Source organism: Vigna umbellata, chromosome 5, assembly GCF_029865625.1.
Source record: "Vigna umbellata cultivar VRB3 chromosome 5, Vumbellata_1.0, whole genome shotgun sequence".
In the NCBI taxonomy this organism is placed as follows: Eukaryota; Viridiplantae; Streptophyta; class Magnoliopsida; order Fabales; family Fabaceae; genus Vigna; species Vigna umbellata.
Window position 1 is genome coordinate 35,089,598 of NC_142169.1, and position 53,532 is coordinate 35,143,129.

The window sequence follows — 53,532 nt, forward strand, 5'->3', positions numbered from 1 at the left end:
ATTTTTATATAAATGTTATATGACATTTTTATTAAATATTCTTAACAAGATTAAGTCTATTTATAGGTTTAATCATACAGTCGATCCTTATCTCTCATGACTCTTTCATGACAACAGAAAATAAGTCGATCCCTATCTCTCATGACTTTCATGACAACAGAAAATATGTGACTGAATTCACTAATGCAATTTAACTTTATTAATAATCAATTAATATGAATCACAAAACTACAAAAAATTATCCAACTCAACTTTTTTGTTGAATTAAACAATAAAGAGGGACATAATTGTTTAATTTAAAAAAAATAAGACTAAATTTAGACAAAATAAGAATATAATAATCAAATTAAAACTAATGTAATGACATGTGACATTGTCACTGCCACGTCACACTGTCATTACCATGTCACACAAACATGTGACAAAAATTTATTTTTTAAAAGATACATATAAAAAATAAAAATAAAAAGTTTTTTTTAGGTTTAACAAAATTAAGTTTATTTATAAGTTTAAAGATATTTATTTAATAACTTTGTCTCAAATATCTACAAGTACATATGTATTTTGCACATCCATGCGTACACCACATAAAAGGAAATCCTATTGCTCAACCAAAGGCGTTGCAACGCAAAACTTAGAAAGGTAATAGATTCTGCAAATTAGAGTAGTGTATATCAAAAAAGTTGATACAATTGTGTCTAGGAAAGAGTACGATCTTTTCTAAATTTGAATCCTCAGTGAGCACAACAAAAATAAATTAGAGAAGAATGCAAAATCAGACAATGGGATGTCACAATCCAGCAGATTAATAGAGTCAAGTGAAAATTCGCCACAAAGATGTTAATCTTTGATAAAAGTCAGAGTTCTAATCCTAGAACCAAAAGAATCTCTTTAAAAAATACAAATACATATATTATGACTCAAAAATACTTAAACGCTTTACAACTAGTAAACTAAAATTATCAATGTACAAAATTTTGTTATTATGTATATAAATATTTTCTTCATTTACTTTTTGAAAGTTTAAAAAGTGAAAAAGAATACGAGGCCAATTAAAACTAGCTTATGCATAAATAAATAAATAAATAAATAAATAAATATGACTTACATCTACTTTTGTGTTAAAAAGTATTTCTAAATGCGACACTAGTTTTTCTTATAAGAGATTATACAGGGAGCACATGTTTCTAACTCTTCATGTTAGCGTTTATTATTGGAAATAGTTAAATCCATAAATTTTTTTATCCTCTTTTCTAAATCTATCAAACCAACTTTATAACTTTAAAGTGTTGGTAAGAGAGTTAAACTCACAACCTCTTTTACCTCTTTTAACCTCGTCACAAATGCAACTTGCATGTGCAACACAAACCTCTTTTAACTCTTTCAACTTTATCACCAATGCAACTTGTATGTGCAATACAACAATATCCTTAATCGCATTTACCTTATACAAAAGAGATAAAGTATGACATTATAAATAAAGTTATCAATTGCGAATTCTAAAGACAAATTTAGTTCTAATTCAAGCTTAACATATAAAAAGGCACATTAACATATAATCTCATCTCACAAATTTGATTAAATAGACTTTTGACATATTTTCACCATTTGTGTAATTTCATTATGAAATTATAAGAATAGTACAAGTTTTAAAAAATTTAAACTTTGACAAGACATGTCAACTTGGCATAACTTCAGAACGAAAAAGTTATAACACGCTGAAACAATCTCGGATGAATTAAAATTCTGCTAAGTCATGGCATTAGATAACTGAAGTTAAAGTTGTCACTTGAGATGTATTCAATTCTATAATGAAATTAACTTAAATCATGAGATTAACAACTTTAATTTTATAATAACTTCAATTCATTTCTTTACATAACTTCACTGAAGTTGTCACAACGCACAATTTTCGTAATGTCAATAGTATCAACTTGACTTTTTGGGAAGATGTAATACCATATTAAAAAACACGCTTTAAATCTCACTTCACAGATAATTTTATTATTTTCTATTTGACTCTAATAATTTCGGGGAAGTTAGTAGACATGCTGCAGTTGTCCTATATTAGATTCCAGAACTACGATGGCGTATGTTCGCACCGTATACATCTTCCGATTACACAAGATTCTAGAACGAATCTTTAATAGTCAAAATACTTGCTGCCCTGTTTGGTAGCACTCAATCAATTGTAGAACTAAAGCAAAATAAACTTTCACGTCAAAATAATTGATCTCCTGTATGACTAACAGCAGACAAAAAAGAGCCAGCTACCTTAAACAAAATTAACAGCTAGGAGACGAGGCATAATCTAAGTCAAATTTTTCCATAAAAGTTGAAGTAGTTTCAGGTAACGGTTCGCTTAGCCTAGTTCAAACAGTGGGGAAAATCTATCAAACCCCCGTAGCTCTTAGTTCACAACGTTCTAAAACTAAACAAATTTAAGTCTCAATATGCATTGGCAACTACAATTTCTTCCCGAGACAAAACAGCACCAGATCTGCCGCATTCACAATAAATTCATACCACTAACTAGCACGATGAAAAATAAAACCAAATCAGTAAAAGCTTCCGGGGAAGAATTGCAGGTTAATTGGCCTACTGCCTCACACTTTTACCCTGTGCAGCAAGTTTTGCAGCAACTTGCTCTTCGGACAAAGGCAAGTAGTAGATCCGAGGAGTTGATATGGTTTTGCGGAAGAGATCATCAAGAGTGACAATAGGTGGGTCAACTTTCTCTGGAAGAGGTGGTGGTGATGGAAGTCGATCTCTTGCTACTGGTGGGTTTTTTGACAATGGTGGTGGAGGTGGGAGCATAGTTGGAACTGAATGCTGCTCCCTGTGCAGCCGAGGGGAAGGCTCTGGCTGTGATGTGGGGACCACAGGCGGAACTACTGGAGCAGTGCTGATGGGGGCAGTCTGTACAGGAGGTTCTAACTTCATTTTCACTTCTTCCGGATCAACATACTCAGCAACTAAGAGACGCCCACCATTTGGTGGCCATTGCAAATTATACACAGCATTCCGTGTCTCCATGGCTTCTTCAACAGATGAGTACTATACCACGAGGAAATCAACAAAAGATTACTTAAAACCGTGAGATGAATACAAGATACTATAACATCATGTGGGAATCAACAGTTGCAGGAAGACATTAGAGAAAAGAATTGTCTTACAGTAACATAGCAATGGGTCTTTATCTGGTCCATCCAGAAACTGCTAACATTCCCAGTCTTACCAAGAAGTTCTTGTACAGCTTTCAGAGTAAATGGACGGAGGAATCGATCAATCCTGAGGGAATTAGTTGGGGACCTTGGTGATGGTGGAACTGCCAAAGATTGCAAAAAAGTAGTCAACTTAAAAAACAGTGACATAAAATACACAAGACATGCCAGTATGACAATAAAATCAATGTGCTATACAACATAGACAGAATACACCCACATAAAAAAGCACAGCACAAGTCAACAACAACCGAGCCTTGTCTCATTAAATGCATTCGTCTACTTAGAATCAACCAACAGATAATTTTCCACCTTCAAATAAAAAACGGTAACAACATATATAAGATTATAAGATATATAAGCAAATTGTGCTTCAAAAAGTGTCCAGGATTGAAATCTGAAGGTGCCACGAATTTACGTATTCAGGCTAGAGGTTTGGCACTTGAAAAGTGATCCGCATTAATAAAACTCAACAACTACACTACAAATGTCGACCCTATTCAGAAAAATGTTGCTTACCAATGCGCTCTTTAGGTGTGTCATCAGTAGCAGAGGAATCAGACCTAGAGAGGTTGCGTTTCAGAGCAATTGGCTCTTCTCTAGGTGTAGTAGCAGGCCTGGGAGTAGTGCTTTGTGAATCTGGACCTTTAACTGTTTCAGTGTTCCACCTGCGTTGCCTTTTTGCAGGCTCATTGTTCCCAACCGATGTTTGTTCTGTGACAATTTTCCAAATAATAGAGGGTTACTAAAAATACATAAAGAAGAAACCAATTACAGCAATGCAACATACAGTGCATATTACTCTTGCTTTACCTTCAGTGTTATAACAATTTAAAAATAAATGTCCATTTCAGACGTATATTGCTTACCATGGAATTTTCGTTTCTCAGTTGGGGCAACGGGACTAATGTCAATATCTTGGTGGGTATCAGTTTTTCCTCCAGATACACCATCTCCCACAGCTATAGTCCTACTTTCCTCCTTCACAATAGGCTCTTCAATACTCTCCACTTTCTTTCTAAGTTCATCAACATTAAACTTAGAATCAATTTGCTTAGTCTCAGGCAAATCCTCTTCCATGGAATCATCACCAGAACTTCTGTCTAAATTCAACTTTTCTGGATACCCCACATCATCACTGCTATTGGTCTTATTCAAGTCTGGACTTGAAACATTATTGATATTTTCTTCAACAGATGTCTTTTTCTCATGCCGCCCTCCAACAGGTACATCATAAGAAACAGGTACATCATTTCTGGATGATGGTTCTTCCACCATCTCCGGCTTAACAATATCTTGTTCTAATTTGACATTATCAGTAATTATAGTATCCTTTAGTTCATTCTTTTGATTAATTGACACAGAATCAGTAGAAATAGAATCAGATTTTACTTGAGACCCTAAACTAGGGTTGACCTCAGATACCTGGTTTTCGGGAACAGAAGAGTCGGGCACAATATCCTCGTGCAGGGGCTTTGTCTCAGAATCCAGTTGGGGCTTTGTATCCTCACCATCCAGCTGCGCCTTTGACTCCTCATTCTCTAGCTTTGCTGCAGAAAACTCATTGTTCTTTTCTGCACAGTATGAATCCTCACCACTGACTACCACACCTGTTACTACACTTTCAGTAACTGTAATTGTCGTCTCTACAGCCGAAGCATGAGTACTAGCCACCTCCTCTACCACATTTCCAGAATATACACCGGAGGGAAAGCCCTCGTGTTCAACTTCTTCATCCATGGTTGACACACTGTTATTAATGTCAACTTGGCCAGTAATACCATCCTGCTTGTCATTCTTATTGTTGTCTTCATCCACAACCCCCGGAAACATTTCCTCATTTTCTGTTTCGATCGGTTCAACTACATCACTCTTCCCCTTTTCAGCAGTCTCAAATGTTTGGGTACTTTCCTTGTCAGTTGCGTCAACGACTTCAGCATCCATAGTAACAGCCGCAGAACCTTTTTCCCCGTCTACATGACCATCATCAAAACCATTGGCCTCCTCCTTCTCAGAATCCTGCTCACCCTCCCTTTCAAGACGAAGACATTCATCCAACCGCTTTACCAAATCATCCTTCAGACCTTTGGTGTTTAACCTCCTCCTCCTCAGCTCCTCTCTCAGCTCCGTAACCTTCCACTGATTAATTGGACGATTGTCCAGAGTCTGATATTTTGGCGGAGTCTGATATTTTGGCGACATTATTCCAAAATACAAATCACCCCCCTCAACCTGGTTACAGAGATTAAACACACCACAACAAAGAAACAAACAACAATCAATTCAAACAATGACAGCGTTCACCCTAAAATCACTGCAAACTTAAAAGTGGAAAAGAAACCTAACATGCACAAACTAATGGTTAGAATTGCAACCATACGAAAAGAAATTTTGCCCTCAAATTGATAACGGCAAGATCCAGGGGAACCAAACAAATTCAAAAAATAACTTCTAATATTGAAAAATAAAAAATCGATAGATCGAATATAAAGAATAAGAAGAGAAAATTACTCAGAATGACGATAGTTTGGTGATAATCGAGAAAGAGGCACGCTTACGGAAACCCTAATTTGAGAAAAGAGAAGAAAAAACAGAGAGGCATCGAAGATTAGAGTCCCGAAGCGAAGAACCGAAAGGAATGCACTCTCCTGTATTACTCTTGTCCCTTTCTTCCTGAAAACACCGAAGCAGAAAAAATGTCGAAAAGAAAGCAAAACAAGAGAAAAGAAAATTCAGTATGAGCAAACGTTTTATCCAAAAGAAATAATAAAAGAAGAGGTTGAGATTTTGTGAAATGAGAAATTGGTTCTCCAAAATCTTTTCTAGGGCTTTTTTTGTTTGGTCGGGGTTCTTTTCTCTGTGGCGATTGTTCCGTTCCGTGAGGGAACCCTGAAGTAATACCGAGTGGGTTTCATTTCCACAGTAGTTGGTAACATTAAGATTTTCCCATTGCCATTCCGATAATACCCCTCATACGTGGCTCAAACTTAATCGACAAATTCATCTCAACGTCCCTGGGCTGGCCTCCTGAATTTGTTTGGGCCATTCTATTTTTATCCCAATAGGGCCTTAGCCCAAACTCATATTATCCACGAGAGCACACATTTAGCATCTACTAAAAAATGGAAGACATCAGATTGATAGAACCTGAATTTAGCTAATGCAACTATCTATGGAATGACTTCACGGTAAGCATGGCTTTATAGGAAAACCACTACGATTTTCATTCCAAGAGGGAAAAAAAAATTATCATAATTGACACCCGCTACGCAATTCACACAATAATATATTATTCTTTTTCATCCACTGTTATTACTGTCTAACATTATGAATTGTTAGTTTGTTGCACTTATTATAATTTTTAATAATTTTAACCTGTCAGAAAATTATATTGGCAAATATCTTGTGATTATTGTTTTATGAATGAATAGTTGAAGAAATTTTGGTAAAAGACCAATAAATGACTCGCTTGCACTAAAGATAAAAGTGTTTTCGTCTCAAACTCTAATTTTGTGTTTGGATAAAAAATTACGAGGGAGTTATATCATTATTTTAATTTTTTTTTATTTGAGATTATTTGACATATTATCGGATTAGTAGAAGAAGAGGGTTATACATTTTTTTTTTTGGATTAATAGGTTTCTTTCGCACTTAGTATTTGTTTTAGAAGTACATGAACATACAACAAAAGTAAAATGGTAAACTAGATATATGTTTTAGAAGTACATGAACATACAAAGCACAAGTAAACCGGTAAACTAGATATATAAGACAATTCATATATTACATTAACCAATTCAAACATTAATTCATAAATGAACTATAACAATTCAATCATCTTATACGTGCCAAGATTTAGACAAAACTTATCTAAATTTAGTGTGCATGTTGAACTATTGGTAGTTTGTGCACTTGTAATAGTAATACAACTGGCTAAAACCAAGCTACCATACAAGATTAGTCCATTTCAGTTGCCTATAGCAATGATAAAAGCCTATAGATAAAAACCTCTCGCTACTCTCACCACATGACTCACCCCTATCTACTTGAGAATGAATGATGTCGAAATAGACCACTAGTTCAGAGCTTCGTACATTCATACAACAACAACACATGCACTACCATGTAACCTCTCCATCAGTATGAAATTACATCCATCGACCATTTAATTCATTCACAAACAACTCATCACAGTATTCATCTCAAACCACGTACAGAATCATTCATATTCACATTGCATAACATTTATATGAAATAATTATCCATACTTTAAAGGACCAAAAACAACCCAACAAATCACTAGAAAACACGTAAAAAGCAAAAATATGGACACATGGGGTGACGCTTAGGAGCCTAGAAATGGGCGCTCAACGGCCAAAAACAGTGAGCTAACGCCCAGGCACCCCGGAGTTGGCACTCAATACCACAAAACAGCGAGCTGGCACTCAGAGCCAAAAAACAGCGAGCTGACGCTCAGGCGCCCTAGAGGTAGCGTTCAACGTCATGATAGACATACAACCTATATTTTTCGAACCTTGAACACCATACTAGGTGTGCATTAGGCTCGATGGGAAAATTTATTGTGAAAATGGTTTCATGTAAGGGTTGTTGGGCGAGACATCCAGTTGTTGAGTGAGTTAACTTTTGAGTACTGGTGATATAAGTGAGCAGGACTAGCAGAGTTTTTCAGTTAATTTATTGTCATGAGAATGATCTGTTTATAATATAATTGTAACGATATTAGAAGTTAATATTAGATTGGTCTATGCATGTGAATTGTCTAAGGATGATGTACATTAATATAAGGTGGATTAGTCTTGAGTTTATTTTGTGTATGTATTGGCGTATGAATTCAATATAAATATATCATGATACTTTAATAACTATTTAAACTCATTAAGTAAAATTAGTTATATGATGAAAGTAGAAAAAGGTCATAATATAAGGGATTTCGTAGGACTTGTGACGGGGATGGACTAACATTGTGTCTGGTAGCGTGAAATCCATTGATAATAGTTTTGCAAAGCAACAAAAGTCATCATAAGTGCACAACTTACAATATCAATACATTTATCCATACAAATTAAGTTTAAAACTGTCTTTAATTGTGTGACTATGTTTTTATAATTGTTTTGATTACTTTGTACATATACAATGTTTTTTGTAAATTAGTTTACTCGAATGTTTGTTGGTGTTTGTTTTTTGTAATGACCACTTTATTGACGTGAGTAAATGAATATGCAGGTGTAAAAAACATGGGTTGTGGATGAAAAACTAGATATATAATTTATTATTTGATGTTAGATTATGTTAGGCATAATTTTGGAATAAAACAACTTAGAATGTTTTTGTTATATTATTATAGTTTTATATTTTAAATGATTATATTAATATACATCATCAAGTATATGTTTTTTTAATATTATAATGAAATGTTTTATTATATTAATATTATGTTATTAATACGGGATGATATATGTTTGATTTAAAATTAATGTTATTCAAAATATATTTGACCGCTTAATAGTGATTTTTTTAACATAAATACCGAAGTCACTCATATTCTATTAAATTCAATGGCACTCAACATATAAAGTAATTAAAACACCACTTCCGCGTCTAGCTTGTTTATTATTACTTTTTCCCCTTTTCTTTTTGACCTCTATTAGGTCGTCAATGGTCATTTGTTTACTCTTACTATATATACACTCTTACTATATATATATATATATATATATATATATATATATATATATATATATATATATATATATATATATATATATATATATATATATATATATATATATATATATATATATATATACACACACACACACACACACTTATGTTTCAATAATTTTTATTTATATTTGAACTTTTCATAATCCATGAACTTAATTTAATTATATTTAAATATTGTTTTAATACTATATTATGACCATATAAAAATAATATTTAATTAAATAAAACAATAATACGGTTGTTCAACACATGTGATCGAGGGTCGTTCACAATGGCTTTATTGTAGTCCTAAGAATTGTCAAATCTGTTTATTGGTGTGCTAATGGTTTCTTCTTTGATATATAGTCTTCCTGTTCAGATGCTTGGTCGAAGAAACACCGACGGTTTATTTTTTAAATTTTTGTAGATTTTTTCGTTATTTAGATGTTAATAGCATGACTTTCTTTTTATTATTTTTTTTACTGTGATCGATTTTTTAGTTTTAATGTTGTTGTTAGTTATTGCGTGACGACTGTTGATGGTTGGTAAATTATTTCTTTGAAATTATTAAGAGGAAGACTGAAAAATGGACATTTAACTCTATAAATAAGGATTTTAAATTTTATACGACATCAATGAACTCGAATAAAATATCTTATAAAACTAACGTTTATATGATTAAATTATAACCATGTTAGAAATTTCCTTACAATAAAAATAGAAAAAGATGGGTAGCAAATGAATAAAACAAGGGGTAAGGGTAAGACAGTGCAAGGAATTGGACAAAGATGGAAGGAGATTAATATTAATTAACGTAAACACAGAAAAACAATATCGATGTTAGTTTAATGTAGGAATGTAATTAAGAACAGAAAAAAAGTGTTTTAGCAAGCTGGAACAGTGCAGTGTCCCAATCATTGCATGATAACAGCAAATGCTTACGGGGCGTAAGTGCGAACTGCAAGACCCACTCTGATTTTATTGCATCATAATCTAACTCATGACTTGCCAGTTGCCGTTCCAGCTGGCCGAAATAACATGCTAAAGTTTTGAACATTAACGTGGCTTGTCTTAAACTTCAGCAACTTTATTATTGTCTTTGAAAATTGGAAGGATTCCATTGTCATCAAACCTATAGAGTGCCAGAGAAAATATACTTTTGCCAACTAAGCACAAAAAGTCTATATAATTCAGATGGCTTATAAAATGGCTAGGCCACAACCAATACCCCAGCTCAATTAAAATAAAAACATGTGGACATATATGTAACAAATAATTGGAGTATATTTAATGATAATTATGGAATCTAAATAATTTAGCGATTGTATTTTTCTCTTCGGAAAGATTATATTAATTTTGGATCGGATCATTTTAGTTTTAGAAAATGAACTCCAATTAAAAAAATTAAAAAAAGTTTAAAGAGAAACTGTTTTGATAAATGGCAAAAATCACTTTTAAAAATACAATTTATATGTGACGAAAAAAAAAATCTACAAAATCCGTACGGATAACATGTACAACCGTTGTTGTAGCATTAAAAGCTTAATTTAAGTTGTTAGTTCACGAGTATTTAAGAATAACTTCTTACCGAACGTTATTTATTTTATGCAAATACAATTTCATTCATGCGAATTTTAACATTTGGGGTTACAGTGTTAGCGTAATAAACATTCCAATTATTTATTTATTTATTTATTTCTATCTATATATTCTATATACGATGAATAAAGAATGCATAGAGGTACATTATTTGCACACGTGATTCCATTCCAAACCGTTGGCTCAAGCGAATGTGAAGCCATTAAGCCACAAAGCTTAGAGGGTGGAGCTGTTGTCGGTGCTCCTAATGGTTTATGACAGTGAAAACTGTAAACACCCACAGCGTATTTCCTTCACTGTCAGACACTCCCTCTCCATCAAAATCAACCATTGAAGACGCCCATTTAAAACCCAAAAACACACATTTCGCACTGTTTTCTTAACGAGCCACCCTCACCTCTATTCAAATCAAATCTGTCTCGGACCACCGCCAAACCAAGAAAACAAATCGATGAGTCACCGTCACACTCACACGCCGGCTTCGTTTTTCGCTCTCTGAAGGTGTTTTCCTTTCTCACACCTCTTCGCGTATCCATTCTTCAATATTTTCGCATTCATTCGTCGTAACTGCTTTGACTTTTTCGTTGACTCACACGCTTCACGCTTTCTGCACTTCCATTTCTCGGTGGTTGCTCTTGATCTGCCGCCTGTGTACCAGTCTCCACGATTCAATTTTACTAGATTCTTTTGGTTAGGTCACCGTGTAGCTATTATTAATAATATTATTAGTTATTTTTGTTTGGAGCATTTGCGATTTTGGTGTAATTAGTGTTGTTCAAGACTGGTGATTCATTTAAATCTGAATTTCGGTTTGGACAGGGAGGATTTGATGTTCTGTCAGACTCTCCAGTACTGATTGTAGAGGAGCCGTGTCCTGGATTGATCTGTTTGGGAGTGTCTGCGAGAAGCGAAGCTGGCGACCACACTGACTTGGAGGTTTGCTGCCCACAATGGCAGCACACTTGCTGCTAATGACATGGTACGTCGTGATTTTCATTGTTTATTCTTTTTCTTTTTCATTCATTTTATGTTATACCATCATCATTACTGGTAGAGGAAAAGTGTTTGAGTATTAGGAAATACTTGTAACTTTACAAAACTTTAAGTTCTCTTGCACATATTGGAAACCATTTCTTCAAATTGCTTGGCGGTCCGCTATGTTTTAAAATTTTAGTCGTGGTTATAGAAATTTTGGACAAGGGAAGGATGATGCAACGGCAATTGTGGTTGTGGAGACTTCTAAAACTGCAATATGGTAGTCGCAATTGTGGTTATGAACATCTGTCTAAAACTAGAATTGATTTGTGCTTTTTTTGGTGTGCCAAACTATTCCAGAAAGCGTCGTTGTGAACCATGGAAGTGTGTTATTTCATTCTACTATCTGTTTCTTCTCTCCCATTGGAAAATATCTGTCACTGTTCTTTGATTGAAACGTCTATGGTTTTACAGAAATATGAAGATGATGGTAAATATTCTATTGTAGATAACAAGCGTTATTTTAGTTACGCACTCTACCATCATTTGCTACATATCCTTCTACATATCCTTGGTTCTGGGACTGGGTGAAGGGTAAATGCTAGAAATGGAAAAAAGGTCGCATTATTATATTCTCTTAAGACTATAGCATTCATGGCCATCTGTTTTAATGGGTTACTTGTAGCGTTTATTCTAAACTGGAGTCTATTATACAGAGGCTTTCTGCTGCACTGTATAATGCTGTATATTTTTTACTCCATTTTAGGTCTCCTGTCTGTTTTTATGCAATAAGATGCTAGTATGCTACGCTAATAACAAGTAGTCAACTGTAATAGAAGCAGCAATCATGTACATTTAATGCTTTGAAAATCTTGAATTTCTTGATAAAGAAAAAAAAACAAGTTGTGGTAGTGATATATGGTTTTGCTATGTTCCTTCTCAAATTGATTTTCCATTTCTCCTCACATACAACTTCAAGATTGATCCTTATCCATATAGTACTAAGTCTAATGTATTCGTGTTAATTTTTGTCACTTCCATCATTTAGAGAAATACTAACATTCTGTTTATTCTCGTTGTCATTCTTCTGATTGCAGGAAAGAAATGGTGATGGGAAGGCTCAAGAATCAGAGGCTCTACCTCCCCATTCTGTTCTGAAGATGGGATTGAGGTTCGTTACAACATAGGATATGACTGCAAATTATGTTAAAAAAGATTATTTTATGGCCTTTAAAATCATCAAATCATTTGCTTGTATTGCTCCACTGAAATTCTTGCACTTACATTGGTACTTTGCTTATAGTTAAGTAAGCTGTGACTTGTGAATCCTACCTGTTGTGGTATACTGTGTCATCCGTGTAAAAATTTTCCAAGATAGAAGTAATATGTTCCTCTCTTACCCTTTCTGAGTCTCATGCATTGAAGATAATGAGAACTATCTAATTTGATGGTTATATATATGGTTTATGGATATTTGAATTTAAGCACAGATTCTGTATCTTACATTCCTAATTGTTTGCAGAGAACGTAGCAACAGCAGCAGCATGGAGGATCCAGATGGTACATTAGCAAGTGTTGCCCAATGCATTGAGCAGCTGCGTCAGAGCTCATCTTCTATGCAGGAGAAAGAGCATTCTTTGAAGCAGTTATTGGAGCTTATTGATCTTCGAGAAAATGTTTTCAGTGCTGTTGGATCTCATTCCCAGGCAGTTCCAGTACTTGTTTCCCTTCTTCGGTCAGGGTCTTCAAATGTGAAGATACAGGCAGCAACTGTATTGGGTTCACTTTGTAAAGAAAATGAGTTGAGGGTGAAAGTCTTGCTTGGAGGATGCATTCCACCGTTGCTTGGTCTGCTCAAGTCCAGTTCTGCTGAAGGTCAAGTGGCTGCTGCAAAGACAATTTTTGCTGTTTCTCAAGGTGGTGCCAAAGATCATGTTGGATCAAAAATTTTTTCAACTGAAGGAGTAGTTCCAGTGCTATGGGAGCAGTTGCAAAAGGGCCTGAAGACAAATGTAGTTGATAATTTATTGACTGGGGCATTGAAGAATCTCTCCAGCAACACTGATAGATTCTGGAATGCCACAATACAAGCTGGAGGGGTGGACATATTAATTAAGTTACTGAAAACAGGGCAGTCTAACACTTTAGCAAATGTGTGCTTTTTACTTGGCTGTATGATGATGGAGGATGCATCTGTTTGTTCAAAATTGTTGACAGCTGAGGAAACTAAACAACTTCTCAAACTTTTAAGCCCTGGTAATGATGCTGCTGTCAGGGCTGAAGCAGCTGGTGCTCTTAAATCTCTTTCTGCTCAGTGCAAAGATGCAAGAAAAGAGATAGCCAATTCCAATGGCATTCCTGCTTTGATTAATGCTACCATAGCTCCTTCCAAAGAGTTCATGCAGGGTGAGTATGCTCAAGCATTACAAGAGAATGCGATGTGTGCTTTAGCAAACATCTCTGGTGGTTTGTCATATGTCATCTCCAGTCTTGGTCAAAGCCTTGAATCATGCTCCTCGCCTGCCCAAGCTGCTGACACGTTGGGGGCTTTAGCTTCAGCTCTTATGATATATGACGACAATGCAGAATCTACCAGGGCCACAGATCCTTTGGCAGTTGAGCAGACATTACTTGAACAATTTAAAACTGGCTTGTCATTCCTTGTGCAGGAACGGACTATTGAAGCACTAGCTAGTTTGTATAGCAATCCTATACTGTCAATCAAACTTGCAAATTCTGATGCAAAACGTTTGCTTGTTGGTTTAATTACGATGGCTGCTAATGAAGTGCAAGATGAACTTCTAAAATCTCTCTTGACATTGTGCAATACTGAATGCAGTTTGTGGAGTGCACTTCAAGGCCGTGAAGGAATTCAGCTGTTGATATCTCTTCTGGGGCTTTCATCGGAACAACAACAAGAATGTGCTGTTGCCCTCCTTTGCCTTTTATCTCATGAAAATGATGAAAGTAAATGGGCTATTACTGCTGCTGGTGGTATACCTCCTCTTGTTCAAATTTTGGAGTCAGGATCTGCAAAGGCAAGGGAAGACTCAGCATCAATCCTTAGGAACCTATGTGATCACAGTGAGGATATACGTGCTTGTGTTGAAAGTGCTGATGCTGTTCCTGCATTGCTTTGGCTGTTGAAAAATGGAAGTCCAAATGGAAAGGAGATTGCAGCAAAGACTTTGAATCACTTAATTCATAAATCTGATACAGCAACTATCAGTCAGCTTACAACATTATTGACCAGTGATTTACCTGAATCTAAGGTTTATGTTTTAGATGCTTTGAGAAGTATGCTTTCAGTTGTTGCTCTTACTGATCTTCTACGTGAAGGTAGTGCTGCCAGTGATGCAATTGATACAATGATTAAATTACTGAGCTCAACCAAGGAAGAAACTCAGGCAAAGTCTGTGTCTGCTCTGGCGGGTATTTTTGAAACAAGGAAAGATGTGCGTGAGAGCAGCATTGCTGTTAAAACTCTTTGGTCAGCAATGAAGTTGCTTAATGTTGAATCAGAAAGTATCTTAATGGAGTCCTCGCGCTGCTTGGCTGCAATATTTCTTTCCATCAAAGAGAACAGGGATGTGGTTGCTATTGCTAGAGATGCATTACCCTCCCTAGTTTCACTAGCTAACTCTTCAGTTTTGGAAGTGGCAGAGTTGGCAACATGTGCTGTGGCAAATCTTATTTTGGATAGTGAAGTTGCTGAGAAAGCTGTTGCAGAAGAAGTCATCTTGGCTGCTACTAGAGTATTACGTGAAGGCACAATTTATGGAAAATCACAGGCTGCAGCAGCAATTGCTCGCCTTTTACATTCTAAGAGGCAAGTTGATTATGCTGTAACTGATTGTGTGAATCGAGCTGGAACTGTTCTTGCATTAGTTTCTTTCTTAGACTTTGCTGTCAATGGACTTAGTTCCACATCAGAAGCTCTAGAAGCACTTGCCATGCTGTCCAGGTCAGAAGTGAATGGTGCACACAGCAAGCCTGCTTGGGCAGTATTGGCTGAATTTCCTAAAAGCATCAGCCCAATAGTTCTGTCCATTACTGGTTCAACGCCAGTGTTGCAGGATAAAGCTATTGAAATTTTATCTCGATTATGTAAAGATCAACCTTTTGTTTTGGGAGACATTGTTGTTTCTGCCCCTGGATGTATACCTTCTATAGCTAAGAGGATAATCAATTCCTCTTCTAAAAATATAAAGGTCAAAATTGGGGGCGTGGCTGTTCTTATTTGTGCTGCTAAAGTAAATCACCAGAGGCTGGTGGAGGATCTCAATTTATCAAACTTGTCTGGTAATCTAGTTCAGTCTCTTGTTGATATACTTATTTCTTCACAGGCTACTTTGGATTATCAGCATGATGACGGCAGGGACCTTATCAGCATTTGCAGGCATACAAAAGAAGCCAATGATGGTAAATCAAGTACTGGCACCACTATTGTTTCTGGTGCCAACTTAGCTATATGGTTACTAACTGTTCTTGCTTGCCACGATGAAAAATGTAAAACTGCAATAATGGAGGCGGGTGCAATTGAGTTTCTCAGTGACAGGATTGCAAATTGTTTCTCGCTGTACAGTCAGGTATTGTATTTGTTTTCAATCAATTTGAAGTATACAGTGGCATCTGATTCTTTCCATAGTTATTTACTCATTTTCATGAATAGATTCTTATTTGTCAAAGTTGTTCACAGATACACACCTCGTCGTTTATATAGTAGTTAGACAATAGACTAGTGTACAATTATTATTTCTGTTTGTCAAATCTTAGCTCCTTATGGTGTGATGCAGATTGACTATAAAGAAGATAGCAGCATGTGGATTTGTGCTTTGTTGCTGGCAATATTGTTTCAGGATAGGGATATTATACGAGCACATGCAACCATGAAATCAATACCAGCACTTGCCAATTTATTGAAGTCAGAGGAATCAGCAAGCAGATATTTTGCTGCTCAATCAATAGCTAGCTTAGTCTGTAATGGTAGCAGGGGAACGTTGCTGTCTGTGGCAAATTCTGGGGCAGCTGGTGGACTTATCTCCTTGCTTGGCTGTGCTGATACTGATATACAGGATCTTTTAGAATTGTCAGAGGAATTTTCTTTGGTGCATTATCCTGATCAAGTTGCTCTTGAGAGGTTGTTTAGAGTTGATGACATAAGAGCTGGTGCCACTTCTCGGAAGGCAATACCTGCTCTAGTTGATCTGCTCAAACCGATTCCAGAACGCCCGGGTGCACCATATTTAGCACTTGGGCTTTTGACTCAGCTTGCTGTAGATTGTCCATCAAATAAGATTGTAATGGTTGAGGCAGGTGCCCTAGAGGCACTTTCTAAGTATCTTTCACTAGGTCCACAAGATGCAACAGAAGAAGCTGCCACAGATCTGTTAGGGATTCTGTTTAGCAGTGCAGAAATACGGAGACATGAATCAGCATTTGGAGCTGTTACTCAACTTGTAGCTGTACTACGTTTAGGAGGAAGAGCTGCAAGGTATAGGGCTGCAAAAGCTTTGGAAAGTTTATTCTCCGCTGACCATATTAGAAATGCAGAGACTGCTCGACAAGCTGTCCAGCCCTTGGTGGAGATTCTTAATACCGGTTTAGAGAGAGAGCAGCATGCTGCAATTGCTGCATTAGTTAGGCTATTGAGTGAAAACCCTTCAAAAGCACTCGCTGTTGCCGATGTTGAGATGAATGCAGTGGATGTTCTTTGTAGGATTCTTTCATCAGATTGTTCAATGGACCTCAAAGGGGATGCTGCTGAATTATGTTCTGTTCTTTTTGGAAATACAAGGATCCGGTCCACAATGGCTGCTGCACGTTGTGTTGAACCTCTAGTCACTCTCCTCGTAAGTGAGTTTAGTCCTTCTCACCATTCAGTTGTTCGGGCACTGGATAGGCTTGTTGATGATGAGCAACTAGCTGAATTAGTTGCTGCACATGGTGCAGTTATTCCTCTTGTTGGCCTACTTTACGGTAGGAATTATGTACTTCACGAGGCCATTTCCAGAGCTCTGGTCAAGTTGGGAAAAGACAGGCCAGCTTGCAAAATGGAAATGGTGAAAGCAGGAGTTATTGAAAGCATACTTGACATCCTTCATGAAGCACCTGATTATCTATGTGCAGCTTTTGCAGAATTGTTGCGTATATTGACCAATAATGCTAGCATAGCAAAAGGACCACCAGCTGCTAAAGTTGTTGAACCCCTGTTTATGTTGCTAATAAGACAAGACTTTGGGCCAGATGGACAACATAGTGCATTGCAGGTTTTGGTTAATATCTTAGAACATCCACAGTGTCGTGCTGATTACACATTGTCTTCTCACCAAGCTATTGAACCTCTTATCCCTTTGCTTGATTCTCCAATATCAGCAGTGCAACAGTTGGCTGCTGAGCTTCTCTCACATCTTCTTTTAGAAGAACACCTTCAGAAAGATCCAGTAACACAGCATGTAATTGGCCCTCTTATACGAGTTCTTGGTTCTGGTATACATATATTGCAACAGAGAGCTGTGAAGGCCCTAGTCAGTATTGCACTGATATGGCCAAATGAAATTGCAAAAGAGGGTGGTGTTATTGAAATTTCAAAAGTTATATTGCAAGCAGATCCTTCCATTCCTCATGCTTTATGGGAATCTGCAGCCTCTGTTTTGGCTAGTATTCTGCAATTTAGTTCTGAATACTACCTGGAAGTTCCAGTTGCTGTTTTGGTTAGGCTGCTTCGATCTGGCTTAGAAAGTACAGTTGTTGGTGCATTAAATGCTCTCCTTGTGTTGGAAAGTGATGATGGAACAAGTGCTGAAGCAATGGCTGAAAGTGGCGCCATAGAGGCTCTCTTGGAGCTCCTAAGATCTCATCAGTGCGAGGAAACTGCTGCAAGACTCTTAGAAGTATTGCTGAACAATGTAAAGATCAGAGAAACAAAAGTTACTAAATCAGCCATCGTACCATTATCCCATTATCTCCTGGACCCACAAACCCAAGCACAACAAGCAAGGTTATTAGCAACATTGGCTCTTGGTGATCTATTTCAGAACGAGAGTCTTGCTCGGTCAAGTGATGCAGTTTCAGCCTGTCGCGCTTTAGTGAATGTGCTTGAAGACCAGCCAACTGAAGAAATGAAAGTTGTAGCCATATGTGCTCTACAAAACCTTGTGATGAACAGTCGATCAAATAAAAGAGCAGTTGCAGAGGCTGGTGGGGTTCAGGTTATTTTGGATCTGATAGGTTCAAGTGATCCTGAAACATCTGTTCAGGCTGCAATGTTTATTAAACTTCTATTTTCAAATCATACCATTCAAGAGTATGCTTCTAGTGAAACAGTCAGAGCAATAACTGGTGAGCTATGTTCCTATGGGGCAGTGTTTAAATTCTTGTTATTTTTATGTGGAGCCACTATTATATATCTTCATTTTCTTTTCTCATATAAAATGGTGTGTTTGTTGCTTTTCACATGGCAATCTCCAACACGTGTTTTCTTGTCCTTGAATTAGTTATTTGATTCTACTCGTAAAGCATTTTTCTTTGCTTTATAAGCAGAAGCTTAGCTTGATTTTCAAAATATTTTTCTGTAAAGAAACCAAAAATGTTATACATGGATTAATGCATCTTAAAAAAAATGGCAAAGCTGAATTTTTTGTTGATTATTGGTCTTGGAACCAAAAATTTGGGGAAGGAACAGATGAATAGCAAAACTTGTGGCTTGTACCCTTAGTTTCTTCATGAGCTGAACAGCTTGACTCTTATCTGTGCTACATAACCTCTTCTAGCTAAAATAGGCACCTTGTTTTCTGCACATATTTATTGATGTATCAGACAATGAATAGGTTGAAATTGAAAGTTGTCTTCTAAATAAAGGTATCGTTTCTAATATGATTGGGGAGCAATGTTGATTCTTGCGTGTCACTATAAATTGCTTCACTGCGCAAACCTCTCTCCTGTATGTAAATATGACCTATTTTAATTTGTGATCTTTTTTAGCTGCTATTGAAAAGGACTTATGGGCTACTGGAACTGTGAACGAAGAGTATCTTAAAGCCTTAAATTCTCTTTTTAGCAACTTCCCAAGACTGAGAGCTACTGAGCCAGCAACACTTAGCATTCCCCATCTGGTTACATCCTTAAAGACAGGCTCTGAGGCTACTCAGGAGGCTGCCTTGGATGCACTTTTCCTGCTTAGGCAAGCTTGGTCAGCATGTCCAGCAGAAGTTTCAAGAGCTCAATCAATAGCAGCTGCAGATGCTATTCCTTTGCTGCAGTACTTAATCCAGTCTGCCCCTCCTCGCTTTCAGGAGAAGGCAGAGTTTTTATTGCAGTGTTTGCCAGGAACTTTGGTGGTGATCATCAAGCGTGGTAACAATATGAAGCAATCTGTCGGAAACCCAAGTGTTTTTTGCAAGCTTACGCTTGGAAACACTCCTCCAAGGCAAACCAAGGTATTTTTAATAATAATTCATATCATTATCTTGTTTTGTGATCTTCTCCTGGCGAGTGCTTGTTTTATGTTAGAGTAATATATGATTGTATCTCCATGTCAATCTTGCATAAATGCCAAAAAGCTAATGTGATCTGTTATGTCCTTTTGGATATTATGCCAGTATTAGAAAATTCTCAGTTAGGATATGGACCTTTAAAGTTGCTTCCTAGTTCCTAGAAAAAAAAAATCAGTTGACCTCGTTTACATATTCTACTGCAGTTATATTGCCAGATTTTAGAATCCATAATCACTCAAATTGATTTTTTCTTTTCTTTTGAAGTAACTTTTGACTTAAATGGTGATTTGATTGATATGGAAGTATTTGGTTGTCACTTTTCATCTTGTGGAGGGCCACGCCCACTTCAATTTATTTTCTATTTCCAGTTTTGAACTCAAGGGACAAGGATTTGCAGCCTAAACATGTGGTTGTCATTTTGTTATACAGTTTGAGGAACATCTTGTTTTCTTTTTAATATATACAATTTCTACTTTGATTTGATTTTCTCCTCGAAAAGTGAATGTGCTAATTATAATGGAATGTGCTGGTTAGGTGGTCTCAACTGGCCCCAATCCGGAGTGGGAAGAGAGCTTTTCATGGTCCTTTGAGAGTCCTCCAAAAGGCCAGAAGCTTCACATTTCTTGCAAAAACAAGAGCAAAATGGGAAAGGTAATTGTGGGAAAATTGGACAGCACTAAATGCAGTCTATCCATCTTCAATTATTTTGCTTTTACACTTCGGCTTGACCCCTCTATTATTTTTATCTGATGACAGAGTTCATTTGGGAAAGTGACAATCCAGATTGATCGGGTAGTAATGCTCGGAGCAGTATCTGGAGAGTACACTCTTTTGCCAGAAAGTAAGAGTGGCCCTTCGAGGAATTTAGAAATAGAATTCCAGTGGTCGAACAAGTGATATACCTGTTTCCGTCTTTAGTGTGAAGCTTTTAAATTGGAGCACAGGATACATGGTTGAAAACAAATTTTTGTACAGTATGATTTATCTTGCTAGTGCACATAAATTCTTTTAAAACAAATATTCTTTTGTATCTTGATCCTTCGTCTTGGTTAAGTGCTTCGGGCACCAAAGATTAGGTCTGCTTCAAATCTTGTATGAATTTTGCTCGTTGTCAATTAAGGTGGGTTGTCTATATATGTACATATGTGTTTCTTGACGGGTTAAAGCTTAGATTAGGAACTAAAAGTAAAAAACTAAATTGATATAAAAAAATAAACCAAATTAATTATTCGACGATAAATAAAATTAATGAGAATTTAAAAAAAATTGCGAAATCCTGTTGAAGTCTGAATAATATTTATGAATTTCATTATTTGTCCAACTTGAATTGCTTAATGACAGTATTTTTATTTTCTTTCTACTTTCAATTAAGTTTCCTTTTAACGTAATCATTTTGTAGGAAACTTCCGTAGTCATTGGCTTCATGTAAATCCAGTTGAATATTACCACCGAGAAGTCCTCGTGCTGACTAAACCAAGAACGTTTTTCTTTGAATCACTTTCTTTCTTCAACCAAAATTAACCTATTATGTTTTATGCTTGTCCGCTCTACCCAAGCTCTCAAAAGATAGACATTCTAGAAATCCTTCTTCCAAAATACGAAGCCGTTATAATACAAATCACTTCACACTTAGATTATGTACAAAGCATAAAATGTGCACAGAACAAATTAACTTCCATACACTAGAAGACCATACTAAACTATATCCTTTTTCAAAAGCAATTCAAACTCTATTTCAGAAAATACGTTTTCATTATCCATGATAAACAATAAAATTATGTTTTCGTTCCAATAGAAATTAAACGAAAATAAACTCTGTTGTGCTCATGCCATGTTCTTCCGAGAAATGAAGTGAAAATAGTAATGAATTAGATATGAACATGATTAAAATTTGTTACTATTCTTATTAAGACCTGAACTCTCGATTGAATCATTTAATTAAAATTATATGAACTCCATTTGTTAAATATGAATTCATTTTACGATACATATAAATTTTCTTATTCTGAATAGTTAAATAGAAAGATAAAATAAATATAAAACTTAAACTAAGCTACATTTTAAAAAGGTAAATAAATTTATCATATATATATATATATATATATATATATTATAATGTTATTTACTAAATAGAAAAAATATTTAAAAATTATATTTTAAAAAAGTATAACATGAAATCAGAAACTACTCAAAACACCATTTAAATCCGTCCTAAAAATATACGTTAATCTACTTATACACTAGTTCAAATCAATTTTGAACTTTGGACTATTGTCGCCCCCTAGTCTAAAGCGGAAGTGTGAGGGGCAGAGAGATCTTTCAAGTGGGGCGAGGAGGAAGCGATCAAGTTAGGTTAGTTTAAGACGTTTACATTTTTTAAAAGGTGGAGCGAACTTAGCATTTAAAAGTCTGAAAAAAAAGGCAAGACCCAACTTGCCTTTACACCTTGGACCATACCACCACCGCTCTTGTGGGGCTTTTTTTTATTGATTGTAGCACTGCAGCAGAAGAGGAAAAAATAACATTAAATGAATAAATAAATAAATACATTTTTACATCTAACAAAAACTATATAGAATTAATTCAAATAAGTAAAAATATGAGTAATTTTTAAGAGGAAAATATAAGTGACTGACATTTAGAAGAAAAAAGTGTAAATGTTAACAAATTAATTTGAGGATATACGTACTTAAGCTTTAGATAAAAATGCAAATTTTAAAATTATGATCGCTACTTCCTATTTATTATCATATGTTTTAAAACACTACTCCTTAGAGTTAAATTGGTCAAAGAAATAGTTGGATCCATAATTATTTGTGTTTACCTTTTGAAGATTTTTTTCTTTGAGTGAGAGGGACTTTATCTCCTACCCACACCAGACATATATATGTGATTACTTACTGTCCAGGCAACTATTTAAGTTTATTCTTGATGTAATGAGATTAAATAAGAAGCTTTTGCCTCGTATGCTTGTTTTGTTTTTTTATTTCGTAAAAGGAAAGGAATGAAAGTAAGTGCGGGGAGCCCACAGTTGCAAAGACAAATCAAGACTGGCGATAAAAGCCCGTTTTATTCTCAAGCACGTAAAGACACGGTGGGGCCACCAGGCGTGACGTTTCGCTTCGTGGCGGTACTGTTGTGCGCTTACTCCTTCTATCCTAATCATCATTTTCAACCATCACTATTTCAAACACTAATCATATCACATCCAACAACTTTCCCCGTTAATTAAGCGCTCCTAAGTTAAATTCCTACTGCCAACCAAAAATGCACCACTTTCTTTCTCTTTGTTTTATCCACTCACACTCTCGTTCTCGTTCTCGCTCTCGCTCCCACACACAGCCACACAGGGACGAAACGATCGATGACGATGATGAACACTGCGCACTCTCGCTTCACTAGTTAACACTAATCTTCATACTTAATCCGTTTCAACGAGGCATCGGAACAAGTGCATGTGCCAGATCTCGATCTCGATGCGGTGGCGGTTGCTGCTATTGTTGTTGTTGGAGCTAACGGCACGCGCAATGCCGCTTCCGGTCACGTTTTCCGCGCGCCTCGTTCACCGCTTCGCTGATGAAATCAAACCGGTTCGAATTCCGACCGGCGACTGGCCAGACCGGAAGAGCTTGCGCTACTACCAGATGCTTCTCGCCGACGACATTCTCAGACGCAAGATCAAACTCGGAGGCGCTCGCTACCAGCTTCTGTTTCCTACTCACGGTAGCAAAACATTGTCGCTCGGCAACGACTTCGGCTGGTGATAATACTAATCCCTAACTCGTCTCTCTTCTGTTTTTTCTCGTCGTGCTAAACGACGTGGTTTTGAATCTTATAATGTGTGTATCTCTGGTGATTAGGTTACATTACACGTGGATTGATATAGGAACACCGAGTACTTCGTTTCTTGTGGCGTTGGACGCTGGCAGTGATCTTCTTTGGATTCCGTGTGACTGCGTACAGTGTGCTCCATTGTCATCTAGTTACTATTCCAATCTGGTATGAATACGGTGCCTAATATATCTCTTCTCTGATTTCTCTTACCATGTAAAGTTACTGTGATTAAGCGTAATGTTACCATAGTTCTTGAAACTAAGGAAGTTTAAAATTAGTCTATGAAATTTCTTGTTGGTTGATCTAAACATGTTAGCCTCTTAAGATATGTTAATATTGTCATTTAACGCGCATTTTTTTTAACTCTACACTAACGTGATTGGTGATTTTGAACTCTCATGTATTTTGTTTGAGGACTAATGTTACTAGGCTATACACTTTCAGGAACTAATATGTTGGTTTACGCGACTATCTAACATATAGCCTTAATAACTTAATGCAATAATACAATATTTGGTTTTATTAGCTTGTTTTATTGATTATTTGAAAAATAGTTGATGATGATTGTGAATCGTTGATCGGATAAGGTTATTAATACACTATTTGATTGTTAACTTGTTTTAGTAATTGTTTAGAAAATAGTCAACGATGCGAATTGCAAATCCTTGATTGGATAAGGTTTCAATTGGAGTGGAATATGACAATCTGACACCTTTCTGGGTGCAATTGTTCAGTGAGGTTTAGAGTCTATAACAGGTTTAGCACTTATTTCCAATAATTGATTGGCAGGTGCTCCTTCACATATGGGGCATCTATTATGCAGGATAGAGATCTGAATGAATATAGTCCGTCTCGATCGTTATCCAGTAAGCATCTATCTTGCAGTAATCACTGGTGTGATAATGGTTCGAATTGTAAAAGTTCCCAGCAGCAGTGTCCGTACATGGTCAGTTACTTGTCAGATAATACATCGAGTTCTGGATTGTTAGTTGAGGACATACTGCATCTTCAGTTTGGTGGCGGTTTATCAAACTCCTCTGTTCAGGCTCCAGTTGTTCTTGGGTGTGGCTGACTGCCCTGTCCTTTTCACTCCAATATCACTTTGCCTGATGATGTTTTTACCCTCCTTGTTCTGAAAAGCAAGTTTCCTCCTGGTTTTGTCTCTGATGTCTGTTTTGTTGAATGCAGGTGTGGTATGAAGCAAAGTGGTGGTTATTTGGATGGGGTTGCCCCCGATGGTCTATTAGGTTTGGGACCTGGGGAGAGTTCTGTTCCAAGTTTTCTTGCCAACTCAGGATTAATCCACAATTCCTTTTCCTTGTGCTTTAATGAAGATGATTCTGGTAGAATGTTTTTTGGGGACCAAGGACCAACCATCCAACAGTCTACCCCGTTCTTGCCTTTGGATGGATTATAGTATGGAATTCTGTGCTTTAAATTAGTTTACCATGTTTCACTGAACTAAAAAACGTAGAAAATGCTGACATGCTAATGATTGTAAATCTCCTGGTCAGTTCAACATACATTGTTGGAGTGGATTCATCTTGTATTGGGAATACTTGTCTTAAAATGACAAGTTTTAAAGCACAGATTGATAGCGGAACGTCTTTTACATTTCTTCCTGGCCATGCTTATGGAGTAATAGCCGAGGAGGTACTTTAGTTTTCTGAATTCCATAATTATAAATTTCTCCTCAGTGTTTTCATATGATTTTATTTGTAATAGTTTGATCAACAAGTAAATGGTTCAAGATCTAGCTTTGAAGGATCTCCTTGGGAGTATTGCTATGTACCCAGGTGAGTTTTCTTGATAGATATATGTCTGTCTGTCTCTCTTTCCTCTACTTGTGTCTCTTTGGACCATGATTTCCTAATTGCTGGCGATTTCTAGTCTCTTTGACAGCTTTATTCATTTATTATTGTTATTTTTCGGACAGTTCACAAGAGTTGCCAAAGGTTCCCAGCTTAACTCTCGTGTTCCAACAGAATAACAGTTTTGTGGTCTATAATCCCGTGTTTGTATTCTATGGCAATGAGGTGGGTGTGAGTGACGTGATCCTGCACTAAGGTTTTTAAATTACAATTAACTATGAATCATGATATAAGAGGATTCATTAGTGTTAGAATATTTCCAATTATTCCTTTGATATTTTATTGCTAACCTCTTACTTACTTAACAAAGAAGGTATTAAATGCTTTTATGAAATTAAATGCATTTTTTTTACTTATTGCTTTCTTTATAAATTATCAGAAGGATTAATAATAGAAGAGGACATGTCTTTTTTTATTTATTTATTATTGTATCAACTAATTATTTTGCAGCGAGTTTCGGTTGAGAAGTATTTTTTGTAGCCCATGAGAAAAAAAGTACCAAGTGTATTTTTGAACATATATTTTGTACGTGGACACCTAATGAATATATTCTCTCCACTTTGTCACAACTAATTGAATTTTTGTATCAAAATATGGTTTTATTTATACAGAATATTTTTCACCACCATTTTGTCCCAATTCCCAAGGTTCGCCTTTTTTTTATCCCACTTTCATGCTTATTACTGTGGCCAGACAGATGTGAACTGCTTTGAATCTTCACGTCTGTGTCCAATTGTTCTAATGATGCAGTGCATGAATTTATTGGACAATTGAATTGTAACAATTTTTGGTTATATTATTTTCCTAGGTGGCGAACCAACTTTCTACCGATACATAAGTGGGGCAACTGTTCATTTGTTGTCATGTGAAAATATTTTTATTAAATATTATGGTTTGTAGGGATTGCTGCATTGATTTAGCATGTTAAAACTTGCTCATGTAAATATTTTTTCTAGGAATGTGCAGCATCCATTTAATATGTTATTAGGCATTGTTCTCTGCAAAAAGAAAACTCAGTTTTTCGAATAATACTTGTAGAAGGGAAGAAGTGGCGATTTCTCCTGTAACAGTTCTAGATAAATTAGGTACCTTTTTGTGCAGGGAGTCATTGGATTTTGTTTAGCCATCCAGCCAACAGAAGGGGATATGGGAACAATTGGACGTAAGTTATTTTCCTAGTCAATGTCTACTGATTACCCGTACTCTGAAATATTGTATATAGTATACCGTATTAGTTATTGAAGGATGCTTTAATCTTAAAACTAACAGAAGGGGATATGGGAACAATTGGACGTAAGTTATTTTCCTAGTCAATGTCTACTGATTACCCGTACTCTGAAATATTGTATATAGTATACCGTATTAGTTATTGAAGGATACTTTAATCTTAAAACTAATAGAATCTTTTCACAGAGAACTTCATGACTGGATACCGTTTGGTATTTGATCGGGAAAACAAGAAGCTAGCGTGGTCACGCTCAAATTGTGAGTTTTATTACTTTTGAGTTTATGAGCTTAATATATTTTATAGTACTATCATTCTTCTTAGGCAAAGAAGCTGACTTGGTTTCTTTGCCATTTAACTGATGCAAAGGCTTTTTTCAAATAAAAAACCCTTACGCTGCCTGTTTTCACTTTGGTTATGTCACCTTGGATGCGTAGGTCAGGATTTGAGTGTAGGTAAGAGGATGCCCCTTTCTCCAAATGAGACTTCACCAAACCCATTGCCTTCAGATGAGCAACAAAGAACGAACGGGCATGCAGTTGCTCCAGCTGTTGCTGGAAGAGCTCCCCACAAATCTTCAGCACCTTTATCTCGGATGAATTCATCGTTCCGGGTATATTGGCATTGCTATTTCTTTCTTCTATTTCAACTCGTGTCTGCCTCTTACTGAGAGCATCGCATTCTTATTCTTATATATGTCTTGATAGCGTTACATGTATACCAAGTCTGTATCCATTTTGTCCCCCTAGCTTTGTAAGTATTTTAGATCTCACCATCTAATGCTGTTTTTTCAACCTTGCCAGCATGTTAGATTCCTAAAACTCGTACTGGACTATTTATCTGTCAACCCCGTTTTCGGACGGATGAGCTTATGTAAATTAATTCGCTTGGTGTTATCCTAAAGACAATTCATTTTTTCAATCAACTAGTTTGTATGTTACCCTGTTGATTACGTTAATTCAAACGGTCTGAATAAATGTGAAACCTGGACTTATTTATCCAAAAATCTTGGAATCATTTTGTCGTTTGGTGTATGAAAATCAGATTGGTAATCAAAGCTAATGGTTCTTGCTAAGAAAGCTAGTTACAGTGCAAATTTAATAGGAGCATATTTAGTTTAGTTTGGTAAGCCTGGTGCACTGGTCTTTTCCATTTCGACATAATGAGCCATAAAGTGTAATATAAATATAAGCTGCTAATTTTTAGATAAATTATTATCTTAGTTATGATAAGTGTGAAAAATCAAAGTAATAGACCGATTGGCTTAATGAGTAAAAAAATTTATAAACATTGAGAAAGTAGTGTATATACAGGTAATATAATATTTTTTGTTATCATTTGGTGAGTGTATGATTCTGTTAGTCAAACACTTTTACTTGCATTGTCTAAACTAACAACATATGTACATATTTTGAAAATCTGACATGATTATGTGTATTAGATGTGCACAAAATTACTTAATTACTGATTGTTATGAAATTTAAGTTTTTTTTTTATAATAATTATCTTAAAAATAATATAAAGTTTTTTAATTAGTTTGTAATGTAAAAACTTAAAATAATAGTTCAAATTCAAAAACATTAACATCCTAAACTTGGGCAGAGTAAACAAATTGTAAAATATTTTACATTTATACATAAAATTCATGTTTTTGATTTTTTAAAATATTTTAGAGATAACTTATTTCTAGGAATAGATTCAATAGTTTTTTAATTTTTATTTAAGAAAAGTTATGTAATTCTGTTCGATTATTAACTGGTTTTTTTATATTTTATTTTGAAAAGTTATATTTAAAAAAAAAAATTAAAGTTTACAACACATGAAAATTAAGAGAATTTATATTATATTTTCTAGAAAAAAAAAATCACTGAACCATCATCTATTCAGTCCTGTTGTCGTTGTTATTATTTGTTTTCTTTTACGCAGCTTTCTTTTCAGAAACATTAGCGTTTGTGAGTGTATGGCAGCTAAAATTTGACTTCTATACATTATTAACCTAGCTACTCCCCGTTGCTTTTATCTATTTCAATTCTGAAAAGAAAAGAATTTTAATGATATATTTATTAATTTTATTATACTTTTAGTTTTTATAATTATTTTTAAATAATTTGTACATGTTAGTATCTACCTTTCATGACAATTAAAAAAAATAGATATTATATAATTATTGAAATAAAAAATATGACAACAATTTATATTAAAAACATAGAAATCAATATGAACCGCCAATTATAAAAATAAATTCTTTTTATTATAAAGAAGAAAAGAAACTAAAAATAGTAGAAAAATACTTCATATGTTAAAAAAATCATTTTATATATAATTAAATTGTAAGTATTTAAAAGGTTTAGTTCTACACTTTTTTATTACAACTTAACTTCAATATAATATATAATAAATAATATATTAAATTATCTTATTTTCATTATATATATATATATATATATATATATATATATATATATATATAATATAAAGTACTTACAAACGCAAATTCCACTTGTAAATTATAAAACTAATTTTAAAAATTTGAGAAATTAAAAACCAAAGTTTATGATTTAAAGATGTTAAGAGCCCACGGATTCTAACCTCAGCATATTATTAAATTAAACATGAGTTTATTAATTGGGTGGTGATACAAATACCACACTTTTATTTCTACACTTATTCAACACAACAAAATATTTTTTTTAAATATAAAAAAAATTTAGATGGATAAAGTACAAAATTTAAAATATTAATTTTTTTATTAAGTGGTAAATAAGTATAGGACAATTCAAAATTGAGAGGTGTATGTTTATAATTTTTCTTATAAATTACTAAGTAATACGTTGGCATTGGAGCCATGGGGAAGTAGCTAAAAAGGTATGCTCGCTCATGAGCATCCAAAGAATTTAAACTATACAGACAGCCATTATATAGCTGCTAATCTTACAGGTGAATAACTTTAAACTTTAAACATTGAACTATACAAAGCAATTTCCTGCCCTTCAGATTATTTTATTGGAGTATAAACGTGAATATGAGTTACATATTATATCAAAATGAATAAAATTCCATAAACTTAACATTTTAAATTTTTAAGATTTTGAATTAAATACAATTTCACTTGTATACTATATTTGTATCTCGTTCATAGAAATCTCCGAGAGTAGTTTTTTTTTTTTTTTTAATTTTCCACATTTTTCATTATCTATCTCGTGACAATGGTAAATCTTTCCTTAAATACACAAAAAATAAATAAATTATAGACACACTAAAGAAGAAGTGTGATTTTTTGTGTGTGATAATAGCGTGTAACGACTTCTAAGGTAATTTAGCTCCCATTTCCTAGTTAAAAATGTTCCTTTTATGATGAACTAAGAATTATTTACAATCCAAAAGCTAGAAGAAAGCAGGTGAATATATCAATCATATGCTTCTTCGTCCAAATTAAAATCTAAACACGAGATATATGGATAAGTTATATAAAAATGGAAGTCTCATTTTTTCATGATCAAGTTTCTAAAAGCAAGAAGGAACTATTATATACTAACCATGGTTCTATTTCAGTTTCACACCTGGTTTATCTTCTTATTTTTTTCAAGTATGGTATGATTAAACTCCTTACTCTCTTTTGATCTCCAGTTCAGTATATTATTTGTACAACTCGTGTCCATGTTTTTTATTAGTCAGAGATTTCACTTATATATTTGCTATAAATTTATGTTTTCAGTTTTAATTCCAAAGTGTTTAAAAATCCACAATGAGTTGATCTATTTTTCAATAAATTTCTTTAGTTTTAAGCAAACAAATAAATAAATAAAGTTATGTTTTTTTAGAAAAAATATAAATAACTTTTGAAAAAGTTAAAAGCTTAAATAAATTTGAACTTTTCAATAGGATTGTTTTTTTTAGTATGCTATGATTTTTTGAATTGGGTATTAAAAAATACAATATTTAAGTCTCGGAATAACATTTATCTGTATTTCATCTTTAGTAAATTGGTATTGACTCTTTTATTTAATCTCTGAAATATATGGTTCTCCAAATTATCTTTTACCGTAATATAATATTTGATCAAGATTATAAATAATTTAATAAATATTATTCTTTAACCTTTTAGATAATCTAATACATGTTTTAAGTTAGTGGGTATATATGGTCACTAGAACTTATGTATGTAATATAGAAGGACCTCAGATATTTAATTTATTAGTTACCTAATTTTTAAAATAAATTACTAAATATTAAAAAATAATCATATATCAGTCCTTCAAATTTAATTAAGGCAAAAGTTAATTTTAACTCATGATAAAATTAATTTATTTTATTTCTTCAACAAGTTACTGCTTGTTAACATTTTTTATCCCTTTTTTTCCTCCCACTTTTAGTTGCATTTTCTTATCCTTTTCTCATCAGTTTTGTTTTCCAAAAGCGAGACCGTGCTTTCAGTTGTTTTTTTTTTCTAATTACAACATCATACGATGAGTTACGTAAATGATTCAAATTGCTTCTTTTGGTTCCCTTGATAGAGATATCCCAGCAACAACACAAAAGAGAAAATGCTGGTTTCACATTGAGAATCAAATATCCTAAATTCAAAGATGGGAAAAAGTGAAAGAGGAGACTAATTACGACTAAGAAATTGCTTACAAAATGATTATTCAAACTTTTGTAGATAATGACATTATAGAAGATATATATACTTTCAGAAAATTGTTTATAGAATTTAACGTAATATGGTTTTTTAGAAAGCGTTATTCATATTGCCACAACGCTTAAAAGTAATGGAATTTAAAAAAAAATAGGGTTATCGCTAATTGTATTTAAAATTAAGACAAACGGTGTTTCCTTTTCTACATTCATTCTACAACAAACAACCGTATATATTAATATTTTATTGAAATATTTCATTTTATTAAAAAAAAAATACTGTATGTATATTTACTCTACAACTTTTAGAAAACTGAAACTCAAAAAGGAGTTTGATATAAGGAATCTAACCATGCATGATTTTATGACTTTTTATTTATTTGGCTACACTTATTATATATATCTGTTTTTTTTTTATCTTTCTCTTCTCATCACATCAAATAATTTATAAATCTATTATTTTTTAAGGTATATATTAAGTATTGATGTAGTTTTTTTTATACGCATGAATATTTTTGTTTTATTTTAGCTCGAAAGATATCCTCATTTTGTATGTAAATTGAATCCGAATCATTATTCAATGTTAGATTATATATGTTGTTGATTCGGGAATCATAGTCGGTGACTGCTTTCAGAGTTTCACTTTCGTCCTTCATAAATTATTGTTGTTCCATTTGAATTGAAGTCACAATCAGAGGGTTCTCATGAGCTGTCATTTGAAGTGTCAATATATATGTAACAGATAACTTTGTCAAGTGTCAACTGAACCACAAGCACTGCAATAATTTTTACTATTTATTTGCGAACGAAAGATACGCATAATACATGAACCTGTTTCTTCTTATCTGCTTTCTTCAACCCCACGTCATTTTTTTCTCCATTCACAAGTTAAAACCCATTTTAAGGCTCTTGTTCCACTACTGCCGTAGGTACGTAGGCTCACTCACCTTTCCATTCATACATACATATAATTCAATCTGCTGCTCAAAGGCTTTCAAATAATTACATGGCCCGTGGTAAAAATATCTCTAAGGTTATAATAAGTAAAAAAAAGTTCTTCATTTTGGATCATTTGAAGGTAAGTAAGGAATCTTTTTCTGATTTTCAACAAAGTTCTTTGTAACTTCTTCTGCTTTTCGTCCTTTTGCTTTTTCTATATATATATATACACACTCTTATAGTCTACTTTCATCTCCAACACCATCAAACTTCAACCCTTCTCCTACCCACTCAAGAACTTCAAACCTTGCTTTCATATCCATTGGCAAGGTTTTGAGGCTAAATACATATCAATGGGAGTTGGAGATTACTTGTCTGATCTAATGGGCACTGGTAGTGGAAGCCGCCAACACAGCAGCAATAGCAGAAAGCAATTGCAGACCGTAGAGCTGAGGGTGACGATGGATTGTGATGGCTGTGTGCTCAAGGTTAAGAAAACTCTCTCATCGTTAGATGGTGAGTAACGTTTTTTCCCTCAGTTTTATTCTTATACTGAGCTTCTATTAACGTATATGAATATGATGAAGGTAAAAAATGGTGTAAGTGCAGGAGTAGAATCAGTGGAGATAAACAGGAAACAGCAGAAAGTGACGGTGACTGGTTATGTGGAAGCAAACAAGGTGCTAAAGAAGGCGAAGTCAACGGGGAAGAGGGCTGAGATATGGCCTTACGTGCCTTACAGCATGGTGGCAAATCCTTATACTGTTCAAGCTTATGACAGGAAGGCTCCTCCGGGTTACGTGAGGAGAGTGGACAACTCTGCCACCATTGGAACAGTGACAACTTATGGAGATCCATACACCACCATGTTCAGTGATGAAAACCCAAATGCATGTTCCATCATCTAGAAACTGGACAGAGACAGAGACAGAGAGATTATGTTATAAACAAGTGCTCTTTTACTGTTTTTCACACGGCACTGTATATTTTCATGTTTTAAATATAGTTTGCTTTAGTTTCAATCTTATATATGGTGTGTAGTAATGTGAAGAGATGTTCTTGTGATCCTTTGTTTTTGTTAACTGTTTTGTTTCAGTCAATACACTGAACCGTACTTTGTGGTAGTTTTGCAGCGCGTTGTCTTTGATTGACGTTGGTTGTTACTTGTTTAAGGAGGCAACCTTAGTTTTTTTTGCAGGCATACGGGAAAAGAGTAATAGTATTATGATATATTTTTATCTTTATTTAACAATAGAGTATAAGAATAAAATGGTAATTTTGTATTTTAAAAAAAAAGAAATAAAAATAAATAAAAATATTGACATTTAAATGTAAAAAAGTTAGGTACGTCAAAATAATATTTTTTACATGAAAACTGAAGCTGGATGCAGCAGATTCCTGACATGTTTTGAACCGTGGAATCACAAATTTGCATTTCTGAGAAATACAACCTTATGAACTTGTTTTTTTTTTTATTTCCCAGTAAAGTTAGTTTGTGCTATAATTAGTAAAACTGATTTTGAATGAAAATAATTTTGTGAAATTGATTTCAAACATAATTGATGATGATATTGGAAGTCTCGTCTGATAATAAGACAAGTTTATAATATATAAATATGAATATAAATTTTATTTTATAAATCCATATTATTTATTAATGCATAATACACTCTTTCGTAATGAATAGTTTTTATCTAGGAATAATTTTTCTATTATTGTCCTTTTGAATAACTCTTTGAACATTCAACATCTTCATAATTACGATAATTATTTTCCAAGTTTTCTTTGACAATATATCACAAATTTGTAGAGAAATGCAGTCACTAGAATAACATATTTAAAAAAAAATGAAATTTTGTAGTCATATAATAATGTGACATCTCACTAAAACAAGAATACACTAAAGTACATAAAACATAATACAAAGAGTAAAATTATGTATTAGTAAATTAACTTGCCAAGTCAAACCTCACTAAAAACAAAAATGTCTTTTATTAGAAAACATGGAAATTTTAAAGAAAATAAAAAACATATAAAATAAATTGAGTTTAAGCTAAGTCCAAAACTTCATCTCGTCATGAAAACTTAATTTATTTTATATCATGAGTTGTCTAATTATATAATATACCTTTAGAGTTACATGATAAAATCACAGTGATATCTATCAAGTTCAAATACACTGAAATATAAAATATATCATAAAATGATAAAAATGTGCTTTTATATCTCAACAACAAATAACATAAACAAGACATTACTAAAAATTTATTCCATTTGTTTTTTTTTGGACGAAATTAAATAACGATAATAAAAAATATTAAGAAGTAAAAGTTTGGAGATGGTTTTAGAAAGAAATAAAAATAAGACAAAGTTTGTTGTATAAGTAGTAGTAAGAGGGATATTCCGTACACCATCCCACATTCTCTTTTTAATATCACATTTTTTTAAATTTGAAAATTATCTTTTATATTTTAAAAAATCATACACTTTCACTTTTTTTTTAACGGATGTTGACATTCGTTGAAGAAAAAATCCTTCAACAGATTTTGACATCCGTTGAAAATTTTTAAAAAAATCCTTTAATAAATGTCGAAATTTGTTGAAGAAATTTTACTTCAACGAATATCGAAATACATTAAAAAAATTTCAAAATCCATTTAAAAAATTTTCAAAAATTTTAAGGGATTTCAAAATTCGTTGAAGAAGGTTATTTTTTGTATATGATGGTACATTGAGCAATTTGGAGTGGTGTAGGGAGTAACCCTCTTATAGTAATAGCTTTAGTATTAGAAGAGATTCTATGGCTGGTAGTTAATGGGAGTGTTTCATCATACACCTTCAACATCTCATCTGCACCTTCAAAAATTCTATTTTTAACTTTCTGACATCATGTACTTCCAACTTTTTTTAAAAATTTCATTTTTAATTTTAATAAATATTTTTTTATTTTCATCTCTTTCCAATTAAAAATACTTTAATAAATATCATTTTATTTTATTCTCTTTAATAAGACATTCTACACCACCTTAATAATAATATAATTTAATTTAAAATTTAAGTATTATTTAATATAATTTTATATTTTAATAATTATTAAAATATGATTTATATTATAATAATAGTAATATTAAAAAAAATAAAAATAAAAATAATAAAAATAAAATAATAAAAATAAAAATAGTATAAAATTTGATTTAATATATTCAAATATATTAAATTATATTAAAATATTAAAATAAGTTAAATAATTATTAAATTTTAAATAAAAAAAAATTTAAAAATTTGTTTATCAGATATCAAAATCAGTTTTGTTATTTATTTAAAATTTAATCAATATTTAATTGAATTAAAAATTATAATATTATTTTATATTTTTATTATTTAATAATTATTAAAATATGATTTATTTTTTTATAATAATTTTATTAAGAAATAAAACTAAGAGTATCATGAAATAAAAATAATGTTAAAAATCACATCTAATATATTTAAATATATTAAATTATATCAAAATATTAAATTAAATTTAATAATTATTAAAATTTAAATAAAAAGCAAAATTTTAGAAACATATGTTACTCGGATATAGAGATCCGATAAATTTGTGATCTATCCGATAAATTTATGATCGGACATAGATATTCGATAAATAAATTTTTCTAAAATTTTGATTTTTATTTAAATTTTAATATTTATTTAATTTAATTTAATATTTTAATATAATTTAATATATTTAAATATATTAAATGTGATTTTTAATATTATTTTTATTTTTATTATTTTTATTCTTATTTTAGTTATTATTATTTTTATTTTTTAATAAAATTATTATAAAAATAAAAGTATAAAAATATAATAAATAATGCCATAATTTTTAATTAAATTAAATATTGATTAAATTTTAAATAAAAAACAAAACTGATTTTCGATAACAAGTTTTTGAAAATTTTTTGTTTTTATTTACAATTTAATAATTGTTTAATTTATTTTAATATTTTAATATAATTTAATATATTTAAATATATTAAAATATATTAAATCAAATTTTATATTATTGTTATTATTTTATTTTTATTTTAATTATTTTATTTTTTATTTTTTTAATATAGCTATTATTATAATATAAATCATATTTTAATAATTATTAAAATATAAAATTGTATTAAATAATATTTAAATTTTAAATTAAATTAAAATTATTATTAAGATGGTATAGAGTGTTTTTAACAACAAAGAAAAAAATAAAAAGATATTTATTAAAATGTCTTTAATAATGAAAGAAAGTTAAAAGTAAAATTTAAAAAAAAAAAAAATTGGAAGTGCAGGTCTAAAAAAAGATTAAAAATAAAATATTTAGAGACGTAATAAACAGTGAACTAGGCCCGATAGGAAATCATTAACAAACAAACCCAGCTAAACCCCCTTCTTCTCTACTGTGAACTATTTCTCGCTGACTCCGGCGAGATCCGTTTCACATATCCGGCGTCACTTTCCGTCATGGACTCGGAATCTGAAGTCCCTGATTCTCAACCGCACCCTCTCTCGAGCCAAACTGTTGACGCGTGTCACGACATGAATTCCCTTGAAGACCTCGCGAACCGCGGCGCGTGGCGTTCAGTCATCGACAAGGTCTCCCGCGCCCGCGCCCTGTCTCTCCTCCACAAACCCCACGACCACCTCACATACCTCGCCTTCAACGCCCTCGCATTCACAAAACTGCGTCGTTTCAACGAAGCCTCGGCGGAGCTGGATTCCCTCGAAGACCTCGATAGTTCCCACTACCGCTACGAAACCTACCCTAAAATCTACCCTAACCGGGTGGGATCGATGGTCCCTTTCTCCCTCCGGTGGCTCCACGCCCTAATTCCAATCAAACTAGGGCAACGTCAGCAGGGAATGGATCGCTTCTACACACTCCTTGACTTCGTGCGCGGGAAGATCAGGGAAAAGGGGGAAAACAACAACCTCGGCGTCTCCCTTAAACTTTGGCGTAAACGAGAGGTTTTTGTCGTGAATTGCATCATAGGGCACCATTTGAGTCAGAAAGAGTTCGGCGTGTGTTTGAGTTTGATGAAGGAGCTTCTCTCTCGCGATGATGGTTCGGACCCTTTGTTGGTTTCGCAACTTGGGTATATGCAGTTGCAGATTGGGGACTTGGAGGGTGCGAAAGTTTCTTTTTTGAAGGTGGAGAGTGAGGGAAAGAACAATGGGTCGTTGAACGAGGTTGAGTTTAAGAACCTTGTGAATAGGAACAAGGCGTTGGTGTATTTGGTTGGTAAGGATTATGTCTCGGCGGTGAGAGAGTACGAAGAGTGCATTGAGAGGGACAGCGCGGATGTCGTGGCTGTGAATAACAAGGCTCTGTGTTTGATGTATCTTAGGGACTTGTCGGATTCTATTAAGGTGTTGGAGAGTGCTCTTGAGAGAGTTCCCACGGTGGCTCTCAATGAGACGCTTGTTGTCAATTTGTGTAGTATGTATGAATTAGCGTATGTTAATCACTCTGATATTAAGAGAACGCTTAGTAATTGGATTGCTCGTGTTGCACCTGATGATTTTGATGCATCTTGTACTCGTACATGAGGTAAGTAGTTACTTTCGCTTTGCTTTTGACTTGTATTCTTCTAATGTATCACCGATCTGTTTTCTCTTTTCATTGGACAAAACTTAAATACACTTTCATTGGTATCTGGGTGCAATCTTCATTATAATTGGAGTTATGTTTCGGTAATTTTTGTTGACATTTGATGCAATCTTTTATTATACCAATTATCGAGTCAAAACTCCAGTTCTGATTGGAGAATAGTACCAATAGTATCTACGAAACGACATTTAAGTTCTGTGCCGTTTAATTTATAGGATGCAATGCTAGATGCTACATTTCTTTGTTTGCCTAACTTTCAACAATTTCTTTGGCCTGTCTGTGTGTGTCTTGTTGATGGATTTGGATTTTCATGAATAATAATTAATTGCATCTCGATGTAATTGAAGTATCCTGTACTGAGCTGCGGGTTAATTTTGCAGTATCTTCACCTTTCTCATCCTTCGTTTTCTTCCGAAGCCTAGTATGAGTGTGATTCCACTTGGTTTTTCTTTTTGGTTTGTCGTGAGGGATGCAAAATAACCATCTCAGCTCAATGATACCTAGGTTTCCGAATATCATGGTCAGTGCATTAAACTCCGAGCTTCCTGTTGTCCCGAGTTTGTCTGTCAGTCTGTATGCAGCAAAGGCTTCTAGAATGTCATAGTTAGGGAGGGGGCCTTTGGATGTAGATCTCCATGGATTCTTTTGAGTTTTTATCTTTGGTTATTTTCTTGTGGTGGAACTTTCATGAGGCAAATAGGTGATTTCTGGTTAAGGAACGGCATCATGGGTTGGCTCCAATACCAAATTTCCTCGTCTCTCTTGAGTGATTGTGTTAGACGAAGTCACATCTTTCGATTGGTGCTTTGGAGATGCACTTGGAAGATGAAAAATCTTTAGTTTTCTGATGTTACTTTCAGCATTGGTGCTTGTTTTTGTCAATGGTAGTCGTATCAGCATTTTAGGAGTTACCTGTGAGTATAACATACCTTTTCTTTTTTCTAAATGGACCGGACTGGCTGGTCAGATTGATGAATTGATCAGGTAACCAGTTCAGAAAACTGGTATAAAACCTGTTATTAAAAAATACTGTTGAAATTTCAATTTACTTATGTTAACATTTTATTTAAACTTTTATATGTATTTTAATAGTTAATTATCTATAAATTTAATATATTTGTTCAATCTCGGTTCAATGGTCGGTCTAATTGTAAAATCAGAAAAAAAAAATGCTCCTCCTTGTCATCTTTTATGCGTCATTAAAGATGTTTTTTTTAGAGCATCTCCTTTGTAGGAGTCATTATGTGAAGTTTTAATGTGGATTCTACTGTCACATCACTTTTACAATCTTACTGCAATTTTTACACAAATAAAACCTGCGCTCTCAGTAATGTTTTATTTGGTTGTTGACAGAAATATATATTTCGGAGGAGAAACTTAATTTTTCATTCTTATGATCTAGACTTTTATTTTTTATGCCATGTCAACGTACTCTAATGGGGAGATCTTATAAGACCCAGGTCTTAATCTTATGATCTAGTGTATGCCTGCAATGGAGATGTTCTTAGAAATAAATAAATATAATAAATCTTCTTGATCTTAATTAAATATTTATAAAAAAATTTGTTTTACCTTTTTTTTTTTCGTTTCTACATTAGAACAACTGTTTATATGTGAATTAATTAAATGGCAGCTGGAAAGTATGAGTATGATTGATTGAGCAGTTACTGATGTCATTATAAACTTTATAAATGGTAGTTAAATCTTTCAAAAATCAAACCTTTAGAAATAAACACTTACAAGACAAAAGCGGTGGTGGTTGACTTTATTTTCTGTTGAAAAGAGCGGATTAGTGCCTTTTTGAAGGCTGCAAGATTCTTCATTCTTACTCTGAGTAGAAGATAATTGTAATAGAATGCACAGAAATTGCTAGAGAAATCAATTTAAAGATTTATTTTTAATACATTTGGAGGAAATGTCCTTATTTCTGGTTGATCTATTTATATGCAGAAATAGTGGAGGTGTGGTGTGTTTGTTTAAAATTCCTAGAAATGCCACTCGCCAGCATGACGAAGGAAGAATCACTGGTAATTGCTGCTCAACCATTCGACAGTGAATTCATCCCTGCTGGTCATGCTATGGGACATCCAGTAGGTTGCCTGGTGAATGAATAGGTACAAATATGGACTGAAGTAATTAGGTCTGTCTGGTTCACACATCTTGTTCAGCTGTATTCCTAACCTGACAGCGTAAAAATTCTATACATATGAGAGACTAATGATTATAACAAAACTCTTGCATTACATTCATTCAATTCATCAAGGTCATTGTATTGTTGTAGTGTTGGTTTCATCACATAATCCTGCCCCCAAAAGGAAGAGTTCTGTATTTTAGTTTTGCTTATCCCTGTTGACTCTACTTCAAGTCTGCAGATTGATATTTGCATATGGTTTTTATTTCCTCATCGGACCTCGCTGCTGTTTATTGAATATGATTGGTAGAAAATGAGATAAAAATGTAATCCCAAATTCTTGTGCAATTGACGTGTGTTCTCATTTGATTATGTTACATTTTAAGACTATTATATATATCTCAACACTTAAAGAATGCATTTGGTCATTTGGGATGGGTCGATTAGAGTGGTTTATATTAAAGTCAAAATGGTATATTACTGAAAGGTACTCGTCCCTCACAAAATCTTCAAACATTTTGAAATTCTATTAGAAGAGTACATGAATGTCTGATTATGAACCGTGTAGTATTACTGCCTTTTGTGAAAGATGCTGATAAAGAAAAACTGCCTTTTTGAAAGATGCCTGTGCGAATCGACAGAAAGGTAATTGATAGAAGCTAGATAAATCAGTGAATTTACGTTATTACTAAATTTCATGGGTCATATGATTCCCGAATATATAACCTATAAAACGTAAATTTATCTTGATAAAACTTATCGAAGTGAAATGCTATAATATTCCAAATCGTGGACTATTCCTGTAAATCCTTTTCACTCGCAACACGATCGGCCAAAAAAAAAATATGGAAGCGAAGAACGTGCTGATCTCGGTTTGATTGTCGTTGAATTGATGAAGAATCCTGAATATTGGATTTCTGGTTGATAAAAAATTATGATCTTCCACTGTATCTGAATCTCATCACTCTACCCGCTATTATCAAACTACTGGTAATTGAAGTATGCTTGAATTAGAAAAAAATTATTCTTTTTCTTGACCAAGAGATTTCGAACTAATAATGATCGATAGATTAAAACAACTTCATTCATTCGCTTCCAAATGGTTATTGTTCTTCTCATCTCAAGCCCGAAACCAGAACATAAGAGAAATCAACAATTTTTAAAAAAATATTATTATACTACCACGTCGTCCACCGACTTTTTCCTTAAAAAAAACCTTGCCACCTACTACAGTTTATTTATATTTTGAGGTTTTCCCTATATGTTGAATGAAGTTGAAATAGATCTTGTCAACCAGCACAAACAAGAAAGTATTTGCTTAAGTATTGAAGAAAAGGACATGCTTATCTGAGCTCTGCTTCTTATTGCACTAAGTCAACTCTATATCTCCAACCCCATCTTCCTTTCATCTGCCTCTTTTTACTTAAATACTTTCATTCTTTACTTGGTGTTTTAACTTTGCGTAGATTCTTCTCATTTGCCTATCCAACTGCACTTGCGATTTCCATGGCTAATGCGCTTCATATCGCTGCCATGTCTTGTGGTTTTCCATCCCTATCCACTCTTAGGTTACTTCAATATCCTTGAGTCGTTATTCTTCAGCATCGCTTGTTGCTAATGCTTTTATTGCCTTTGTAGAACCATGCATAAAGATAAACACGTTGAGCTGAAAAGAATGGCTGTGCCGATTAAGGCAAAGTCTAATAGCGATTTTGATGACTCGGGCGTTGATATTTCTTTGAGTCACAGAGTTGATGCAGTGAAGCCTTCCAAAACTCTGGCCATATGTGATCACGCCACTGCTCTTTCACAATCTGGAGTTCCTGTTATACGCTTATTTTTTGGAGAATCTGATTTTGACACTCCTGCTGTAATAGCCGAGGTGATTTCTCTGTAAATTTCACTCTCTTAAGTTGACAATATAAGTGTTTATTCTTCTTTGCATTTTGTCCCTTTTCTTTTTGTATGTGTTGTATATTCATGATCATGAGATGTATGCGAATGATAGGCTGGAATGAACGCAATTCGTGACGGTTATACCAGATATACCCCCAATGCTGGGACGTTAGAATTGCGCCAAGCAATATGTCACAAGCTAAAAGGTTACTTCAGAATTCAGATGATTTGCGTGTTTGTGTTTTTTATTTATGATTATATTATGTGAGGTTTGGAGTTTGATAACGTGACTGGACTGTTTCTGCAGAGGAGAATGGAATTATACATTCTCCTGATCAGATTGTGGTCAGTAATGGAGCCAAGCAAAGTATTGTTCAAGCAGTGCTTGCAGTTTGTTCCCCAGGAGACGAGGTTTGAAACAGCTTTCTACTTACTACAAGCATCTAGAATTGGTTATGCTACCGAGTTATGTTAAAGTCAAAGAAAATTGTCTAATCCATTTAAAATCTGGGAACAAAATTGAGTTAAACAGCTTATGAAACTTCAGAAGTGCTCTCCTTTTGAGGCTTTATTCTTATTGACATGGCTTCTTTTGTTCAAATTATTCTGCAACTAGACATTCATTTTCTTATTCTAGAATATTTTTATCTTCCATGTTGTATTTCTCCGTTTTTCAAACTCAATATGATTGTCATATATTCGAGGCCCCGCAAACCTTATTCTCACCATTATGCAAGTTAAAATTTAGTCCATATTGTGCACCTGTTTCCATTTATAAAATTGCTTCTATTGTGGTTTTAGAAGACTTAAATATATGTTATCCTTTTGCAAACTATGGAGGCTTTCATTTACGTTGTGTTGTGAAGAATGTTTCAGGTTATTATTCCAGCTCCATTCTATGTGAGTTACCCAGAAATGGCACGACTGGCTCATGCAACACCTCTGATTCTTCCAACCCACATACTGAATGATTTTCTTTTGGACCCCAAACTGCTAGAAGACAACCTTACAGAAAGATCCAGATTGCTTATTCTTTGTTCACCATGTAACCCAACAGGGTCTGTGTATCCTAAGAAATACTCGAAGAGATAGCCCAAATTGTAGCAAAGCACCCCAGGCTACTGGTGCAGACATACATCCATGATACTTGAATGTTTTCTCCTCAACTATAGCTCCTTACACACCTCTATGGCTGTTGTATTCAGGTTCTTTCTGATGAAAATTATGAACACATAATTTATGCACCGGCAACTCATACAAGCTTTGCATCTTTACCTGGAATGCGGGACAGAACTCTAACTGTTAATGGACTTTCCAAGGTTTTTCAGTGATGATACGTGCTCTTACTGATTGAGTGTAAATTCTAATTACTATAGATTTTCTTTTGAGCATGTTGTTGTCTGTGTTGTTCATCCCTTGTTTTCATTTTCTACTCGGTGCAAATTCTGTATTTCTTGTAAAGTTCGTAGATTATGACAACGTAGAAAGCTTCAGGTCTGAATTATGATGCTTTACAACTTTCTTCTTGTAGACATTTGCAATGACTGGTTGGCGGCTTGGGTATATTGCTGGTCCAAAACATTTTGTTGCAGCATGTGGAAAGATTCAAAGCCAGGCATGCTATATTTTTCATTTCCATTTGATGAATTATGTACAACCAAATATGAAACTTTTCTTGATTTCTTTTTGCTCCAAGACATCTAATGAATATTCAATGAGGAAATAAAAAAAAAATATTATGTTTTAATGAAATTGTACAGAACAATGAAATTTGCTGTTTAGTACTCTCAAATGATCCAAGTCAAAGTCCCTACTCTTCTGCCCTGTTCCCCTGTTTATCTTTTTTCCTTTTCTAACTAAGTATTGATACTCTAATATAGCTAACTGTTGGGGATATCTAACACATTTTATGGAGCACAGTTTACTTCAGGAGCAAGTAGTATATCTCAGAAAGCTGCAGTTGCTGCATTAGGATTAGGCTATGCAGGAGGAGAAGCTGTTTCTACCATGGTAAAAGCTTTCAGGGAAAGAAGGGATTTCTTGATTGAAAGCTTTAGAGACATGGATGGAGCGAGAATATGTGAACCACAGGTGTGAAAGGTGTTTGATTATCATGCTCCCTATTATTAGTTTCTCCTTTTCTTGAAAAAATGTACTATTCTTTTCACATTCAGGGTGGATTCTACGTATTCGTTGTTTTGAGCTCTTATTATGGAAGAGAAGCTGAAGGGTTCGGTTTAATCGAAAATTCTGACTCTCTCTGTCGCTATCTTCTGGAAAAGGGCCAGGTATTCTCATTCAATGGCCTTCAAGATTTTACTGATATATTAAGAGTATTAAGTTCAAACTTAAGAAACATAATAATGGCCTAAGTCATAACTTGATGTTTTGATGACTCATTACAGGTTGCTTTGGTTCCAGGGAGTGCATTTGGAGATGATTCTTGCATCCGCATCTCTTTTGCAGAATCCCTTTCTACTTTAAACACAGCAGTAGACAGAATTAAGAATGCACTCATCTCTCTAAGCTCTTAAAAATACATTCAGTTTTTCATTTATTTCTAAACAAAAGATTTACAGAAAGTTTGAGATTAATTTAGGAGAATAATGGGTCCGGGTTGATTCCTCCTAGAAATTACAAAGTGAAGTAATGAAGAATCTTGAATATTGATTTTCTGGGTGATGTAAAATTATTATCGTTGATCACAATCATTGTATCTGAATCTCATCTCTACCAGCCATTTTCTAACTAATCGCTCAAGTATACTTTTTTTTTCAAGTTATAAAACATTCTTTTTCCAGACATTATTTTGAAACAGCGTCACTCACTTCCAACTTAATTTTGTTCTTCTCTTAAGCCCAGAACGAGAACAATAAAAATCAACAATTTCTACACGTTCTAGTTTATTTTTATAGGAATAATATTTCAGTCTTATTAATAGATAGGATTATAAATGTTAGGATGGTCATATTTTAATACCCAACTAAAAAACACTTTCTTGAAAATCTAAAATAGTAATATTTTAATTTTTTTTAACTTAAACTTTTGATATATAGTACTATATTATTAAAATGAATTGTTAAGTGAAAGTAATTTTTAGAACATGTCAAACAATCATTTACATTACAAAACACTTATAAATAGGAAATTTTAAGGTTGTCGGTCTAGTTGGTGAAGTTGAAGTGTACATATTTGACCAACGCAAACAAAAAGCTGGTAGAAGTAGTAGAGGAAGATGTGAAGGAAAAGAGAAGTTACCCTTAGCTTTGCTTCTTAAGCACGCGCCAAAACTTCCACCAACTCCATCTTCACATCTTCCTCTACCCCCTTTCAACTTATATATAATGCACTTTCCTTCTTTTCTTAGAGTTTCAACGTTGCATTTGCATAGAGAGCTTCTTATCATTTTCCATGGCCAATGCACTACAAAACGCCGCCATCTCCACAATCACGTTTGGAGACCACTATTCCGTTTCTCGTTGCTTCTTTCCATCCCTATCCACACTTCCTTTCAGGTTACCTCAATTCTCTTCTCCCATTCCACTTCAGCATCACTTCAATGTCGTTGCTAATTAATAGTTTTATTGGCTTTGTAGAGCCATGCAGAAAAGAAATCACGTGGAGCTGAACAAAAGGGTGGTCGTGGTAAAGGCAAGAAATAAGAGTGATTTTGATGACGTAGAAGTTGATGTTTCTTTGAGCCACAGAGTTAATGCTGTGAAGCCTTCCAAAACTGTGGCAATAAGCGATCATGCCACTGCTCTGTTACAAGCTGGAGTTCCCGTTATTCGCTTAGCGGCTGGAGAACCTGACTTTGACACACCCATTGTTATAGCCGAGGCGAGTTTTTGTGTAAATTTCCATTTGTTTGTAAATGTTATCGATAAATGTGTTTGTTCTTCTTTCTTTTGTCCCTTTTATTTGTGTACTGTATCATGAATTCATGATCATGGCCTGACATGCATAACGATGATATAGGCTGGGATGAATGCAATTCGTGACGGTCACACTAGATATACACCTAATGCCGGAACCTTGGAATTACGCCAAGCAATATGTCACAAGCTAAAAGGTTACTTCAGAATTTAGATGCTTAACGAGTATATTTCTCATTATTATTATCATTATGCGAGATTAGCCGTTTGAAGTATGTTTCATGACTGTTTCTGTAGAGGAGAATGGAATTACATATACCCCAGATGAGATTTTGGTCAGTAATGGAGCGAAACAGAGTGTTGTTCAAGCAGTGCTTGCAGTTTGTTCCCCAGGAGATGAGGTATGAAATGAAACACCTTATGTACTCCACCATGAGCATCTACAATTTCTGAGTTTGAGTTTTGGTGAGTATTAACAGAATTGATTTTGGTTAAACACAAAGTCAGTAAGGTAGCCAAAATTAATTCGTTAACATGCAACAACGTGTTAACGTTTATCTAAAACCACATTAGCTGAATTTTTAAAGTGATTCTAGTTAACATGAAACCAAAGATGCACTTACGATATTTGTGGTTTTAGAAAACTAATAACACAGATGTTATTTATCCTTTTGTAAGCTGTGGAGGTTTTCTTTTACCTTCTTGTGCTGCGAATGTTTCAGGTTATCATTCCAGGTCCATTCTATGTGAGTTATCCAGAAATGGCAAGACTAGCAGATGCAAATCCTGTGATTATTCCAACCCACATATCTAATAACTTTCTTTTGGATCCGAAACTGCTTGAAGCCAACCTTACAGAGAGATCAAGACTACTTATTCTTTGTTCACCGTGTAATCCAACAGGATCTGTCTACTCTAAGAAATTACTTGAAGAGATAGCCCAAATTGTAGAAAAGCACCCCAGGCTTCTGGTATAAACAAGCACCCATTACGCTTGAATGTGTTTTCTCCTTTTCCTCAATGATAGTCCATTTCAAGATCTCTACGGCTGTTTTGCACAGGTTCTCTCTGATGAAATTTATGAACACATAATTTATGCACCTGCAACTCACACAAGCTTTGCATCTTTAACTGGAATGTGGGACAGAACACTAACAGTGAATGGGTTTTCCAAGGTTGGTCTATGATGATATATGCTCTTACGTATAAAGTATACAGTTTCTAATTGGTATAAATTTTCTGTCGTGCATGTTGATGCTTGTGTTCTTAATTGTTTTTTGTTTCTGCTCCATGCAAATGATGTATTTCTTAGAATGTCTGTAAATTATGATAAATGTAAAAGCCTCGGGTCTGAATTATAATGGTTTTCAACGGTTCTTGTAGACATTTGCCATGACTGGGTGGCGTCTTGGGTATATTGCTGGTCCAAAACACTTTGTTGCTGCCTGCGGAAAGATTCAAAGTCAGGTAGGCTGCATTTTCATTTCACTTTCTGTGAATTATGCACAACTCAAAATCAAACTTTCTTGATTTCCTTTTGCTAAAGAAATTGGGCTTGTGTTGCTATTTATGTTATACGTAACATATACTGCTTAGCTTTCTGAAATGATACACAACTGATATTTCTAACTATTCTACTCTGACCAACGCTTAACTAACTACTGAGATATGGATATCAAATATATTTTATTGAATACAGTTCACTTCGGGGGCAAGCAGTATATCTCAGAAAGCTGGTGTTGCTGCATTAGGACTAGGCTATGCAGGTGGAGAGGCTGTTTCCACCATGGTGAAATCCTTCAGGGAAAGAAGGGATTTCTTGGTTGAAAGCTTTTCAGAAATGGATGGTGTGAAAATATCTGAACCACAGGTGTGAACTTATCAGCATGTTGCTTGACCCTCCTTTTCCGGGTTTTAGCTCCTTCCTTTTATTAAAAACTTTTTCAATTTCAGGGGGCATTTTATCTGTTCATTGATTTCAGCTCTTATTATGGAAGAGAAGCCCAAGGGTTTGGCTTAATTGAGAATTCTGACTCCCTCTGTCGATACCTGCTGGAAAAGGGCCTGGTATACTCATTTAAATGACCTCTTAAGATTCTATACATATTTCATCAGCTGGAAAATTAAAAGTCATTTTCTCACACAAAACAAATATTATGACGGATAAAATTAATATATTATGACAAGAGACGTCGTACTTTTGGAAGTCATATAAGATAAGTATATTCTAGGATTAATAACTATTTTGTTTTCAGTTTCGTTCGATAATGTCAAATTAGTTCATCCTTTAAAACGTGTGTTAATTACTTTTTTAGTTAATAAAATTTATATCAATGAAATTCTTTCCGTTAAATCCGTACAAACGGCGTTAATTATTTCTCTCTCTTATTAACGCCGTTTGTACGGATTTAACGGAAGGAATTTCATTTATATAAATTTTATTAAGTAAGGACGTAATTGACGCAAGTTTTAAAAGATGGACTAATTTGACATTATCGAGCAAAACTGGAGATAAAATAGAGTATTAAGCCTATATTTTATGACATATCCAAAAAGTACGTTATAATAAACTTAATCTACTGTGACATGCTAGTTGAAAATTTAAGTATGAAAAATTACAACATTATGAAATATCTATTATTTTAAGGTTTTGGATAAAAAATGATATCAATTTTTTATATAAGTAAATTCAGATTTCATTAGTTTTTATGTCGATGAACTCCTTCTTTCGTAGACCCGGCGATACTTCTTTTATCACCTGTCATAACTACTATGACATATTTTTTTTATTGCTGTTTTGATTTACAACAGGTTGCACTGGTGCCGGGAAGTGCATTTGGAGATGATACTTGCATCCGCATTTCTTATGCAGAATCTCTTACTGTTTTAAAGACAGCAGTAGAGAGAATTAAGAAAGCGCTTATCCCTCTAAGCTCTGCTGCGCTTCTTTAATTACTATTATTTGTTCTATTTTTTATTTGCATAATGTTACGTTCTCTTACCATATTCTTTTGATATTTTGTAAGTTATTGTTAAATGAAAGACTGATTGTATATAATAAATATCTTGGAAAATATAAAATATGTTCAATTATTTTATGAAAATAATTGGTTTTGAGTGACTCCGGAGCTAAAATACGTACTACCCTCGTTTATGTTTAAACATTACAATTTGTGTAGTAGGGTTGGAAATCTAGCTTTTCATGTCATCCTTATAATGATCCGAGTCAAAGTTTTGCTTTAGAAAAATAAAATATGTAAATCAAAGGTAGTGATTCATGGGTTAAATATTTTTTTTCATTTGGTTTTTTTATATTAATTTTGGTTTTGGTTCTTATATTTTAAAAATTGATTAATTAGTTATCAAACTTAAAGAAGTGTGTACATTTAGTTATTTTACATATGAACTTTACAAATAATATCACATTATCTGAATTTAGTTTTTCTATTCATTTTTTCATAGTCACGGTGTGTTCACTTGGGGGAGAGGAACTGGGGGGAGTGAGTGGATGAATTTGATGGTGAATTAATTGTTGTTTGTTTGAGTGAATTTGGAAGTAAATGAGAGTGAATTTGGAAAAAGTTTATGAAAATTAGTGTAGGATTTGATTCATGTGAAAAATAAAAAAAATTTGTTTAATTGGTAGAAATGAAAGATTACCAAAATGTCCCTACTTATTAAAGTAATATAAAATGATAATGGTTAATGTTATATTTAATTGTAAAAATGTTTATAAAGACTAAAAAATTAACATTGATTTTAAACTTAATTTTAATATTGTACAAAAAATTTATTTTAGTAAAATGAATTTATTTTTAATTTTCATATTTTTAATAATTTAGTAAATTGAAATAATAATAATAATAATAATAATAATATTATTATTAATTGTATATAAGGGATAAAAAAGGAAAGTGATGTTTTTCTCCCGCAAATCTTCTCTCATTAGAGAGGGAGATGATTTTAAGCTCATCCCTCAAATCATTCCTTTCATTTCTTCTTGAATATGTGCAAGTGAACAACCAAAATCCCTGCACATCCATCTTTTCAAATCTCTTTAAACAATAAATCTGTGCTAGTGAACATAGCATTAAAGATTGTCACTAGATAATAATTTTTGCTATAAAAAAATGAATAAACTTAAATACTTTTAAAAAGGGGAGGATTAGATTAATCAATTTAAAGGTAAAAAAATTATCAAATGGTAGTTTGAAAAAAACAAAAAAACGTTCGTGACCAAAAACATTTTTCCTTGATATACTTTATATACACTTTGAGCACTCTAAAATAAAAGCTAAAATTTGATGCAAATAAATAAACAGATAATTGCAACAAATTCTTTGTAGGCTTTAGTATGTACCGGCCACCAACCTTGTCCGGATCAAAATTTCCGGAAACCTATATTTCCGCGTGGTGGGTTGCAGGAAGAAATTATATGTGGTGCAAAAGAAACAGTCCAAGAGAAAAGCCCATGGGTTACATCCTCTTACTCTCAATCACTTAAGTTTATAGGAAGGATAAATTACCAAGATGATGTCTCCTTCATAAATGATATTATTGAATTACACCACCTTCACAACAAGGTGGTGGATATTGAAAAGAAAAAAGGTAAAATTTTTTTATGTAAAAAAAAACTAAAAGAATGAATATTGTTCTTGAATTACATCTCACGTTAATTGAGATTTAAATCTCTCGTACTAACCAAAATCAAATTATATGTCACCGAATAAAACAAAATACTTTTGAAATTTACGAGCTAACAAGTATTTCGATTGCCACTTTAAGAAAATAAACTAATGGTGAAAGAGCAACGTGCTTGTTATTATATTATACATTTTTAAAAAGTAACTTGAAAATTTTGTTATTATAAAAGAATTATATAAGTTGTTAGCAAAAGCTATTTAAGAGAATCTCTAATATAAAAATCTGACTAGATCTTTATGGCAGGTGTTATTTTATTTTAAATGGATTTTATTATATCACTTTATTTGTCTAAGGCAATTCTTTTATGAATTTTAGAATGGTGAAAATGACTAACTGACCCGACTCACCACGGGTTGTCACTTAGTAAGCTAATTCAACCTGACTCATTTATTAGCAAGTCGAAAAAATTCGAATCTGATCCGACCCACCATCACGGGTTGGTGGATTAAATGGGTTGACTTATTGACTCACTTAATTAATTTTTTTTTCACTCTCTTCTTCTGATATTCTTATAACATGTTACTTTAATCGATGAAATTGAAACAGTAATAATTTGACCAATTGATATAAAAGAACATGAAACAAAAGAAATATATTGTTATATATATTCTAAGCTATCAAGCATAAAATTTTGCCAATTTAGTTTAATGAGACATACACAATCGTTTGACCAAGAAACTACATATAGCCGTTAACAAAAAATATATAACACAACATAAAACTGTCATGTGATAAGTATGAAAAATCCATGTTTTCAGACTTATTAATTAACTCAAAATTTGTATTTACTCATGAAATAATGTGTTTTCCTCGTTGAAAAGTTGTAATTAGAAGTAGAAAAGTGTGTAGTAAATTGTACAGGAATTTATACATCAAAGTGGAGTGCTATCAGATGTTTCTCACTAAGCCAACATTAAATCGTTAAGCTAAATAAAGTTTTATTCACTCAGCAACTCACTGAGCGAATAAAGGCTGAGCGAATAAAGGACAATTAAAGATATGTTGCAGTTGAATATTCGCTTAACGCATAAAGAGTTGTGCGCTTAGCGAATTAGTTATTTTTTCAATTGGCTTTTAAAGTCGGAAATAGACAAGAAACGAGAGAAGTTCACTTCAAGGCAAAGACTTGTTGCAAGGGATTGCTTCAAATGTGTACGTTCTAGACGACTAGGAGTAGTTAAATTTTCTTTCATTGGAATTGGATGTAATGAACTCACTCTTATGTAATTTTCCTGTTCAATATATCGTTATTCCTTCATATGCTCTTTCTTGAATTTACTATCATTGTATGAAAATATAATGTTATTTGAATGTCTTTGATTACTGGAAAGTAACTTTGAACATGAACATAGATAGAACACCTAAGTGATTTGAGATCTAGGGATAAACTCAATAACTTGATGTGATATATAAATTTAGAACTAGTTGCTAAGGGATTAGGACTAGTATGCCTTGATGTGAATGTTTGAATGAAATAATGATATATTGTACAAAGTTTTATCTTCATATGATTCATGAAACCCAATTCCAACAAAGTATCTTTTAAATATAATTCCTTGCACACCAACTGTTTGATAAAATACCAAAAAGAGTTTCTTGTGTTGTTTTGTGCATTTTGATGTCTAATTGAGTTATAAAAGGAAGAATTGTCATGTGTTGCACGAGTCCTTTGGGAGAAAGATACTCTGAACTTACTTTATATTACTTGGAACAATTTGGTATACTTGCCAAAAAGTTAACATCATGCTTGTAGATAGGTCTAAAAACAAGATAAAACAAATGATATATTTCTGAATTAATATTATCTATCTATTAAATTGGAGTCCTGAATGGATAAATCCACAGTATTATGCTCTCTCTTGAAACATCTTCTTCTTTATCTCCATCTATAATATTATCCAATCTATAATCTTAGGGTTTTATTTGTAGAGGGAATCTTGGGGAACTTTTGGAAATACAGCAATGCGAAAGACTTTATTGCTAAGTAAAAATTGTGCGTTTTGAATAATTAATTTAATTAATTTGATTTCAATAAAAAAAATAGAATTTGAATAATTAATTTAATTAATTTGATTTAATTAAAAAAAATAAGTGGGTTGGTGAGCTAACCTGACCCACCATTAATTCAACCCGTGTGAGTCGGGTTCTTAGTGAGCCGTGTCAAAATTTGGTTCGCATAAAAAAAATTTCATTTTTTTCCAACCCAACCCGCTTCAAACCCGTGGTGAGCCGGGTTGACTCACGAGTTTCGACCCATTTTTACGGTTACACTAATCAATTTCATTCTAAAGATAACCTTTTCTACAAATATTTGTAATTTTTTATTTACCATTTAATCTTTTATAAGTTGAAAATTAATATAATTGTACAATTAAGCTTGTCATTTTCAAAATCTAAATTTTATCTAAAAAGTTGTTATATTTAAGATGTTCTTATGTTAACTCAGAAAGCTTATGCATTGAACATTTCTAAGAAAAGTGTCAGCATCTTTAGTACAATTCTGCATAAAAAAAACGAGTAAGAAAAAGAAGAGAACAGTGTATATAGATTGAATGTGGACAAGATTTTAGAGAAGTACACTAAGAAGTTCGCAAAATGTACACTTTGGAAAACGTGAAGTTGTGCCTAAAGTTAGTGCATGCTTAGTGTCTCAGAAACTTACTTCTATGAATCTATCCCTCTTACCGTCTAAGCACATCAACCACTGAACCTAATTTTATCTACTTTTCAACTCTGCAAAAGCCCTACACTAAAATAAATA

The 53,532-nt window shown here is 33.5% G+C and overlaps 6 protein-coding genes and 1 pseudogene across 7 annotated transcripts; 6 read left to right on the forward strand and 1 right to left on the reverse strand.

Moving 5' to 3' along the window:
* Positions 1–2,307: 2,307 nt before the first annotated feature.
* Positions 2,308–6,139, reverse strand: LOC124842595 (SAP domain-containing protein). Its single transcript, XM_047319110.2, has 5 exons — positions 5,736–6,139; positions 4,094–5,456; positions 3,744–3,938; positions 3,177–3,328; positions 2,308–3,057 (listed from the first exon to the last, which is right to left on the reverse strand). Exons 2-5 carry the CDS (start codon positions 5,424–5,426, stop codon positions 2,599–2,601), a joined length of 2,139 nt encoding a protein of 712 aa, XP_047175066.2. The 5' UTR covers positions 5,427–5,456; positions 5,736–6,139; the 3' UTR covers positions 2,308–2,598.
* A 4,767-nt stretch (positions 6,140–10,906) lies between these two features.
* Positions 10,907–21,157, forward strand: LOC148198187 (protein CELLULOSE SYNTHASE INTERACTIVE 1-like). Its single transcript, XM_088115511.1, has 8 exons — positions 10,907–11,048; positions 11,367–11,526; positions 12,620–12,693; positions 13,045–16,111; positions 16,319–18,863; positions 19,506–19,960; positions 20,552–20,668; positions 20,774–21,157. Exons 2-8 carry the CDS (start codon positions 11,524–11,526, stop codon positions 20,912–20,914), a joined length of 6,402 nt encoding a protein of 2,133 aa, XP_087971637.1. The 5' UTR covers positions 10,907–11,048; positions 11,367–11,523; the 3' UTR covers positions 20,915–21,157.
* Positions 21,158–23,262: 2,105 nt separating this feature from the next.
* Positions 23,263–27,868, forward strand: LOC124847298 (aspartic proteinase-like protein 1). The gene is made up of 10 exons (XM_047324757.2): positions 23,263–23,777; positions 23,878–24,016; positions 24,675–24,913; positions 25,040–25,267; positions 25,366–25,504; positions 25,577–25,647; positions 25,788–25,887; positions 26,824–26,884; positions 27,136–27,207; positions 27,385–27,868. Exons 1-10 carry the CDS (start codon positions 23,473–23,475, stop codon positions 27,615–27,617), a joined length of 1,587 nt encoding a protein of 528 aa, XP_047180713.1. The 5' UTR covers positions 23,263–23,472; the 3' UTR covers positions 27,618–27,868.
* A 4,705-nt stretch (positions 27,869–32,573) lies between these two features.
* On the forward strand, positions 32,574–33,692 carry LOC124847301 (heavy metal-associated isoprenylated plant protein 23-like). Its single transcript, XM_047324760.2, has 3 exons — positions 32,574–32,660; positions 32,818–33,037; positions 33,131–33,692. The coding sequence occupies exons 1-3, from the start codon at positions 32,589–32,591 to the stop codon at positions 33,427–33,429; spliced, it is 591 nt and encodes a 196-aa protein (XP_047180716.2). The 5' UTR covers positions 32,574–32,588; the 3' UTR covers positions 33,430–33,692.
* A 3,211-nt stretch (positions 33,693–36,903) lies between these two features.
* LOC124847296 (Tetratricopeptide repeat (TPR)-like superfamily protein) lies at positions 36,904–40,644 on the forward strand. The gene is made up of 2 exons (XM_047324754.2): positions 36,904–38,105; positions 40,116–40,644. Exon 1 carries the CDS (start codon positions 37,019–37,021, stop codon positions 38,102–38,104), a length of 1,086 nt encoding a protein of 361 aa, XP_047180710.1. The 5' UTR covers positions 36,904–37,018; the 3' UTR covers position 38,105; positions 40,116–40,644.
* A 975-nt stretch (positions 40,645–41,619) lies between these two features.
* LOC124847303 (bifunctional aspartate aminotransferase and glutamate/aspartate-prephenate aminotransferase-like) lies at positions 41,620–44,940 on the forward strand (annotated as a pseudogene). Its single transcript, XR_015779769.1, has 10 exons — positions 41,620–41,864; positions 41,935–42,178; positions 42,305–42,398; positions 42,500–42,603; positions 43,069–43,316; positions 43,398–43,511; positions 43,724–43,807; positions 44,113–44,283; positions 44,367–44,480; positions 44,598–44,940. The product of XR_015779769.1 is annotated as a bifunctional aspartate aminotransferase and glutamate/aspartate-prephenate aminotransferase-like (transcript).
* A 353-nt stretch (positions 44,941–45,293) lies between these two features.
* LOC124847293 (bifunctional aspartate aminotransferase and glutamate/aspartate-prephenate aminotransferase-like) lies at positions 45,294–49,152 on the forward strand. The gene is made up of 10 exons (XM_047324751.2): positions 45,294–45,707; positions 45,789–46,032; positions 46,171–46,264; positions 46,365–46,468; positions 46,790–47,038; positions 47,129–47,242; positions 47,451–47,534; positions 47,767–47,937; positions 48,021–48,134; positions 48,879–49,152. The coding sequence occupies exons 1-10, from the start codon at positions 45,604–45,606 to the stop codon at positions 49,017–49,019; spliced, it is 1,419 nt and encodes a 472-aa protein (XP_047180707.1). The 5' UTR covers positions 45,294–45,603; the 3' UTR covers positions 49,020–49,152.
* Positions 49,153–53,532: the final 4,380 nt, after the last annotated feature.

Bases quoted from the DNA above. Each gene is read 5' to 3' on its own strand.
- LOC124842595 (XM_047319110.2), bottom strand. From the start codon at position 5,426: ATGTCGCCAAAATATCAGACTCCGCCAAAATATCAGACTCTGGACAAT. The intron at 3,329-3,743 runs GTAAGCAACATT...AATCTTTGGCAG, and splicing joins CACACCTAAAGAGCGCATTG to TTCCACCATCACCAAGGTCC. The intron at 3,058-3,176 runs GTAAGACAATTC...CTCGTGGTATAG, and splicing joins AGACCCATTGCTATGTTACT to TACTCATCTGTTGAAGAAGC.
- LOC148198187 (XM_088115511.1), top strand. The intron at 12,694-13,044 runs GTTCGTTACAAC...AATTGTTTGCAG, and splicing joins GTTCTGAAGATGGGATTGAG to AGAACGTAGCAACAGCAGCA. The intron at 18,864-19,505 runs GTGAGCTATGTT...GATCTTTTTTAG, and splicing joins AACAGTCAGAGCAATAACTG to CTGCTATTGAAAAGGACTTA.
- LOC124847298 (XM_047324757.2), top strand. From the start codon at position 23,473: ATGTGCCAGATCTCGATCTCGATGCGGTGGCGGTTGCTGCTATTGTTG. The intron at 25,268-25,365 runs GTATGGAATTCT...TCTCCTGGTCAG, and splicing joins TTGCCTTTGGATGGATTATA to TTCAACATACATTGTTGGAG. The intron at 27,208-27,384 runs GTGAGTTTTATT...TTGGATGCGTAG, and splicing joins AGCGTGGTCACGCTCAAATT to GTCAGGATTTGAGTGTAGGT.
- LOC124847301 (XM_047324760.2), top strand. From the start codon at position 32,589: ATGGCCCGTGGTAAAAATATCTCTAAGGTTATAATAAGTAAAAAAAAG. The intron at 32,661-32,817 runs GTAAGTAAGGAA...TACCCACTCAAG, and splicing joins TCATTTTGGATCATTTGAAG to AACTTCAAACCTTGCTTTCA. The intron at 33,038-33,130 runs GTGAGTAACGTT...GTGTAAGTGCAG, and splicing joins AACTCTCTCATCGTTAGATG to GAGTAGAATCAGTGGAGATA.
- LOC124847296 (XM_047324754.2), top strand. From the start codon at position 37,019: ATGGACTCGGAATCTGAAGTCCCTGATTCTCAACCGCACCCTCTCTCG.
- LOC124847293 (XM_047324751.2), top strand. From the start codon at position 45,604: ATGGCCAATGCACTACAAAACGCCGCCATCTCCACAATCACGTTTGGA. The intron at 46,469-46,789 runs GTATGAAATGAA...CGAATGTTTCAG, and splicing joins TTTGTTCCCCAGGAGATGAG to GTTATCATTCCAGGTCCATT. The intron at 47,938-48,020 runs GTGTGAACTTAT...TTTCAATTTCAG, and splicing joins TGAAAATATCTGAACCACAG to GGGGCATTTTATCTGTTCAT.